The following is a 72089-nucleotide window of genomic DNA, read 5'->3' on the forward strand; positions in this document are numbered from 1 at the left end:
GGGGGTGCCTCTCTTTTATAATATATTCAATCCAAGTCCTACTAGAGTATGACTTCTATGAATTCCAATTCAGTGCTTACTTTGGACTCCTTAAGAGATAAAGATAAAACTCCCTAAGAGCTTTATCCTTATCTTGGTTAAGTCCCCTCTTCGTCTTAGGACTCTTGTCCCTTATTCGCTTATCTCGGATTCCGATATCTTCGGAGATAACCTCGGTAGCTCCGAGATCATCTCGGCCTAACTACCACGATACGTGGTACCTCGGCTGACACGTCGGCGTCACCATGCCACGTGTTGGTATTCAGAAAATATATCCCCACAATTTGCATTGTTATTATTTGGTTATAATATCAATTGGGTGAGAAAAATGTATATAAATCATTTATAAAAAATTAAAATTATTAGATAATCATAATTATATGATTTAATTATATCTATTTTTTTTTAATGAATGATAAGTATAATTTTGTGACTAAAAGTCATCTAATTTGGTTAGACAAATATAATAAATTCAAGTGCATACAATTTTTGAATTAATTTAATTTTTTTAATAAATAATTTAAATATTAAATTTCACTATATGTGAATTTGCTTCAATACATCACATAATTTTTCTGAGCGGAGACAGACAAGACAAGTGGTTGCAAATTTGAGAATGTACATGTCGCATCTGCTTTCTTGTTGTGTTTGAACTTTGACAAGAAAATGCTAGCAGATGATCAACATTTTCTTGGTAAAGCAAACAGGTGATATCAACGCATCTTTCATAAAATTATTTTGAAAATTTGGTTTGAATTTTTTGAATTAAATTTTTTAAAAATTGAATTTTTTGTTTTTTTTATTATTTTTTTGTTTTTAGTAAATATTTAAAAAATTTTAAACATTTTTTTTTTGCTTTTATGGATGCATCTTATTTAGATGTATCTAAAAAGTAAAATATTTGTAAAAAAATATTTTAAAAATTAATAAATACACAAAAATATAAAAAATGTACTGAATTTTTATATTTTTTTGTATTTTTGGTATTTAGCAATTTTTTTAAAGATTTTTTCACAAAAATTATTCTTTTTAAGTGTATTTATGTTAAGTATGTCTAAAAATTAAAAAAATTACTTAAAATATTAAAAAAATTTAGCAAAAACAAAAAATACGAAAAACAAGAAAGTAGAATTTTCTTAAAAGTATTTTTAGAAAACTCAAACCAAATAAAGTGAATTATTTTTTTTATTTTTTATAAAAAAACTAATAAAAAAAATAGAAAGAAAAATTGATTGTTTGACTAAAATAAATACTTCCCAAACTTGTCCATGTCTTTCTTACACTAGTGAAGTACAAAAATAAAAATATAATCATCCACCAACCAACTTAGAAAGAAAACCTTACACTAGTCCCTCTCAATGCATGAATCAGGATCCCTCCTTGCATTTCTTTCTTATATTTCCTACTTACAAGCCCATTGAGCCTCTGTTTGGCAAGTTAGTTTTCAGGTTTTTTTGGCTATTTTAGCCACAAAAAACAAAATAGGCTATTTTAGCCATAACAAACAAAACATCACATCCAACACATAATCATTACATTCTTCTCTCACAAAAAAAGTCAAAAAAGTCAAAAAGCCAAAAAGCCCTTCCCAAACCAAGCTTTTTAGCCCAGGCTAAAATAGCCAAAAAAGCCAAAAAGCCAAAAAGCCAACCCACTTCCCAAACCAAGCCTGAGTTCACTTTTATCCCAAATTTTAATAGTTTGAACTGTTCATATTTTAAGATTTGTTCAGTATATCATACCAGTAAAAAATCAAGTTGATCAGATATCAGAAACCATGTGTTCGAAAAACTCGTACTAAAAACTATTTTTTTAAAGAATTTAATAAATAGTTTTCCGAACACATGCTTTCTGATATCCGATCAACTTGATTTTTTACAAGTATGATATACTGAACAAATCTTAAAATATGAACGGTTCGAATTATCAAAATTAGGTCTAAAAGTAGGCTCAATAAACTTGCAAGTAGAAAATGCAAGGAGGGATCCTTACTCCTCAAATCGAAACTGACTCCCAATCTGCTTTGAAGCTAATTAGTAATGGAGCGGAAGGAACCCATCCCTACAGAGCTCTGATTGAAGATGGAAACTTTATTCTGAGGAGATGCAGATGCACCATTCAGTATGTTCCAAGAGATGCCAATCAAAGTGCTGATGCATTAGCTAACATTGGAGTTAACCAGAAAGAACATCTAATCTCTCTTGAGGAGCCCCCAAACAGTGTATCTTCCCTTCTTGTAGCAGACTTAATGTCTGCAAATTTGATGGGGGCCTAGCTTTTGCCCTCCCTGTTTCTGTTTGTATCCCTGAATTCTATTATTAACTTTCTTATGAATCAAAAAAAAAAAAAAAAAAAAGACTATCACAAAGGTGAGGAGAAAAATAAAAATATAATCAACCATCATCCAATTTTTTTTCTTTTTTAACTAACCACCACCCAACTTAGAAAGAAAACTTCTCTGCACACTTGTCCCTCTCAATGCATAGGTGACTATCACATGGGTGAGTGTGAGATGTTTTAAGGGATTGGTTCTCTCCGTTCACTTTGTGAATTTGAATTGGAGGAGTTGTTCGGTTTTGTGGGATTCATCATAGATTTTATTTTAATAATATAATTTATTTTATTTGATTACATGCGTAAATTATCTAAAAAAAATAAGATTAATTCGATAAATATATTCAAATATTTTGATAATATTTGTTTACAAATTATAGACGATAAAAATAATTTTAAAAACAAATCGCTCATCTTTTTTTTTTATGTGCAAATAAATTTAATGAAATCATGAGTTATGATTATTAAATCAATATAATTTTTTCACAAATAATCTACACGTATAATTGAACAAAACGAATTAGGGTCTATAGTGAACCCCACGAGGCCCAACGCCCATTCCTATTTTAAAAGAGAAGAGAATTGACACAGAATATTATTGGTGCTTACGGAGTTCATAATAAGTTTCACTCTAATAATATAAATGGTTTATTTTATAAGATTTTGTGAGTAAATATGATATTCATATTTATGTAATTTTTTATTTTGTTTTAAGAAATAAATAATTTATTTTTAAAATTATTGTCCACCATTATTTTAAATATAAATATGAAATACTGAATCAATGATGCTTTTTATTATCTACCCACTAAATTTTATGAAATAAATTAATTCAATTAACTAAACAAAACTTATGATAAATACACTCCACCCCAACAATACAATCCACATCACACAGAAATAAATTATTATTCTGAATTATTATGATAATATGAATCATGACTAAAATAAATTTAATAAATTGCATATTGAATCAAATACTTCTCATTCTGTGTTCAAAAATTCAAGTTTCTACACTTTTAACAGTGATCAAAGTAAAAGTGATTAATAATAGGAAAATGATTGGTGGCCCTAAAAAAGTTGGCCCTAATACCCCTAATTTCCATTTTTGGAAACTGTTTTTTTTTTCTTTCTTTTTTCCTTTTTTTTTTTTTTTTTTTTTTACCTAAAATGGCATTTCGGGGCATTCGAGCCCCGAAGCCTCGGGCCCTCAATCAGCGCCCTTAATAATATTTTGGGAAAATTACAAAAAAAGCTCCAGGATTTCGTGTGTTTTTCAAATTAAACTCTGTGAAAAATCTAGAAATCCTCTAGATGTTGATTTGTGATTATGTATCAATTTTAAGCAGAATATAACAATCCCAATCAAACAATCAAGACAAAGAGACACAACGATTTAACGTGGAAAAAACCACAATTGGACACCTCCAACTGTGATAAAAAAACCACGGGCAACAGCCATAAGAACAATCCACTAAGAAGATTTAAAGGAATTACATAGGTATACTCTCAATTACCTAGCGAATCCACAACGCCTAATTGAACCAACCTCTATGTGCCTCTTCCAACCCCATCTTCACCACGGAATTGTCTTTCTGATGAGCCACTCTAGATTCCACCACAGCTTCAGGCTCGAATTCTTCAGAATACACAACTGAAGAATAACACTCTCTTTTGTAGAACAAAACACAACCTTTGATGTACTCTCTTTAGAACATGAGTTGAATACTCAATAAAACATCAAAGAAAACTCACAAAGTATCCCCAGATATAAACCCTAGAAACCAAAAAGAAGATCTGGAGAAGTCCCCCTAGTGTTGGGAGAAAACCAATTATTTATAGAAAACCAAAGCAATCCTAATTTCAGAAGAAAACCAACTCTTTAATCAAATCTGGAAATCTGGGATCGTGCGGTCCGCTCGAGCGTGGGTCTTCCCGCTCGAGCGGAGACTTCAAATTCTGTGATTTCATACAGGCTCCACGCTCGAGCGTCGGTTTTGCCGCTCGAGCGGCGAATCACACCATCCAGTACTTTTTCAGGCGACTGCAGAGATGCTGAGAGCTTCCAATCCCCGCTCGAGCGTCCCTTTCCCCGCTCGAGCGGACCGGCCAAAACTGGAAAAACTGGAAAAATATAACATGATCGAACAGGCAACTTTGAATGCATTTTTGCATTTTGCTTCGGGCCGCGAGCTGACCGGGGAGCTCGACCCCCGTAATAATCAGCGAAGTGGCAATCTTGAAAATATTTGCATCACAACCTTCTCTGAAAGGCTCAATTCGGGTTGGATTCGCATCTAAACACTCATAGCCTCACTGAAATAAAAAGTGCGAATAAAATTACAACTCAAAGGAGTTTTGTCAAACGGGATTGCCAAGAAATAAAACCTAACAATCTCCCCCTTTGGCAATGCCGTGACAAAACACACCTAACAAATAAAATCCTAAACACCCCAACCCATTACAGCCAACAAAAACCAACTTCTTTCTCAAGGTCATGATCTGCAAAACAGTTATTAGTGCCACAATCTCCAAAACAACAATTAGTCCCACAATAGTATATGAAAAAACAATAGACATATGACACGATTATCTTGAAACATGAGATGGAAAACATGAATAGATGAAAACTAAGACTCATGAACAACAACTCTCAAACAACCAAAGCAAGATCATAAACCACACAAACAATGATATGACGATGGAAATATCAGAAACATACAAGAAGGGCAAATAGTGCATAGCAACATGCAAAACATATAGCCAATCTCCATTTCCAAACATATCAAAGTGTTCATGCTAAACAACTCTTACAAAGAGAAACCAAACTTCCTTACCAAGCCAAAACAAGATGAACCAAACTCCCCCTCACTGAAAGCAACCACAAACACTGAAAACAGTGAACAAGAAGAAAACAATAAAAATAATATGGTGGAGCAAGTAAGGAATTTTAGATTATTACCTTAAAACACATAAGATTATCCAAGATGCACCATTACTAGTAAACACAATGGGCACAGTCTGTAGAAAATTCCACATGAAAGAAAGTGATGCATTATGTGAAAAGCATAGATCCCATGATAAAAAGTGTGTGTGTGTGACTCTTGGAGTTCGACAAACACTAGATTCAATCCTAGTAGTGATATGAAAGCTGGACCTCCGACAAGAGAATCTTAAGCACGACAAAGGAAAGTCAAACCACTAGGAATCAAGGGGTATTTGGTGAGTAAAGGCGGAGGCTCCCCCTCAATCAATGAATCTTTTTCTTTTTTTTTCTTTCTTTCTTTTGCACATTTTTTTCTTTCCTTGCTTGTGCATATTTTTCCTTTTTCTTTTCCTTTTTCTGTTTTTTTTTTCTTTTGCACAATCATTGGTGGCTGACACGCTCAAGAGTATGGAAACCGAACCAGAGAAGCATGGATATAATAAGGATGACCTGGTTGGTGACTCTGAGGTAGCCTTTTCCTCATAGCTAGACTGCAAAGAATTAAGGGGAAAGCCATGGAGATGCAAAAGGATGGTAGGTGGTTAAAAGACTCAACATCACCCAAGATATGCTAGTATAGGTCAATTCCTCTAGAAAAGCAAAAGATACAATGTCAGAAGTCCATATAAAAAATAATCACTAAGGCGGAAGACTCCAAAATTTGCTAATCCAAGAGTGTGTACAGAATGAGACATACTAAACAAAGAACACACACTCCAAAATGAGAAATGACCACAGAAAGCACACACATATTAACATGTAATAGGTTTTCTCATCAATTCCAATATGTACCAAGGACCACTCAAAAATTTCAAGCTTGCAAAACCATACTAAGAAAAACTTTTTTGGAAATTTTTTTTTTTTTTTCAATTTTTTTTCTTAACCAAAGCAAGACAAAAAACAAACAAGCACACATTAAAAGACCCGAAAAAAAAAACACACAAAAACCTATAAACTAAAACGACCAAACAAATTAACACAAGTCAACTTTTCTCACCCAAATCTTTTTGGTCTTAACAAAATTAGGTCTAGCGGTCTTGGTAAATGTCGCGGTGTTGTGAACACCCTCATGAATCTTGGTATTCCGCTTAGACATGTAAGGCTGTCTCCTAACCCAAAAAGTATTCGAATTTCTATCCTTTTGAGACACTTTCCCATGCAACTTATAACAATAAGGGCGAATATGACCATGCATACCACAATGATGACAAACAAAAACAGGGTGTACCTTTTTTTCTTTTACCTTACCAACTCTAGGGAGTTTGAGAAGTCTTTCCTCTTGTTGAATCTTTTGTCCCCCCTTTCCTTGAGTTCTTGTATCATGAGATGTTGAAGCACTCTGTTTTTGATCTTTCTTACCACCAAAGCCAATACCACTCTTGTCACAACTCATGTGTTGAGACCCAATGATATCCTCCAAAGTCTTTGATCCTTTGTTCCAAAGACCAATGGTAGCCATAGCATACTTGAGCTCTTCCTCTTTCTTGACCATTAGTTCTTCCAAAGCAACTTGTGACATCTTAAGAGATTCAATCTTTTCTTCATACATGGCATGGGTTTGCAGTAGCTCATTCCTCTCCGTCTCACAAGTCAACAGTTTTGCAAAAAGAACTTGTTGATCATCAGCTATCTTGATGGCATTGATCCTAGCCTCGGAAATCTCCTCCTTAAGTTTGACATTCTCACATTCACATGCTTTGAGTTTCTTTGTGAGTTTGTCATTCAATTTGAATAACTTAAGAGACTCCTTATACAACTTTTCATAAGCTTGCTCAAGCTCTTCATGATCACTCTCTGAGGATTCATCATCAGTGATATTCTCAACCGACATCTTCGGAGAATCTGTTTGTCCTTCAGCTTCGGAAGCCGCCATGAAAGCCAGAAATTGTTTATGACCCTCTTCACCGTGATCTTCATTGTCACTTTCATCTTTATCAGATTCAGATTCATCATCCCAAGTGATGGCAAGGGCTTTCTTCTTCTTCAAACGAGTGGGGCATTCTTGAGCAAAATGGCCAAATCCTTGGCATTCATAGCATTGGAGTCTTTCAGAGTTTCCTTGTATCTTTCCTTTCTCCTTCTTGGCTATAGAATTAATTTTGAGTTTATCTTTGCCTTTAGATTTATGAGAATGAGTAGATTCCAAAAGATTAGGATTCTTTTTCAAAAAAGATTTTTTAAATTGTTTAACAAAAGCAGCCATAATCTTGGAATCTATATCACAATCCTCATCAAAATCCTCTCTAACTTTATGAGCACTACTAAAAGCAATATCTTTTTGTTTCTGTTCGAAATTCATGTGTGCCTCATAAGTTTGGAGATTTCCAACCAACTGATTCAGCTTGAGGTTGTCAACATCTTGAGCCTCCTCAATAGCCGTAACTTTTGGTTGGAACCGATCGGGCAAGGATCTCAAAATTTTTCCCACAACTTTGGATTCTGGAATTTTTTCACCTAAATTGAAGCTGGAATTTACAATGTCACTCAACTTCGCATAAAATTCATCAAAGGTTTCACTATCTTTCATTGAAAGGTTTTCGAAACTAGATGTGAGCCTTTGAAGTTTTGAGCGTTTAACAGAAGGAGTGCCCTCATGAATAGTTTGTAAGATATCCCAAGCCTCTTTTGCGACTTCACAATTACAAATACGACTAAATTCTTCAGGTGTGACAGCGCAAAAGAGAGAATTGATAGCTTTACTATTCCAGCTACTATTTTGGTAATCAGTTGTGTCCCACTTATCAATTGGTTTGGGGATTGTAACTCCATCAACGATAATAGTTGGTTCAGTCCACCCATTCATGACGGATTGCCAAACTTTTTCATCAATAGATTTTAAAAAAGATCTCATCCGAGCTTTCCAAAAAGAATAATTGGATCCGTCAAGTAGGGGTGGTCGAACCATAGAGTTTCCTTCACGAATTGTATCCATTATCACAAACCAAACAAGATCTCGTTCTAAAAGAATTTTTTTTTTATAAAAAAAATAGAACAACCCGCTCTGATACCAATTGAAAAATCTAGAAATCCTCTAGATGTTGATTTGCGATTATGTATTAATTTTAAGCAGAATATAACAATCCCAATCAAACAATCAAGACAAAGAGACACAACGATTTAACGTGGAAAAAATCACAATTGGACACCTCCAACTGTGATCAAAAAACCACGGGTAACAGCCACAAGAACAATCCACTAAGAAGATTTAAAGGAATTACACAGGTATACTCTCAATTACCTAGCGAATCCACAACGCCTAATTGAACCAACCTCTATGTGCCTCTTCCAACCCCATCTTCACCATGGAATTGTCTTTCTGATGAGCCACTCTGGATTCCACCACAGCTTCAGGCTCGAATTCTTCAGAATACACAACTGAAGAACAACACTCTCTTTTGTAGAACAAAACACAACCTTTGATGTACTCTCTTTAGAACATGAGTTGAATACTCAATAAAACATCAAAGAAAACTCACAAAGTATCCCCAGATATAAACCCTAGAAAACAAAAAGAAGATCTGGAGAAGTCCCCCTAGTGTTGGGAGAAAACCAACTATTTATAGAAAACCAAAGCAATCCTAATTTCAGAAGAAAACCAACTCTTTAATCAAATCTGGAAATCTGGGATCGCGCGGTCCGCTCGAGCGTGGGTCTTCCCGCTCGAGCGGAGACTTCAAATTCTGTGATTTCATACAGGCTCCACGCTCGAGCGTCGGTTTTGCCGCTCGAGCGGCGAATCACACCATCCAGTACTTTTTCAGGCGACTGCAGAGATGCTGAGAGCTTCCAATCCCCGCTCGAGCGTCCCTTTCCCCGCTCGAGCGGACCGGCCAAAACTGGAAAAACTGGAAAAATATAACATGATCGAACAGGCAACTTTGAATGCATTTTTGCATTTTGCTTCGGGCCGCAAGCTGACCGGGGAGCTCGACCCCCGTAATAATCAGCGAAGTGGCAATCTTGAAAATATTTGCATCACAACCTTCTCTGAAAGGCTCAATTCGGGTTGGATTCGCATCTAAACACTCATAGCCTCACTGAAATAAAAAGTGCGAATAAAATTACAACTCAAAGGAGTTTTGTCAAACGGGATTGCCAAGAAATAAAACCTAACACTCTGGAATTTCTTCCGTGTTTCAACGTGAATCCTCCGACTATATCTGTTTGATCGAACTAATAGAATCTGGCTAAAATTCTCAAATTCAAGCACACATGTTCAAACACTTATATCTCTCTCGTCATAACTCCGTTTCGCCTTATTTTTGTGTCGTTGGATTTACCTCCTTGCCTAGTTTTCATTTCATCTCTCATACGTCTTGTTCCACCTTTTTTTGTGTGCCGTTGGAACTCCGAAAGTTAGCCAAAAATAAGATTTTTCCCTCATTGGGCAAAATTTTTATATTCAAGCACACATATTCAAGCACGTGTATCTCCTTCGTCGTAACTCCGTTTTGCCTCATTTTTGCGTCGTTGGATTCACCTCATAGCCTAGTTTTCTTTCCATCCTTGATACGCCTTGTTTCACCTCTTTTTACTTGTTGTCGGAGCTCCGAAAGTTGGCCAATTTTTTTTTTCCCGTCTATCTTATGTCTCCATACTTCTTCCTTCTTCCTTCTTCCTTCATTTCCACAATTATTCTCTCTTTTCCTCTTCCTTCATGGCCCTTCCCCCACTCTTATGTTTCTTTCCATTCTTATAAGTCATATATATTCATACTCGACAATACCGCCACCGTCGAAGGTTCGGTGGCCACTACAAGTTTGGTGGAAGGGCCATGGAGGAAAAGAAAAAAAAGAGAATAATTGTGGAAAGAAATTAGAAAGGAAGAAGCATGGAGATAGAAAATAGAGGAGGAGAAAAAAAAAATTGCCAAATTTTGGAGCTTTGACAGTATACAAAAAGAGCTGGAACAAGGCGCATGAGGGGTGAAATGAAAATTAGTCTATGAAGTGAATCCAACAAAGCAAAAATGAGGTGAAACGGAATACAAGTGTTTGAATATGAAAATTTTGCCCAAAGAAAGAAAAATCTTATTTTTGGCCAACTTTCAGAGCTCTGACAGTATGCAAAAAGAGATAGAACAAGGCTTATGAGGAGTGAAACGAAAACTAGGCCATGAGGTGAATCTAAAGACGCAAAAATGAGGCAAAACGGAATTACAAAGAAGAAGATACAAGTACTTGAACATGTGTGTTTAAATATGAAAATTTTACCCAAAGCGAGAAAAATCTTATTTTTTTTTTCCAATTTTCGAAATTCCAACGGCACACAAAAAGAAGTGGAACAATGCGTATGAGGAATGGAATGAAAACTAGGCAATGAGGTGAATCCAACGACGCAAAAATAAAGCGAAACAGAGTTACGACGAGAGAGATACATGTGTTTGAACATGTGTGTTTGAATTTGAGAATTTTGTCCAAATTCTGTTAGTTCAATCAAACGGATATAGACAGAAGGTTCACATTAAAATACTAAAGAAACTCCAGAATTTAATTTGTCAAAATTAAAATTATAAAATTTAAATTGAAAAACACACGAAATCTTGGGATGATTTTTGTAATTTCCCCTAATATTTTTTATTAAAAAGAATAAAAATAGAAAAAGGGTGATACTATCAAAGAGTGCCAGTGTTGGATATTTCCACGCAGAAAATAACAACCTCTAGTCCACCTTTCGTTGTAAACTCTTTTTTTTTTTTTTTTTAACGAACTTCCGTGGTAAACTCACCACCTCAATTTTTTCGACATATTGGTCCTATTTAGTAGAGTTGTGAAAAAATACTTATAACTTATGTCTAAATAGCTTATAACTTGTAATTATGAATATAAATTAATTTTTGACTTATAAATTAAGCATCTCCTGTCCCACTTAAAGAATAAGTTGATTTTTGACTTCCAAAAAACTATAAGTTATAAGCTATAAGCTAAACCAAACACATTAAAATAACTTAAATTAAACTGAAAACTAAAATAAGCAGCTTTTAAGCTGCACCAAACAGACACATTGGTTGGTGGGGGCGGCTTCTAAATTTTCTCAGACGAATTTACCCCCATCCTGTAAATCAAATAAATATTGTCCACATGGGTAGTTTTGTAACTTTAATCAGTTGGTTTGGTTTGGTTTGAATTTTCAGAATTTACTTTTCAAAATATTAATTTTTTTTGTCTTTTGTCTTTTTTGTTTTTATTAAATTTTTTTAATATTTTAAGGATTTTTTTTTTAATTTTTAGACACTCATAACATAAATACACTTAAAAAATATAATATTTATGAAAAAAAATATTTAGAAAATTCACTAAATACCAAAAATATAAAAAATAGAAATATTTAATGTATTTTTCGTATTCTTATGTATTTATTATTTTTTAAAATATTTTTTTTACAAATATTTTACTTTTTAGATACATCTAAATAATGTGCATCTAAAAAAGTAAAAAAAAAAATTGCTTAAAATTTTAAAAATATTCACTAAAAATAAAAAATTAATTTTTAAAAAAATTAAATTTAAAAAATTGAAACTAAACACACTGAATAAGTTTTGCAAAAATTTGAACCAACCAGCCCGACTTAATTAGAGATAATTATTGTACCATATATATACTAGTTTAAAAGGTTTGTGCAAGATACATATTATTATTATAGTATATTTAAATTTTGTATTTTAATAATTTTTTTAAAATAAGAATATTATTTTATGAAATTGAATAGAATAAATTATTAGAAATATGATAGAATTATATAAATTGTACTATAAATAATAAAAATTAGAAAAATATAATAAGTTCTATCATTTTAATATAATTATACTTTTTTTCTTTTTTAATAATACTAAATTGACCGAAATTATTACAGATGGCGTGAAGATACAACGATAAACAAAACAAAATATATATTTTTGTATAAAAGAAGTAAAAAAAAAAATTTATTTTACATCTATATGACTAACGAATTACTAATATAAATTGAGTTAAGTGCTATGTAAATTAAAATTTTAAAAGAGTTCAATATAATTATATCAAATTTGTATAACTTAATATATTTTTAACACTCAAGTGTTTGTTCATGACCACTTGTGTTATTGTCTAAATGCATATCAACTTCAAATAGTCACCAATCTAATTATTCAATAATTTTTTTGTTTTATATAAATGTCTTTTGGGTTAGTTTCTTTTGTTATTCAATACTTATTCGATGTGGTGAGTTTCATCGGTAGTATTCAGTTTACTTAAATGAAAGTGAAATAAAATGATCAATTAAAATGCTAATTCTCACATATGATGAAAAATGCATAAAAAATGGATTCTTATTCATTATTATAAGGAAATGGTCATTCTATCTGAAGACTTCATTCAACTTTCATTAATTATGACTTATGATTTTGAAACATATATTTCACCCTTTTAAATTTTCAATCGGATAACAAAGGACCAATTTTATTAATTAACCAATGAGGTAGCTAATAATTTTTAATGATATCATAAAAATATTTTAATTAGCAGTTCTGGTGATTTTATTGTTGTACAAAAGAGTAATTAGGAGTTTTAATTTTTTTCTGTTAAGTTTGATATTTGTTACAACCTAATGATAGAAAACCCAAATCCCTCATCACATTGTTGAAAAATGTTTGAGACCTCCAAAAGCTCACACATTTCGATTTACAATTATGTGGTATGATATGTATCATTTTTTGATTTGTTATACACCTAATGATGTAGACTCCAATTCTATTACCATATCATTTTGGGAGAATTTATGAGTCTTTAACATTTTTTTGAATTTATAAAAAAATTTATGATGTGTAGTAGCTTTTTTCAATAGATAAATATAAAACAAATACTAAGATAATTCACCCATCTAAAAAAAAAACTAGTAAGATAATGCACTGAACTAATAAAGAAGCAGAAGAAAATACATATATACAAATGACCAATTTTATTAATAAATAAATCATATTCGTATAACAAATGACTAATTTTATTAATAAGTAAATCATTAAATAAATTAACAATTTTTAATGATATGAAAAATATTTTTCAACTAATTATTTTGTTAATAAAAAAGTATTAAGTCAATTAATAGTTTTTAATGATATAAGAAATATTTTTTAATAAACAATTTCGATAATTTATTATTTTATAGGAGAATAGTTATTTTTTCTCGATTATTGTGTTAAATTAAAATTTATAACAAACAATAGTTATAATTTATAATATTATTGGACCAATTCATATTTTAAACAAACATTATGGGTGCATTTGTACTTTGTTAAAAAATAAAATATTTATGCTTCATAATTGATCGAGAATGTTTGCATAATTATGAAAAAACTTCCACTCAACATATAGGTTATTAGTAAATTATTCAAAATAAAAAAACAAAATAGGAAAAAAAAAAAGGCCAACCATAAGCAGGATAGAACTTTATACATGTATATATATACACTAGCATTCACCTGTGCTAAGCACGGGATAAATATTTTTTGTCCATATATATTATATTTGTTTTTTTTTTAATCATTTTGTTTCTCTTATATTAAACTTTTGATTTAACTCACTTTTTAGAAACTTAAGTTTTTATTTTTTTAGTAATTTTTTTAATATTTTACGTAGTTTTTTTAAATTTCTAGATCTACCTAATCTAGATACACTTAAAAAGTATAATATTTATATATATATAAAACTTTTAAAAAATTCACCAAATACAAACAAACAAACAAAAAAAATCAAAAATAAGAAAATTCAATACATTTTCGTAATTTGTTGTATTCAATAAATCTTTTAAAGATTTTTGTACAAATTTTATACCTTTTAAGTATATCAAGATTAAGTGGATCTAAAAAATAAAAATAAAAATATTTAAAAAAATCACGAAAAATATAAAAATACGAATTGAAAACTCAAAAAACTGTTTTTGAAAACTCTAAACCAAATAGAGTATTATTTTTAAATTTAAAATAAAAATAAAAATACGAATTTAAAAGTTGTGTAAAATTATAAAAAATTTATGAGTTTAATGCACAAATAACTTAATATACCTGTTATGATTTTATAACATACATAAAATTAATTAATTTCCCCTTACTCCACCCAAAATAAATTTAGTTGTATTATGTGTAAAATTATTGATTTTATTTTTCATAACATAATATAAAAATAAAACTAATATTTATTGTTAATATAATGGTAAACTTGCATTATCTTATTGGTGGAACACGGCAAATACCTATCAAAATATACTTTTAACCATCTTAAACTTTATTTTTTATTGAATTATTTATCCACTAAAATCATAAACAAAATGTACGGGGAGGAAATAATTCTCCTCGTATAATCCTGTTGACCAAGTCCACGCTTCTCCGTACGACGTCGCTTTGTCACCTGAAAACACAAACGTGAGCTAGCCGGCGGGTGTGTGCCGGAAACCTCTCCGATGCCTAAGTCAGAAAACTTGACAATTAGACAAAGCTCTAAGTTCTCAGAAAGATTGTGTTCAATTACCTCCTCCAAGGTGATGTTTGTAGGCTTTTATAAGTTTCCCGTGGCACAATCCTAGTAGGACTTGTACTTCTCCATGCAGAGTCCTCCTAGGATTCATTCTCCTAAGGATAATGCTTATCCTTTTACACCCTCCCCACTGCTTAAACCAAGTGGGATGGTTTTCTTCATGGCCGAACTATAACATGGCCGAAATAACACTGGCTCTGCTGAGCCACATAGAAGGCCGAACTATCCTTAGCTCGGTCTTCTCCTCTAACTCATTACTTCGGCTGCCCTTGTTCAACCTTGGTGTGCTTAGGTCAACCTTCCCAGTAACAAGTTCTGACCGACCTAACCATAGTATGTGACGACCGGACTAATCCCGAAACCAGCCTTCCCTGTACATATCGCGACCGGACTAATTCTGAGACCGGCCTAACTCCAAGTTGCCTCCGACCGGAGTAGCTTTATTCTTCCTTAGGCCGAAGTAACTATTTCTTCTTTGAGCCGGAGTAATCTCACCTCTATGGGCCGAAGTTACACTACGGCTTTTTATCGATTCCTTCACACTTTGGGCCGCAGGGCCCAACTCACAGCTCGGCCCAATTCTTTCCCAAAAATTACCCTCTCAATTGCCCCTTAATTCCATCTGCATAGCTTGATTGGGATTACCTGTCCAACAGCCGAGCTGGCGTCGTTTTGAAGCTTTTCCGGCCGAACTAAAAACTCTTGAACTTTCAAGCCGAGCTAATTTTACTCCGGGCCCCGTCTTGTCCGGTCAAAAACGTCTCTTCAATCATAGCGTCTGTAACGCTTCCCATTCCAGTGACACGTGGCAGGTTCTGATAAGCCGTGGCCAACTGTTACGCCGTCCTGCAGAAATTTCGTACAATTCCCGCCTCTGTTTGCCGCCTTTTTTCTCTCTCCCTTTTCACAAAACAGCCTTTCTCTTTCTTGAATCACTTCACCTTCTATTCTTCACTTTCTCTTCTCCCTTGCTTCCTGAGTCTTTGAGTTTGCTGTGTACGTGCCTCCATTGCTGCCACCGCCTCCATCTCTAGCTTCTCTCTTATACAGGTAAGCAAGCCTATCCTTCTGGCTTTCTTTGTTTTCGTACTTTGCTTTCCATGCTCTGTATGTTTTTTGAAAACAGTTTGTCCATTTCTGATTCGCTTTTGTACTTTTACGGAGAAACTATTAGAACTCTATGTATATGTCATATACCCTAGAGAAAAAATTTCGATTTTGATCCAGAATCACGTCCCGACCGAACTTGGATACTGTTTGTGTCATGTATGTGAATAGATTCAGAACATAACCGGACTAGAACTTGTAGGAATATCAGTAGTTTCTTCTGACCCACTCTAGCCAAGATAGGATCACCGAACAAGCTTGCTCATACCGAACTAGGTACTTCGGTCTATAACCGAGCTAAGATTTTGGGGCCAAGCCGGCTTTCTTAGTTCTTAAACCGAACTCAGAAAGCCGCCCCTAGGGGCTCAGCCGGAGTAACTTTCCTCACATCGCAACCGATTTAGGCCTTGGGACTAAACCAGCTTTCTTAGATTTTTGGACCGAACTCAGAAAGCTGCCCCTAGACGTTAAACCGGTCTAAACTGCTCGAAACCGAGCTAAGAAACCTTCTGATGAGCCGAGGTAGAACCAGCCCGCTAAACCGAAGTAGGATTTGTATATCTTGCTTATAATTTGTAGCGCGGTCCAACGATCTGTGCTTAACCCCTTTGTTTTCTACTTTGCAGACTTAGGTTGCCCAGGCACTCCCGCGTGTGCTCAACCGAGCTACTGAGCCTAGTTTTGGTACCGAAATAATTTATTCATAAATTATACAATAAATGGGTAAGTATAGATATTTAGTCGAAACCCCTGGTGGCCTGGCCGAATTTAGGCAAGATTACCAGATTCCTGATGATGTCCATCTGGCGCTGGCCAAAAAAGATGCTACCCCCTGGAACAATGAAGGCTTTGTGCCTTTTACCCTTCAATCCATAATAGAGACCGGACTACGGTTTCCTGTCCAACCGCTAATCTGCGAATTTCTTAGACAGACTAGGTTATGTCCCACCCAACTATCCACCAATACGTACCGTATTATCATGGGGATAGCCGCATTAAACCACCAAACCGGACTGAATCTTGGTCTAGCCGAGATCTTTCATCAATACTCTATCGACTCAAAGAATGCTGGGTGGGTCTACTACCTTAGAATTCGCCGCCGCCGAGAGAAGATAATCAAGCACACTCCGGACAAAGATCTTAACGATGACGATTTCTTTTGGGTCTCTGGGAACTTTGAGGATTTTCAAGCTCAAATTCCTGGCCGACCTATAAATTGGAAAATGGGAGAGCCTGGTAATTTTACTTCGGTCTTCTGCTTTGTAAGTTATCTCGGTTGTTTAGTCTGTTAGCCGAACTAACACTTCTCTCTTTTTTGCAGATTTTGCCCATCTCCATTCCCTGTATAGCTATCCTAACCTCGGAGTCTTGCGAGCCGCTTTTCGGGTTAAAGAAAGGGATTGGGCCAAGCTTCTAAATTTCGAACCGACCTACCGTTACAGCGGTCGACGGAAAGCAAAGGTGACTGACTTCCTTCTTGAAGAGGCACCGGAACCGGACCCAACTTTGCCCGAGATAAGACTTGTCCCTCTAACCGCAGAAGAAGAGATGGCGAAAAGGAGCAGGGTCAGGGCCCTTCTTACCGAAACAGCTAGGCCTGAAGTGGCGCCTCCCAGCCAACCGCAACCTGCTGTTGTCGCCCTTCCTTCCCAACAGCCATCCTCTTCCCGCCGAACCAAACGTGCCCGAACTTCCGAACCCGAACGAGTTCTGATTGATGAAGAAACTCCTATTCAGCCGAGCTTACCACCGAGCCCCCAACCGGAGTCTTCCGACCGAACTATCGGCTGCTGGGCACCGAAACTAACCTTCAACGACCGAGTCATTCTAGACACAGACTCGGTCGTTGCTGAGAAAGACCACCTGTTGGCCATCAACCTGGCCAAGAGCGTGTGTCTGCCCAAAGACATGGAACATCACCAAAAACAGTTAACCACCGAGCTGAAGTCCATCCGGTCTGCTACTAAATCCATGATTCTGGTTAGTGACTTCGGTTGTTTTTCTGTTTATGTTTCTTTTTCTTTTTAACTCTTTCTTCGGTTAAAGGGAAGTTGTTTGCTTTGTCAGGCCATTCAAAAGAACCAAATCACCCACAGGAGAGTACTGGAGCTGAGGAAAGTGACAAGGCAAGCGGCGGCCGAGGCAGAGGCGAAATCGGCCGAACTAGAGTTGGCCAGAAAGGAAATGGCCGAACTCCGAGGTGAGGTCGGTCGATTGACCGGAATGGTTAGTTCGGCCGAGGCCGAAAAGCAAAAGACTGCCATTGTGCTGAAGGACAAGTACTTGCGCGAGTTGCTAAAACTTGAAAGAAAGAAGGATGCCGAAATAAAGGAGAAGGTAAAACAGGCTGACAAGCAGGGCTTCAAGAGAGTAGAGGACGCTTACGCCCAACAATGTAATGCTGCCAAGGATCTTTTCTTTAAGTGCGGCTGGAGGGGAGCCGTTGAGAAGCTCGGTCATGATCCTCAGACCGAGGTTTTCAACCCTCCAGCCTATTTCATACCTAACTCCTTGATGGAATATGCCACGGCCATGCAACAGCAGTTCCTTGAGGGCTCAGATGATGAAGATTCTGATGAAGACTCTGCCCCTGGGGATACTTCGGTTGTGAATGTGGATCAGATAGATCGGCCCGAGTCCAGAGTGGAAGATCTGACTATTGAACAGCCAAATGAAATTGTGGCTCCGGTCGATACCACTGTTGTGACTGAAGGAGTCCTGCCGCCAGAAACCGGTCTTCCAGCTGACACTGATGCTGCCTTTGATGCCGAGATAGATGAACTTTTCTCTTAAATTTGTACTCTTTTCTTTGTAACCGAACTAAGCCCCCTTGTAATGACTTCTCTTTCGAATGAAAATTTTACTTCTCTTATTCCGGTTATTGTGTGTATGCTTGCATTTGTAATGTCTTCTATTACTCCAAGTGTTATTTCGGTTTTTGGTTGGTTAAACTATACTTACCAGCCAACCACTCCTTAGCCGACATAATTACTTCGGCTGAGGAGTATTAAGTGTTGGTTTAATCCAGCCAACCACTCTTCAGCCTTACACTTACTTCGGCTGAAGAGAAACAAGAGTTGGTTTATTCCAGCCAACCACTCTTCAGCCATACACTTACTTCGGCTGAAGAGTAACAAGAGTTGGTTTTTTCCAGCCAACCACCCTTCAGCCTTACACTTACTTCGGCTGAAGAGTAACAAGTGTTGGTTTATTCCAGCCAACCACTCTTCAGCCTTGCACTTACTTCGGCTGAAGAGTTACAGGTGTTGGTTTATTCCAGCCAACCACTCTTCAGCCTTGCACTTACTTCGGCTGAAGAGTGACAAGAGTTGGTTTATTCCAGCCAACCACTCTTCAGCCTTGCACTTACTTCGGCTGAAGAGTGACAAGAGTTGGTTTATTCCAGCCAACCACTGTTCAGCCTTTCACTTACTTCGGCTGAAGAGTTACAGGTGTTGGTTTATTCCAGCCAACCACTCTTCAGCCTGGCACTTATTTCGGCTGAAGAGTAACAAGAGTTGGTTTATTCCAGCCAACCTTTAAGTTAGTTTTTCCAGCCAACTTATAGTATTTGGTTATTCCGACCAAATGTCCTGCAGCCCGGATCCTTATCCTGGGCTTAGGAAGGGTGTTGGTTTAATCCACCCAACCTCTAAGTTAGTTTTTCCAGCTAACTTAGAATAACATGTTTGCAATATACTTAAGTCTTGAAAGCTAATTTTTACAAAGAGTAATTTGTGCCAAAAAGAATTTCTCATTTTATTGAAGGAAGAGAAAATTACATGTTTGAAAAAGAAAAGCTAAAAGTAAAATAACTTGAGATTGGCCGTATTCCATGGCCTAGGGATTGCCTTGCCATCCTTGTCTTCTAGGTGGTATGCCCCTTTGCCGGCTAACCCAACCACCTTATAGGGACCTTCCCAATTGGGGCCTAACTTGCCGTCTCCTGGGACCAAGGTGTTTCCCATTACTTTGCGCAGTACCCAATCGCCAATTTTGAATTGTCTAGGATGAACCTTTTTGCTGTATTTTTTGATTAACTCTCGTTGGTATGCGGCGATGTGGACCAACGCTCTTTCTCTTCTTTCTTCTGTAAGGTTGAGTTCTAAGGCTATGGCTTCTCCATTTAAGTCTGGATCAAAATTTTCGCTTCGAATTGTGGGGAGGCCAACTTCTAGTGGGATCACCGCTTCCATTCCATATGCTAAGGAGAATGGTGTTTCTCCTGTTGATCGCCGAGGTGTGGTGCGGTAGGCCCATAAAACATGAGGAAGTTCATCCGCCCACTTGCCTTTTGCTTTCTCTAGCCTTTTCTTTAGTCCATCCAAGACGACTTTATTTGATGCTTCAGCCTGCCCATTTGCTTGAGGATACGCCGGTGTGGAATTGTAGAACTCTATCTTGTATTCTTCACAAAAGCTTCTGAAGATTCTGCCGTCGAACTGAGTTCCATTGTCTGAGATCAGTGCTTTTGGTATGCCAAACCGGGTGATAATATTTTGCCAAACGAACTTCTTCACATCTTTTTCTTTGATTGACGCCAATGCTTCTGCTTCCACCCATTTTGTGAAGTAGTCTGTTGCTGCGAGAAAGAATTTTCTGCCTCCGGGTGCTGTTGGAAGTGGTCCTACTATGTCTAGGCCCCACATTGCGAAAGGCCATGGGCTAGTTAAAGGTAGGAGTTCTCTTGCTGGTTGATGTATTTGGTGCGCGAATTTCTGGCATTTTTCACACTTCTTCACATATTTTTCTGAGTTTGCTTGCATATAGGGCCACCAATATCCTTGTGAAATAGCCCTGTAGGCGAGCGACCTTCCCCCTTGATGACTTCCACATACCCCTTCGTGTATTTCAAACAGGAATGCTTCTACTTTGCTGGGATGAACGCACTTGAGGTAAGGCCCAGAGAACGACTTCTTATATAATGCCAAAGATGGAGATAGCCAAAACCGCTGCGACTTCGCCCTTATTTTGTTGGCTTCTTTTTTCTCTTCTGGTAGGATGCCGTCTTTTAGGAACCGGATGATGGGATCCATCCAAGAGGGCCCTAATTCTGCGCAATGCACTTCTTCTGCTTCGGGGTCTTCTATGCTTGGTTTTGGTAGGAAGTCGACGAGTAATGGATGAGGGATTGATGTATCTGCCATTGAGGCAAGGCCTGCTAGCTCGTCCGCTCGGCTGTTTTCCTCCCTGCCAATTTGTTCTATCCTTACCACATCAAACTTCTTGATCTCCGTCCTGACTAGCTCTTAGTACTTGGCCATTCTGTCATCCTTTGCTTCGTATTCGCCAGAAATTTGGTTTACCACCAGCAGTGAGTCACTGTACACCATTAGTTCGGTTGCTTTCATGAAGTGTGCCGACTTGAGTCCTGCGAGAAGTGCCTCATACTCCGCTTCATTGTTGGATGCTGGGAAGCCAAGGTTGATTGCTTGCTCTATAACCAGGCCGTCTGGAGAGATGAGGACTATGCCAAGCCCTGCACCATGTCGGTTGGATGCTCCATCCACAAAGAGCTTCCACATCTCTCCAACGAATAGTTTCCAGCAGGTAGAAGGGTCAGACGATGCCGTGGGGTCAAGGATGGTGTTTTCTCCAAAGTCCATATTGGCTGTCTGCCCTTCGTCCTCTGTTTGAACTGCTGGTGAGCCTTTGTTCGTCTTTTCCTTGTTGTCCTTAGTATGGTTTGCCTTTGTGCTTGATGGACTACCTTCCACTAGGGGTTGCGCTATTCCGGCGTCAACTTCCGTCCCTAGTTCGGTCGATGGACTACCTTCCACTAGGGGTTGCGCTATTCCGGCGTCAACTTCCGTCCCTAGTTCGGTTGAGTCAGTTAGGTCGACTGGGCAGATATGATGACTTCCTGGAGTAAACTCAGCGACGAAGTCTGCCAAAGATTGAGCTTTTATTGCGGTCTTTGGTTGGAACTTGATGTCGAATTGTCCCAACTCTACTGCCCATTTCAAAATTCGCCCACTGAAGTTCGCCCTTTCAAACAGAGCTTTTAGTGGAAAGGCTGTGAGGACGACTATGGTGTGGGCGTGAAAGTAATGCGCCAACTTTCTAGATGCCATCATTAACGCTAATGCTAGTTTTTCTAAGGGCAAGTACCTTGTTTCGGCTCCCAACAATGTCTTGCTTACATAAAAGATGGGCAGGTGTTGTATTCCTTCTGCACGAACCAACACTGCGCTAACTGCGTGCTGAGACACTGCCAGGTATAAAAAGAGTTCTTCACCAGGAACTGGAGTTACAAGTAGTGGTGGGGAAGACATGTATTCCTTCAAGCTTTCCAGAGCTCGGTCGCATTCTTCATCCCACTCAAACTTGGCTTTTAAAGCTTGGAAGAACGGTCGTAGTCTGTCTGACGACCTGCTTATGAACCGGTTTAGCGCAGCTGCCATTCCAGTGAGATGCTGTACCTCTTTGACTGAGTTTGGTCTCTCCAACTCCTGGATTGCTTTGATCTGAGAGGGGTCTGCTTCTATACCTCGGTTGGTCACCAAGAAGCCCAAGAATTTGCCAGATCTAACTCCGAATGCGCATTTGGATGCGTTGAGACGCAACTTGTGTTTCTTCAGGATCTGGAACATCTCGCCTAAGTCTTTCAGATGGTCATTCTCATCCTTGCTTTTGACCACCATGTCGTCGATGTACGCCTCCATTGTTCTGCTTAACAATGGTTCAAACATCTTGGTGACCATCCTTTGGAATGTCGCCCCTGCGTTTTTTAGGCCAAAGGGCATGACCTTGTAGCAATATAACCCCCTTGGTGTTGTGAAGGAAGTGACCTCCTGGTCTGGTTCATGCATGGCGATCTGGTGGTAGCCTCTGTATGCATCCAAAAAGCTAAGTCGGTTATGTCCTGCTGTTAAGTCCACCAGTTGATCTATCCTTGGTAGAGGGAAGCTATCTTTTGGGCACGCTTTGTTGACTGTTTTGTAGTCGACGCAGACACGCCATTTACCATTCTTTTTTGGCACTACGACGGTGTTGGAGATCCATTTTGGGTAGTGCACTTCCCTTATCGCTCCTGCCTCCAACAGGTTGCCTACCTCTTCTGCCACTATTTCGGCGTGGTGGAGTGCCGATCTGCGTGTGCGTTGAATGACTGGTCTGGCGGATGGGTGGACATTGAGTTGGTGACTGATGAAGTTTGGATCAATGCCTGGCATGTCGTACGGTGTCCAGGCAAACACTTCGATATTAGAGGTCAAGAATTCCATGACCTCTAATCTCTCAGCGCTGGACAATGATGAGCCAAGCAAGAAGAACTTATCCGGGTTCTTCTCATCTATTTTTACCTCCACCAAGTCTTCCACCGCTTTCTGATCAGCTTCTTTGCCGACGTCAGCGAATAGTTCATTACTCTCTGGTTCTTCCACAGAATGAACGTATCCTTTGGCAGCTCGGCTTCCATTTGCTGTGGCGAAGCACTGTTTTGACATGATCTGATCGCCATAGACTTCTTCAATTATACCGGCGTCATTGGGGAACCGCATTACCTGATGGTATGATGACGCCACCGAACGCATGGCATGCAGCCATGTTCTGCCCAGGATGATGTTGTAGGTGGAGGGGACCTTCAATACCCAGAACTCCACCTGCTTTGATACACTTCCAGCTCTGACTGGAAGGATTATTTTGCCGACAGGCCACTCTGGCATGGAGTTGAATCCAATCAGGGGAGAAACTGCAGGTGCCAAGTCTTTGTCTTGCAGCTTTAGTTGTTTGAATGTGTCGTAATACATGATCTCACATGAACTACCCTGGTCAATCAGAATCCGCTTGACGTCAAAATCCTTGACTCGGAGAGTGACAACCAGGGCATCATTATGGGGGCAGTAAATTCGTTCCAAGTCCTTATCCGAAAAGGACATGACGTTTGTTGCCTCTGTCCTCCCCTTCTTGATGGCGGGTTGGGCACTTAATACTTCCCTAAAGTGCTCAGCCTTCTTGATCGAACCTCTAAGCTCGCATACGCGCTCAGGTTCAAAAACTCCATGAATTACATTGATAATGCCTTGTGGTGGTGCATCGTTTGGCATTCTGTTGGGTTGGTCAGTATGATCTTGGGGGGCCGGTTGTGCTCCTCCTTCAATGTATTCGTCCAAGTGGCCTGCTGCCACCAATTCTTCCAAATGCTGCCTTAGTGGTGTGCAATTCTCAGTTCGGTGCCCCTTTTCTTTGTGGAAGGTGCACCGTGATCTGTCGTCGTAATTCTTCTGAGCTTCCCCAAGCTTGGCTGGCCACTTGACAAAAGGCTTGTCTTTGATTTCGCTCAGAATCCGATATATTGGTTTTTTGAACACCGTTGTTATGGCAGTGCGGATTCTCAACCATCTTTTGTCGGGGTCTTCTCCGTTATCTCGTCTGCCACGTCCGTTCTTGTTACTTCGGTCAACCGTGTTGACCTTGGCAGGGGTTTTCTTTTCCGGTGCCGCGGTCGTGCTTGATCTTGCTTTAGCACGCGCGCCATCCTCTTCTACCCTGATGTGCTGATGTACTCTTTCCATCAGGGCCTCCATGGTGAGGGGTGGCGTCATGGTGATCGAGTCCCTTAATCGGTTTCCTACTGGTAGGCCTCTTTTATATTGCGCAATGGCTAGATTGGTGGGGCAGTCTCCAATCTGGTTGAATGTCTCCCAGTAGCGACTGTTGTAAGATTTGAGGGTCTCTTTTTCACCCATGTCGATGGAGAGTAACTGGTCTATCTCCACCGGTGTCTTAGTATTTGTCCGAAACCTTGTTACGAACGCTTCTGCTAATTGGGCCCAGGAGGCTATGCTACCCTCTGGGAGCTTTTCGAACCAAGTCAAGCCCAGGTCGCCCAGACTTGATGGGAAAAGTATGCACATTAAGGCCTCGTTTCGCCTGTACACGGCCATGACTTGGCGAAAGTGGCTCAAGTGTGAATACGGGTCCGTCTTCCCTTCATATGTATTGAACTTCGGCTGAAGGAAGCCTGATGGTAGGGGTGCGTTTTCAATCGCTGGGACAAACGGCGAAGTCTGTAGTCTTGCCAATGCCTTGTCCGTTGGTTCGTAGGCCGGTCGCGGTATTGGCATTCCAACCTCGACGCTTCCGTGCGTCCGAGGAGCCAACCGTTGTAAGGCCGAAACTCGGTGTGGATCCCTTGCCCTGGCATCTTCCTTGCATCGTGCTTTTTCTTCTAGCATGGTTCGTAAGTCGGATGACCTGGGTAGCTCGGTTTGTCTGGATCTGGTTTGGTGTGAATGTGAAGGCCAATACGTGCTTCCTTCAGTGTATGATCTTTCGGATCTCGTCCTCTCAGACCTGGAGTGACGAGTCCTCGAAGATAAGGAGTGAGTGTCGCCGGTCCTGAGGCTTCTGCTCTCTCCTTGGGAGGGTGTAGTATTCCTACTATGACTCTCTGAGTGGCGAGGGGGCGTTTTATGCTTGCGCCCCTCTCCTGTCGCCACATCTTTAGTCTTCATCTGGCGTTTTAAAGTCTCCATGTCCGCCGCCATCCTTCGAATTAGTTCATCCTGTTCCTTTACGCGATCTTCCAGGGCTTGAGGATCAATCCTCCTCCTTTGCCTGTCAGGACTTTGAGAGTGACGAGGGCTGCCATTCCGCCTTCCCCTGCCGCTCCTCCTGGAATTATGTTGTTGGGGCTCCAAGTCCGCCATGGGAGGGACGGTAGGTAATCCTTCACGCCTTGCGCCCCCTTCTGGAGTTTGTCCGTCGACGGCGGACTGCGGCAAGTCTTCAATGTGTGCCATTGAATGAGAAAAGGAGAAGCTTAGTCAAGAGGTTTTTGTTCTTGTCTGTTCTTCCCACAGACGGCGCCAATTGTACGGGGAGGAAATAATTCTCCTCGTATAATCCTGTTGACCAAGTCCACGCTTCTCCGTACGACGTCGCTTTGTCACCTGAAAACACAAACGTGAGCTAGCCGGCGGGTGTGTGCCGGAAACCTCTCCGATGCCTAAGTCAGAAAACTTGACAATTAGACAAAGCTCTAAGTTCTCAGAAAGATTGTGTTCAATTACCTCCTCCAAGGTGATGTTTGTAGGCTTTTATAAGTTTCCCGTGGCACAATCCTAGTAGGACTTGTACTTCTCCATGCAGAGTCCTCCTAGGATTCATTCTCCTAAGGATAATGCTTATCCTTTTACACCCTCCCCACTGCTTAAACCAAGTGGGATGGTTTTCTTCATGGCCGAACTATAACATGGCCGAAATAACACTGGCTCTGCTGAGCCACATAGAAGGCCGAACTATCCTTAGCTCGGTCTTCTCCTCTAACTCATTACTTCGGCTGCCCTTGTTCAACCTTGGTGTGCTTAGGTCAACCTTCCCAGTAACAAGTTCTGACCGACCTAACCATAGTATGTGACGACCGGACTAATCCCGAAACCAGCCTTCCCTGTACATATCGCGACCGGACTAATTCTGAGACCGGCCTAACTCCAAGTTGCCTCCGACCGGAGTAGCTTTATTCTTCCTTAGGCCGAAGTAACTATTTCTTCTTTGAGCCGGAGTAATCTCACCTCTATGGGCCGAAGTTACACTACGGCTTTTTATCGATTCCTTCACACTTTGGGCCGCAGGGCCCAACTCACAGCTCGGCCCAATTCTTTCCCAAAAATTACCCTCTCAATTGCCCCTTAATTCCATCTGCATAGCTTGATTGGGATTACCTGTCCAACAGCCGAGCTGGCGTCGTTTTGAAGCTTTTCCGGCCGAACTAAAAACTCTTGAACTTTCAAGCCGAGCTAATTTTACTCCGGGCCCCGTCTTGTCCGGTCAAAAACGAAATTATTAAAGCAAAAGAAAAAGAAAAACCGAGACTTGCATTTGATACTGCTGACTGCTGATGAAGGAAGTTGATGAAGTACATGTATTTGTAGTATTTGTAGTAGTTGATTCTTAGAAGTAATGGTTTAAGGGGATATGGATAGATGGGTGGGTTTTTATTTTTTATATCTATCTGTTGTAGGATAGTGAGAGAGTGAGACTGAAAGTGTTTGAGGATAGGAGAGATTTGTTTGAAGTGGGAGAGTAACAGCTTTTTATGGATAGGTTTTGTTTTTTTTTTTTTTTTTTGTTGACAACTTTTTATGGATAGGAGTTGTGGATAGTGGGAGAGTGGGAGTGAAAGTCTTTGAGAGTAGGGGAGAAACGTAGAGTAGGAGAGAAAGGTGGAAGAGTAGGAGTTTTTATTGTTATGAAAGTCTTTGAGAGGGAAGGAAAAGAACTATAAACTCAAAAGAGAGTTGCCACGTATTTTCCAAATTTATGAGAATTTTAGAATTGTATTGTAAAGGCTTTTGGAATAGCACTACATTCTATTATATATATTGTTTTCTTTTTGTTGACAACTTTTTATGGATAGGAGTTGTGGATAGTGGGAGAGTGGGACTGAAAGTCTTCGAGAGTAGGGGAGAAACGTAGGGTAGGAGAGAAAGGTTGAAGAGTAGGAGTTTTTATTGTTATGAAAGTCTTTGAGAGGAAAGGAAAAGAACTATAAACTCAAAAGAGAGTTGCCACGTATTTTTCAAATTTATGAGAATTTTATAATGGTATTTTAAAGGCTTTTGGAATAGCACTACATTCTATTATATATATAGTATAGTATAAATATATATTAGGTACGGAGGCTCGTGCCTTGCAAGGATGGGTTGCGCATTTTTTAAATTTTTTTATTAAAATTTGATTTTTTTAAAAAAAAATTAAATTAGTGTTTATTTGATGGAAGAAAAATAGTGGAATAGACCTTATATATTTATATATCATTTTAATTTATTTATAATATTTTTTTTATGCATTGTTATGTTGTATTTGGTTAATTAGAATGAGATGGAATGGAATGAGATGCGTTGTTATGTTGTTATGTTGTATTGTTATGTTGTATTTGGTTAATTATAGTGTCTTTATTACAACTTTAGTTATAAGTTTAGATCTGTAAAGTAATTTTGAATTTTTTTTTAGTTGATTGATATTTAATTATACAAAAATTAAAGATACAATAGTCAAAAGTTAAGATTATGACAACTATACAAATAATCACTCTAGCATCATTTTATTTTTTATTTTTTTTTTATAAAAAATGATAAATTACAAATACACCTCTTGAGATTTGCTTAAGATACAAATTGTCTTCTATGGTTTGAAAAATTACAAATGCCCCATTGTTAAAATTTTTTATTTAACATAATTAATTAAAAAAATGAATTTTCTAACTATTCTCCTATACAATAATAAAATTACCTGAATTATTAATTTAAATAAATTTGTGTTATTATTAAAGTTCTTAATTGTTATGATGATTTATTAATAAAAGGGATTATTTGGTATGAAATTTAAAATTTCAAGGGGCGTAATATAATTTTCAGAACCATAAGGGATAATTTATATCTGAAGCAAATCTTAGAAGATGTATTTATAATTTTAAAAAAAAAAAACAAAAAAAAAAAACAACTCAACTTTTGCATTATTAGGCTAATTACAATTAACCCAATTTTCTTACATAATTTCCAAGTGCCCTCCACCCAAAGTAATTCACCAACCAAACTAAAAGAAACAGAAAGATATTTTGAAATTTTAAAAATTTATTTCTATTTTTTAAAAATATAAAAATATATGAAAATGATGAATGTTTTTAATTTTTTTCATCACCAAAAATAAATTTTAGTTTTTTTTTTTAAAAAAAAAATTCATTCTAAAAACAAACTTTAAAAATCAAATCAAAAAAATTGAGGACAGAGTTTAGAAGTTTTTTTGGTTTGTTTGGTTGTATATTTTGAAAGTAGTTTTAGAATTTGAGAGTTTGGAATTATTTGATATTTTGTTGTAATTGAGTAGATGTGTGTGAGAGAAAAAGTGATTGAGAATGAGAGATGAGAGAGGAGAGAGAAACAGTGATTGATTGATGTGTAAGAGAGAGAAAGTGATTTTGAAATTTTTTTGAGAAAAACCACAAGCCAAACAATATTTTAGATTTTTTTTTTTTTTAAAAACAACTCTCCCCAAAACAAAGCAAACAAGCCCTTGGACTCTACAATACTTTTGGTCCTTGCTATTTCAAAGACTATGAAAAATTATGTTGTAGTCTAGGGGCAAGTTCACATGGTGTTTGTACTTGATATTATTCGTTAAAGTTGTAACATTCAGTACTTCTTGTTAGATTATTGGAAAATAATTGGACAAGTGTCATATAATAAGTAATGTAAAGTATTGCTCTTAAACCACAAAATAACCTCTCCAAAAATTATTCTCAATATATATATATATATATATATTACACTATAATGAGTTAAAAAATGACTTTGACACTTCTATAATTGAAGTCGTTCTTATGATAGAATAAAAATATATAATTACTTTTAGCTTATTTTACCTTCAAATATAATCTTGGAAGAATTTAAAAAAATCATGGAGCTAATGACAAGTCCCATTTTAGTAATCTAAACTATTCATTTTGTAAGACTTTTCGTGCATATCATTATGTACGAGCACGAAAATAATCTTCTCGTATAATCCTGTTGATCAAGTTTGCACTCCTCCAAACGTCGTCACTTTGCTACCTGAAAACACAAACATGAGCTAGCCGGTGGGTGTATGCTGGAAATCTCTTCGATGCCTAAGTCAGCAAATAAAAAATAGACACAAAAATTCTGTGTATTCTAGAGTAAAAATTATGATACCTGTACATAGGTCCTACTAGGAGTTTTTATAGATTTTGTTTGGCACAATCCTAGTAGAATTCCAACTTTCCTTATAAGAGTCCTTCTAGGAATTACACTTCCAATGAAGAGTGTCTATCCTGATAACACTCTACTCACTACCAATCAAGTGAGATGGTTTGCACAATCCTAGTAGGACTCTATGCAGAGTCCTCCTATGAGTCTCATGCCCAAGGATAATGCTTATCTTTAAAACACCCTCATCACTGCAAGCCAAGTGAGATGGCCACACCCTCATGCTCAAATATACATTCCTGACCAAGCCGTTTTATCTCGGTCCCCTGCTGTTTGGGCCGTGTTATCGGAAGTTGAGCTACCAAATGGCATCTTGCCGAGCTACACATAGCTCGGCCTTCTCTATTGACAACATCTCGGTCCGATAAAGGATTACCTTCAGTTAGTTAGGTCTAGCCCTTGGCAACCAGCCTAATGTCTTTTTAGCCTAAGACCGAGCTACACCAGCTCTTATCTCGGCCCATTGTGTGGCCCAACTTTCAAAAAAGACTCTTCCTAACTCGGCCTAATTTGTTTACAAATTATCCTCCCACATTCATAAAAATAAAAAATAAAAAAAATTAGATTGATCCAATAATTATAACTTTTTTATTTTATTGTGTTTGTCTCTTAAGAATATAGTGGTCTATTTTTAAAAATACACCTATTTATTTTTTTGAAAAAAAATGCGATAAAAAAATGTTTCGGTTGATTTAGTTTATCAAAACGGTACATATGATGAATTTCACAAATCGCTTAAATTCTCTCAAGTTTAGTTTTAATTTGAGAGAAATTCAAATTTACTTTGACTATTGATATTTTACAAAATCACATGTCCTATAGTGCAAAAAACAAGTACTAAATTCTATAAAAACCAATGTATCCAAATGTTATAAAGGACCTCCAAACTCAAAAAAATTACATTAGGCAGAACAAACAAAGGTGAGTTGAAATATTCTCAAAGTAGGAAGGATAATAAAATAATTTCTCAAATGTAATCATTGAGCCATACGTTAGGCTAAAATCATTAATAAAGAAAATGTAAATTTATCAAGAAATCCGCAAAAGTGACCAAATTATCAAAAAGGCCTAAAACAATAATGAAGTATCAAGGATAATAATAGAAGGGTAAAATGGAAAAAGGTGAGCGCTTCTTATAGATATAGATAGATATATTAGGAGTAATTTTTGAATAGTCTCAAAATATTATCTAGTATTATTTATGTAATGTTTCTAATTAGTGATGTAGAAAAAATATTATAAATGAGACAATTTTTTTTTAACAATTGGGAATTGTGTCCTACATAGGGTTCCTTAAGTCCATTTTAAAAGTACAAAATTGCGAATCTAGTTACATTTTTTAATCTCATGATTCGAACAAACCTAAGGAATCAAAAAGTTGAGCATGTGTTGAATATGTGATGCTAAGAGACAATGTTAATTTATATATTTTTTTTGCTTGGGAGTGCAGCGTGGGAAAGAGGAGAGAGGCTCCGACCTCTGGCCATCTATCTCCTAATTTTTTCCATTTGTTTTTCAGTTTTTTTTGCCTTTATGGTTCAACAAGTCTGGGGAGTTTAGTCTTCTCAACCTCTCCTTCCCTGTGAGGTGTTCTTTCCATTATGGTGGAAGTTTACTGGTTTTCTCCTCTCCCCTTCCCACCGATGTTAGATTTGTTATGTCCCTCCTCTTCCGCCTCATGCCGAATATGGCACCACCATAATGCCACCAGATCTTCCATGGGTCTGACCCACCTCTACGAATATGGTTGTTTGGTACTAAGGTTGAGGTTTTTATTTATTTATTTATTTATTTATTTTGTTTTGTTTATATTTGGTTTTCTAGTTGTGTTTCTTAGAGTCTATCAGTGTCATGATTATAGCTTACTGATTATGTGGTTGTAACTTATGATTTCTCTCAAGCATGCTCTACTACCGAATTCTTATAATCGGCTTCTACATCTCAGTACGAGCACGAGCATGAGCTGTGCATCTAGATTTTTTAATAATTATTCCTTTGTGCTTGATTTATTGATTTTTACTTTATTTGGTATAATTTTTTTTTTTTTTGGATGAACTCTTACCTTAGTGGAAATTTTTATTGACAAAAAAAAAAAAAAAAAAGCGATAAAAAAATGATGAATCGCTAGTGTAGAGTAGAATTAAAGATACACTATTTTTCACGATGCCTAATGGAGTTCACATTTTGGCTTATTTTGGCAAGTTGGTTAAAAGTCAATTTCTTTTTATTTTTTTTGAATCTCATTACCTCTTTACTTTTTTATATATATTTTCAAAAAAAAATAAAAATAAAAAAGCCAAAAAACTATTTTTTGATCTACTTTCCAAAATACTAAGCCCCACTTTTCTGTAAATAATTGGGGAAAAAAATAGTATATCTGTAAAAAATTTGACTCATAATATGTTTTATGAATCTTTAATAAAAATTAAATGATAAAAAGCAATATGATGGTATTAGCATTGATTAATATATTTTAATTTTTGTAATGAAAAATACTAAGTAAATTAAATTATACTGACATTCTTAGAATTTGAAAAAAAATAATAATTTGACTTTTGCTTTGATAACATTCAAAGGACGATAATATAAATGATGTAAACATGTAAGAATAAATAACATAAAATATATATTTTAGAATAAAAAATGATAATATATTTCTTTTATTCATGTAATTAATATAAAAAAAATAGAATTAAGTGTTTTATGAATTAAAATTTTAAAAAAATTAATATGATTGTATTAAATTTATAAACTTTATCTATACTATTATTAAAAGCCAACAAGAACTTTGGTGTCCTGAAGCCTCTCTTAGAAATTTTTTTCATTTTTCCTAAAATGGCCATAACTTCTTAAATAATTACATTATTTTTACACTAACATCAATTTATAGTTAAGGGTAACATGATAAATTCAAACCAACCAATTCCACCACCCCCACGTTTCCAAACTACACAGCAGTTCTAAATCAGTTTCAATATCTTCTAATTCTGTAATCACTCTCTCTCTGCTTATACAGAGCAATTTCATCAAGTAATCAAGTAATCATTCTCTCTCTGCTTATACAGTTCGCTTTCTTGCATTAAATTTTTTGATGTGTTTTTGTTAAATCCTTGATCAAGATATCCACATTTCGATACATGTGTTTGGATTCAATCACTTTACAGTTTTCTTCAAGAAGATCAAGTTCATTCAATCTACTTCTTTGAATAATCTCACAAAAGTGAAGTTCTCTGCATTTCGACTCTCATTAGTTAATCTTTTGATAGTTTTATCAAAGAAACGAACATAGCTGTGTCCCCAATCTGTATAACTGTTTTGAATCTGAATCACTTTCTGGATATAACAGAATTGAAATTGTTTGAATATTGTTGATTATGTTTTTCGAATTCATGCTTTCTCAATTTTCTTTATTTTATTTTATTTTATTTTTTAAAGATATTGATGGATGAATATCAATAGATTTATGAATATCCACATATTCTTATACATATGCTATATACATTGTTACTCCCAGTTTATCACTCAATAACTTCTTTTTCTCATCTTTTGATGCACATAATTTCTGGTTTTCCATTTAACAAAAGTCAAGTTGAAATCAATCATATATTTAGGTTGTATTTGGATCATGGATTGGGTAGGAATTTGGAAAAGGAAAGGAAAATACAAGGGAAATGGAAAAAAAAATTGGCTTATATTTTACTTGCATTTCTCTCATCGTTTCTTTTTTGTTTGCAAAACCCTATTTAAATCTATAATCTAAACACAACCTTGGTAGATTTTTTGTTCTTTTTTAATTTTGTTTCACCTATTCACTTTTTTTTGCTTAGCCTAGGTGTGGAGTTAATATTTGTTGTTGCTTTTTTTTTTTTTTTTTTTATAGTAAAAATTGTAATTATAAATTGACAGATTGTAAATAGGGTTTTGCAAACAAAATTCATATTATAATTCTAAAAGAAATTGCACACGCATCGCGTGTGCCCGGTTGTTAGTATATATATATATATAAGAATCGTTTAATTGTTTGAGATTCATCTTTTCATTTCAATTTTGTCCTTTCATTTTGAATAATTTACTAATGGTGGTCTATATGTTGATGAAAGGTTTTTTTTTGTAATTACGCAAACATTCTTGGTCAATAATACAATAGGTTTCTTCGTAATTACACAAGCATTTTTGGTCAATTATGAAATAAAAATCTTTTATTTTTTTAGCAAATTACAAATACACCCAAAAGATTTGTTTAAAATATGAATCGGTCCTATAATATTAGAAATTACAACTATTGTTTTTTATAAATTTTAATTTAATACAATACTCAGGAAAAAAAATTATTCTCCAATGCAATAATAAATTATCAAAATTATTTATTGAAAAAATTTCTCATATTATTAAAAACTGTTAATTGACTTATTGATTTATTTACTAACAAAATGGTTAACTGAAAAATATTTTTCATATCATCAAAAATTATTAATTTACTTATTAATAAAATTAGTCATTTGTATATATATATATATATATATATATATTTCTGCTTCTTTATTAATTCAGTGAATTATCTTAATAGTTTTTTTTTGAATGAGAGAATTATCTTAATATTTATTTTATATTTATCTGTTGAGAAAAATTACACACCATAATTATTTTTTAATAAATTCGAAAGGTATACATCATTAGGGATATAACAAATTAAAAAATGATACATATTATACCACATAATTTTATTATATATTTAATAATTTATTTTATTCAATTATATAGAGCAATATTTATCAAAATATAAAATTTAAATATATTGTAATAATAATTTGTGTCTTGTTAAACTAGTATATAATATATATATCACCGTTTGGGATGAGCTAAATCAGACTTTTTTGGTTATTTTAGTTACAAAAGATAAAATAGGTTATTTTAATCACAAAAAATAAAATTTCACATCTAACCCATAATCATTACACTCTTCTCTCACAAAAAAACTAAAAAAAACTAAAAAATCAAAAAATTCTTCTCAAACTAAACTTTTTAACCCAAATTAAAATAACAAAAAAAATCAAAAAACCAAAAAACCAACGTAATTCCCAAACGACAATATGTTACCAAGCTACCTGATAAATTTACCCTAAGAAGAACAATCTGGAATATTTGGGTGGAAGATGCCTTCCTCCTCCGTTTAACCCCTCGTGGGTCCCATTCTCTCTCTAAAACGCTACGCCGTCACCTAACCTCAGCAAATCCAACCCCAACCCCAACCACAACCACAACCACGACATTTTCATAGACACTTGTGTTGCGTTGTGTGTATATATATATATAGAGAGAGAGAGAGATAGAGAGAGATACATAGATAGATAGACAGACTCCTCTTCTTCTTCTGATAATGGGTGCGTAGTTTTATCCGTCTTCTCGTCGACTAGCGCACGTTAGTGATTTATTAGGTTCTTTTATTCCGGTGATGCTCGGGGTACTGTGCGCACGCCCCAAGCCTTGGATCCTCGTCTCCCTCTCCTTCTCTCATAGCTCGGCGGCCCGGCTTGCTGTAACCCCTCTAAGGTTTGGCGGAGGAGATCAGCATCCGCCCCGACGCCACCACTCTACCGCTTGCCGGCTCCTAGGCGGCGGCTTGGGTGTTGGCGCGGCTTCCATATGGCACGCGATTCTTCCTTCTGGCGCCGGCGGCTACATGAAGCCAGCGTTCCACCATGAGCCGATGAAGGGGGAAGGGTCGTGGAACGTCGCGTGGGATAGTCGGCCCGCTAGGTGGCTCCACCGACCTGACTCGGCTTGGCTCCTCTTCGGCGTCTGCGCCTGCCTTGCGGCGCCGTTGGAGTGCGCCGAGTCGAGTCCAGAAGCTGTCGCGGTTGGCGTCAATCTCGAAGATTGTAGTAAGGAGATCGTCTTCTCTGAAACGAACGACGAGAGCTCTACTAATTACAGACTTACAGGTTAAATCTAACTTCACAATCGTATATTAAAGTTGTATTTATTAATTGTTTGAATGATTGTTTATTGATTTGATTTTTCAAAAAGTAAAACACAAAAATAGTGATGTGAATGTTTTGATATTGAATTTTGAAGTTTGCTTTTAGAATTTACATGTTTTTTTTTTTTTTTGTTGAATTTTAAGCATGTGATTGATTTTTTATAGTGGGTTATTCAATGAATTTGGTTTGGTTTGGTTTGGTTGTTGGAATTTGGCACATCAGTTTGGTTTGGTTGTTGCATAAGTAATTTGGCCATGTTTGGGAAGAGCGTTTTTTATACAAGTTGTCAAATTATTCTATCACTTTTCTGCGCGTATTTTTTTTATAAAAAGTTAAAAAATTGCTAAATAAGTCAATTTCCAAACGAGCCATCAATACCTATAGATATACAATTCTACCATGAACACATAAGATAGATATACAATTCTACCATTAACACAGATGATATCCACAGAATGTCTCAAAATGGGACGGAGACCCACCTTTTGTCTCACATTTGTATCAAATTTTGTGAATTTTTTCCATGCACTTGGATTTATATGTGAGTGTTTGGTAAAAAAAATTCTAAGGCATGGTCTTTGGGTGTGTATTACCATATGCTACATTGTTCCTCGGTAGAGGAGGTCAGGGTTAGACTCTTCTCTCCCACATTGGGAGATTTTCATACATGTAATTTCCTTTTGATTTATCGAAAAAGTATCATTTTGAGAAACAAAAACTGCTCTTTTGACAACATCCTAACTTCACTTTATGCACATAGTTTGAAATTGTTGTCGAAGTGGAAGTAGATTCCAAAATTTCATTTGTAAAACAGGGGTGACAGCTGATGGTCGATGCCTATTTAGAGCAATAGCTCATGTGGCTTGCTTGAGAAACAGAGAAGCTGCTCCTGATGAGAATTGTCAGAGAGAACTAGCTGATGTTCTGAGAGCTCAGGTAGGTTTTAAATACCATTACCAGCAAAATTTCTCGTTTGCTTAGTGTCTTCTTTCAACAGATTGTGATTTGTAGGTTGTGGATGAACTCTTAACGAGACGGAAAGAGACCGAATGGTGAGATTTCTGATAAGTGTATGGGTAGTGTTATTGTACATGGTTAAATTGGTATGGAAGTGTTTATTCATTATCTTCACGGGTTTTAGGTTCATTGAAGGAGATTTTGATGCGTACGTGGAAAGAATTCGACAACCTTATGTATGGGGTGGAGAGCCTGAGTTGCTGATGGCATCCCATGTTCTCAAGTGAGTTTTATTCACTGTTTCAGTGAAGCATTTATGTTGTCAGTGTGAAGCAATTTCTGTGCAAAAAACAATATCATAGTGTTCATCAAAGTGTTTTTGCATATTGCCTCATATACAATGGTATTTGTCTATTTATTAGTTTGACATTACAGAATAAACTAGGTTTGATATGACAGCTTCCCCTTCCGCAGAAGGAAGTTAAAAAGAGAGAAACAAAGTTCCAGACTTCAACCAATTGGGGCTTATCCCAGTTCACCAGAACCCCTGCACCTCACTAAGAGGTCAAAGATCCAAGTCGACTCTCCCCCTCCCTGGCTATGACCTCCACCCCAAAAAAAGAAAGTTCCAGACTTCAATTAGGAGAATTGAACCAATTAAGTTATGCTTCAAATTTTCAGCACGATGATGATGTTTGGTTCATTTTATACACTTTTTAGTGATTCTGTTTTCTTATTTTCTTTGCTGACGATGGGTCTCCCTTTCTTGATTCAACTACGTGTTTTTTGATGTTGTGACAATGAAACAGAATCATATCAGATAGGAAGTGTAGTTCTGTTATTTTTATTTTATTCCCTCACGCCACCACTTGCCTTCATATTTATATTATGTCAGCCTCTTTTTATTTGTTGTGGCCACATGACACCGATATCTGTCTTCGTGATTGATAGAAAGATAAACACAGTTCTAGACTTACCCAACTGGGACTAGCCCAGTTAACTAGAACGTGCACCACTTCAAGTCGACTCTCCTCCTCCCCTGGGCTATGGCCTCCATACTTCGATTATGAGAGTTGACCCAATTAAGTTATGCCTAAGAATTTCAAATGATGATGATGTTTCATTTTTTCTATACTCTTTTTCAGTAATAACTCTTTTTATTTATTTATTTTTCCTTCTTGATAATGGAACTCTCTTTCTTAATTCAACTATGTGCTTTAATATCCTAGCAGTGCCCGAATGCTTTTGATGTTGAAGTAGGACTAAGTCTTTTAGATATGAAGTGCAATTCTGATATTTTTGTTTCTTTTTTCTTTTTTAATCATTTGCCTCTTCATCTTTAAATTATGCCACCTTCTTTTTATTTGTTATGGCCACAGGACACCAATTTCCGTCTTCATGCATGATAGAAGCTCAGGTGCTTTGGTAAAGATAGCAAATTATGGTGAAGATTACCAGAAGGATAATAAAGACAGTACCATTACCATTCTGTTTCATGGTTATGGACACTACGACATATTGGAGGCCATCTCAGATCAAAATCACCAGAGAGTAGACGAATAGGGCTCGTTAATCAGGATTTATAGTAGCCAATCCAAATTTCACTTTCAAAGTTCCAATCAATTTGCTGAACTGACCTAAATTCGGGCAATAGGCTTGTTCCATTTTTGTAGAGTTCATTGTCATCCCTTTTCACACCTTGAATTCAAGAATACAATAAAACCAATAAGTTGTTTTGCAAGAGTGGGTAGTGGAAGGAACTGCTGCATCATGCTGGTACAGTATTACTTTGTTGGACCAGTGTGTCCCTGTTAGTTTCTTCTGGTTCTTGCTTTTGGAAATGTTAAATTCATAGCTTTAGTGACTTGTACCTTCTCCTCACATGGGTGGTCCTGCAATGGGAGAGAGTGGAGGTTAGGATTGTGACAACAACTTTTAAAGAGATTTTAAATTTCACAATCTTCACTTTCCAACCAAGCTTGATTTAATTCCCAGATCGTCTAGTGGTGGGAGTATCGTGCATTGGGTTATTTTCTTTTTTAGTGTTGTTTGTTGATTCCCATAGTTGATTATGGGGGCAATTTGGGAAGAAACTAAAAAAAACTAACTTTTTAGTTTTTTTAGTTTTTTTACACTAAGAAGTTATAAAAAAAAGTTGCAAAAAGTCAGTCAAAAAGTTTAAAAAAATCACAAAATCAGTTTTTTACCAATTTTTCTAAACACCACTATGGATTCGTTTGAGAAGTGGATTGATTTTTTGATTTTTTTAGTTATTTTAGTTTGGGGCTAAAATGTCTTGTTTGAGAAGGCTTTTAGTTTTTTTAATTTTTTTAGTTTTTTTTTAGAGAAAAAATATAATGATTATGAATTGGATGTGATGTTTTGTTTTATTGAATTAAAAAGTCTATTTTATTTTTTATTTTATTTTTTTTGACTATTTTAATAAAAAAAAAAAATTCAAACCCAACTTCCCAAACATAGGCTATAGATGTGCAGTTTGATGACGTGTCTTCGGAACAGTGAAGAAAGAAGGTTTCCTCTTTTTTCCTAAGCTTTTTTCTTTGGACGAGGCTCAACCTTTATGCTTTTTTTAATTGTTGAGGACAGGTTGAAAAAATAAAAATAAAAATAAATAAATAAATAATTGGATCTTTGAAGTGGAATAATCTATCTGCAGAGTTTGGAGTTCCCAATTTGCATTTTTCTTTCTTCCAGGAAGGTTTGTTACCCTTTTGCTTCGCCCTTCCTTTTATTTTTCAAACTTGGATTTTGTTTGAGAATTAAAAATGAAAAAAAGAGGGAAAATTACAACAAAAAAAAACGAGTATAAATAAATAAATTTGATCTTTGTAACAAAATAATTTTTTGTTTTATCAGTTTAAATTTAAATTTAAAATTTTTGATTGTTTTTAATCTAGACTATTAGTTTATTTTCATTAAGTAAAAGAGAGGGGAAAAAAATGATATTTTAATTATTAAAGTCAATGTAAGTTGTATATAAAATCTTTAAAATATTATTTTTTGTTGATTTCAGTGACTAAAATATCATGTTTTGTCAGTTTTATTTAGCACAAATAAATAATTAAAAATTTAGAATTTAAGTTGACAAATTTATTTCAAGGGTCAAACTCTAAGATTTTTAATTTTTTTTATTTATTTATAATTCGTCAAAAAGAATTAAGTACTAGTTATTTTATTATTATTTTTTCTTCTAAAATCTAACATCCAAACCTCACATAGAAAAGCTATTTGCTCATCCAAACATGCAAAATAAATAAATAAATTGGATCTTTGACTATGTGAGGTTTGGATAATCTGAATAATCTGTCTGCAGAGTTTTTGGAGTTGCCAAATCCAAATTTTCTCTTTCTTTCTGGAAAGTTATTACCCTTTGAGTGGTGATTTATCCCACTAATTTTTGGACTACTAATAGCTCTAATGAGCTTAAAAAAAAAAAAAAAACAAACTCAAGCCAAACAACAATGATTTAGACCACTAAAAAATACATCACTAATAGCACTAATATATTAGGAATGGCAAAAAAAATAATAAAAAAATAAAAACAAGGCATAAAAAGTGGGCGGGGCCCACTGCCACATCATTAGTGCTCCCTTTAATGATCTCTTTTTAGTGCTCTCAAGCATTTTTCCAAGCCAAAACATCACATCACTTTGGTGGGGGCCACTGTGCCACATCATTAGTGATGCTCTAGAGCTCCCAATTTAGTGCTCTAAAACATTATTCTTACCCTTTTGCTTTGTCCTTTATTTTATTTCATTTTCTATATTTGAATTTTGGATTTTGTGGAAAAGAAAAAAAAATGTAAAAGTAGAAGTTTTTATTTTTATTTTTATTTTCAACAATGCTAGAGGATCACAATTTTTATGGCCACAATTGCTCAAAACTACCAAAACGACGTTATTTTGGCATGTTTTACATCCAAAACGACGTCGTTTTAATAATTTTGAGTCATTATGACTTCAAAAATTATGACCCTCAAACATTTTCCTTTTATTTTTTCTTCTACAAACCTAACATCTAAATATAATATGGGAAATTTACTTGCTCATTTTAAAGATCAAGTACTACTATCACAATGCATCCTAAAATCACATGAGCATACCAAAAGTTTAGGTAGCGTTTGGTTTGTGTTTAGAATTATGATTTGAGTGTGGAATTATATTTTGAGTTTGTGAGTTTTAAAATTATGATTTGCAAAAAAAAAAAAATTGTTTGGTTATAAGTTTTGAAAAGAGTTTTGAATTGAGTGTTGAATTTTTGAAATGAGTATTGAGTTTGTGAAAAGTTATTTGATTATGAGTTTTGAAAAGAGTTTTCAAATTCAAAAACTTATAATACATAACCAAACATATAACTCAAAACTCTATTGAAAATTCTTTTAAAAACTTATAACCAAACTCTTTTTAAAATTCAATTCACAAAAAATAATTATTGAAAAAAATTATTTTTTATTTAAAAATTAAAAAATTCTGAAAATATTTTTTTTATTTAAAATATTAAAAAATATATTATTATTTGTTAACAAAAATATTTAACTAGTGCTTTAAAAAAAATTTTGATTGTATATTTGGTTGGAAATTTTTTTTAATTGTTTTGTTTAAAAATGTTTTTTTAAAAAAAAAAATTTACTGTGACAAATTAATTTTTATTTATTTATTTTAAATAAATGTCCAGATAATTTGTCATTTTGGTCTCAAAATATTTTCTATATTTAAAAAATATCAAAAACAAATATATTTTGTTTTTCTAGAAAACGAGTGCCAGTTGCTAAAAAAAAAAAAATCACTGTTCTGATCAACTAGTCGGATGTCTGGGAGGATGTCCGAGAGACGACCAAGTAGACCTAAAAATTCAAAAATTATCTAGGAGGACGTCCGAGCAGACGACTGAATAGACTAAAAATTCAAAAACTCTTTGATTTACCAAACATGTTTTCAAAATGTGTTCTAAAATTGATTTAAAATCATGATATGAAACTTATAATAAAACAGAGAATAAATTATTAATGTAAAATTATGATTTGAAAATCAAACCAACCACAATCTTAATTTTTCAACATATTTTTCCAAGTATTAACAGCAATCACGAGCATAACCTAAATCTATATGACTGAGAATTTCACATTACAAAGATCAAATTTTGACTTTTCCTGTATGACTCGTGCACCAATCCCCAGGGCTAAAAGAGTTAGGCTAGGCGAGACAGAAGGCTCTTTTGGAACAAAATAAAAACGTCAGTTTTTAGTTTTTTATTCATTTTGAATTATATCATTTATTATATTTTTTAATTATAAAAAAATAAAATAAATTAAAAAATTAATTTTTTGTTAACTTTTCAAAACACTACATAAAATCAAAGTTCAAATTATGTGGTATTTTGAGAAATTGATAAAAAGTTAACTTTTGACTTTTTTAGTAACTTTTTTTTTGACAAAAAACAAGATTATTTTAGGTAAAAGAACTGATTTTTTTAACTAAAAACCTTGAAAAGCTAAAAAATTAACTTTTTTGATAAGTTCCCAAAAGACCCCATATCTAATGATGTACTTGAGTGGTTAGAACTAACCCCCGGTGTAGTGACATGCTCGGTGCATAATACCTTATGATGTAAAAGCTCTGTTTGGTAGAATTTATAAACAGTTTATTTCAACTTTTAACTTAATTTAACCTAAAAACTTGTGTTTGGCTCAACTTATTTCATCAACTTATAGCTTAAATGAAGCTATTATTCAACTTATTTGAAAAGTGGCTAAGAGGATGCTTATATTTTTAGCTTAAGCGCGAAGCTGCACAGTGGGTGGTAAAATTACTTAAATGCCCCTTCAAAAATTGAAAAATTACCAAACTGCCAATATATAAACTTCACAATCAAACACTGTTCACGTCCGCGGAGAGAGAGAGAGCGTGAGGCGATTTCCGGCGTTGATTTCTAGCTATTTCTGGCGATGATTTCTCTCTCTTTCTCTCTCTCCGGCGAAGCTCGCGAAGCTCTGTTATCTCTCTGTCTTTCTATCTGAACCATCGCGATCTCTCAACGCCGTCGTCGCCATCGCGATCGCGAAAATCGATCTGAAGCTCTGTTTGAACCATCGCGAAGCCTTAGTTCATCGCGATCTCTCAACGCCGTCGTCGCCATCGCGATCGCAAAGATCTGTTTGAAGCTCTGTCTGAACCATTGTGAAGCCTTAGTTCATCGCGATATCTCAATGCCGTCGTCGCCATCGCGATCGCGAAGCCTTAGTTCATCGCGATCTCTCAACGCCGTCGTCGATCTGAACCATCGCGATCTCAAACCCTAGCGCCGGTCATCGCCGCTGTGCTACTGGAGCTAGGGTTTTGAAACCTTAGAAAATAAATTGAAAAAAAAGAAATAAAATCAATATTAATATTAATTAAAAAAGAAAAAATTACTTTTCAGAATTAATAAAAACGGAATTAATATTTAATATGAAACAAAATTTTAAAAATTACTTTTTAGAATTAATATTTAACACAATTTATTTCAATTAATATTTACTTTTCATAATTAAAAAAATTACTTTTCAGAATTAATATTTACTTTTCAAAATAAAATGAAAAACAATTTATTTCAAAAAAAAAATTAATTGCAATGAATTTTTTTTTAATAAAAACAGAATTAATTTAAATTGATATTACAACATTACACAGAATTAATACAAAATTAAACAAAATTAATTGAAATAAAATAATATGTAATGACATCACAACATTAATTGAAATAAATTGATATTACAACATTAATTGAAGTAATATATAATGACATCACATAATTAATTGAAATAAAATATAATCACATCACAACATTAATTGAAATAATTGATACTATTAATAAAAGGATTTGTCAAATGAATAAATGAATTACTAAAAATGAAAAAATGAAATATTATTAAAAATAATTAAAATGAATAATAATAAAGAATAATAATATGAAAATAGTAATAATAATAATAATAATAATAATAATAATAATAATAATAATAATTGATGGACAAATTGATGTTAATTTTAATAATTAATGAAGAAAAAAATAAAATAAGGTGAAAACGATAAGAAGGTAAGAAAAAAATTAATAATTTTGATAATGAATGTATGAAAGATAATATGTAATGAAATCACAACATTAATATAAATTAGAACATGAATATTAATTTTAATGAATTAATAAATTGAAAAAAAAATTAACAAAGAAAGAAGAGAAGAAAAAAAAATTAAAAAAAGAAAAGAAAATAAGGTGAAAAGAAAAAGAAAAGAAAAGAAAATGAAAAAGAAAAAGAAAAAAATGTATTATAAATGAAATCACAAATTTTATATCTTATAAGGGCAAAAATGACAATTATATAGAAAAAAATTATTTTACAGCTTATTTACCAAACACTACTCTGCTGCTTAAATCCATAATCTCACAACTGCACCAAACAGGTTACTAGCTTATGTTCACAACTGTAAGTTATAATATATAACCACTTTCCCACAGTTCTACCAAACGGAGCCAAAGAGGTGGTGTCAATTTCGTGGTTTGCTAGGGAGAAAATCTATACAAATGTACCTAAATAGAGAGAGATTAAAGTCGCATTTAGGAACATTATTTTTTAACTTAAAAATTAAAAATTTATTAAAAAAATTAAAAAGTCAACAATTTATACTAAAAGATTAAAGATTTTATTTTCTTTTTATTTTTTGCACATTTTTTGTAAAAAATTAAAATGTCATCCTAAACATACTAATTTTTTTACCTCATATTTTTGTTAAAAAATTAAAAAATTATTAAAATAATCTATTCCTAAACGAGGCCTAAATGGTATTAAGAATAGTATGTTGATCAAAAACAATTGAAAAGCTGTGGGTTGGGGGGAAAAAGTAGAAAATAAATACATATTTAATATTACGTAACTAGATTCAACAAGCTGGTTTGCCCGAGAGGTTAAGGGGGAAGACTTAAGATCTTCTGCACATAAGTGCGCATGGGTTCGAACCCCATAGCCAGCAAATATTTTTTCCCTGTGCACTCTTTTTTATTTATTTATTTATTTTTTATTTTTATATATTTCTTTGCACTCTTCTTTTTTTTTTAATGTTTAATCTTCAAATGAGTTTTTTTTCCTGTGCACTCCTTTTTTTTTTTATTTATATATATATATATATTTCTTTGCACTCTTCTTCTTTTTTTTTTTTTTTTTTGAATGTTAATCTTCAAATGAGTTAATTTCTCATACATATTTAACACATCATTATTAGCTAATTAACCCATCCTGATTTTGAAATTTAATCTTCGATTGAGTTAATTTGTCATACACATTTTACTATATTTTTGCATCATTATTAGCTAATTAACCCATCTTTTTTTTTAAGATAGGAGCTAATTAACCCATCTTTGTAAGGATTTTTTTCTACTAAAAAAAAAAATATGCTCTCTGTATTTCATGAAGCATGGATTTTTGGAACTTCTACATCTCTATAGATGGCTGATTAACCATCTACAACAATCTTTAAAATGATATTTTCTCAGTTTAATTAGTATGTGCTTTGTATATTTCATGAAGCTTTGATTTTGAACAGTAATCTAGTTTTTTTTTTTTGAATTATTATTGTGCACAAGAGGGTCTAAAAATTTTTCTTTCTTCAATTTTGAGATTGAAAAATCTAGCTCAGTGTCGATGAATGTGGGAAGGGAGGAGAGTTCAAAGCATTGACACTATCTTGATTGATCGCACATTTTTACAGAGATATCAAAAATATAAAAACTTCTGATTTCAATTTACCATTTTATTCATCTCAAAACAACAAAAACAAACTACAATTACAAACAACCAATACAATGATTTTACATCACGGATCATAAGCCCATAATCTGCATCTCTCTCTCTCTCTCGTATTCATTTCTTCTCTCATCTCCACATATAATTTACTAGCGAAAGCCCTTCTTTCTATGATACCATTTCTAGTTTTCAACACCCTTTGTTTCAAGAATCTAGACCGATAAATAATTTGACTTGAAAATGCTTCCTAAAAACATTTTTTATGTTCCAAGGGGGTCCGGTTAAGAGCTGGGGACAAACGTGCCAACATAACCAAATCCTGCAACGAAGAACGCCATGGATTGGAGGAAGAGGTAGATGAAATAGCGGTTTTTTCCATAAGCAGCATCATAGCATCCGCAGATGAAGAGATAGATTCCAACCACTAGCTCTAAAATATGCGTTCTGCTCATTTCAACCAACAAACAATTGTCATTCAAATGTTATATGTCAATTGGTGTATTTGATTTTGGAAGCAAAAGCAAATTGATGAGAAAAACATACCTTTCTCCTATCCTGATTCGGGGTTTTTTGGAAGCTTTGGAAAAAGCTTTCGTCTTGAGAGCATCCCCCAATTTCTCGGTGACAACCCATTCGTTAACTCTCCCTGCATCGAGCAGCCCTATGAATGTTGCCTTGGTTCGGTGCAAAGACATGACATTCTCAAAAAGAACCCAAAAAACCAGCAAATGCAGTGACCTGCAAGGTTATTATATGCACAAATTAACTGAAATTAGATCATAAAGCAGAGGAGGCTCAATTGTTCTTATTTTTAGCCCATTGGGGTCTGTTTTCAGTTTTTGTTTTTGAAAAACAAAGTAAAAGAGGGTACCGTGGAGTTCCAACAGCATTGAGGAGAGTAATAGTAGAAGGAATGTAAACAGCTCCCCATTTGGGAACTTCGACTTCAGGAAACAACACGGTTGCAGGCATAACAACACAGTAAAAGATGAATGTGACGAGATGGGCAACGATCTTCCTAACGAAGAAGAAACTGTAGATCACATAAAGCTTCTTTCTGAGAGAGACTTTCTGCAATGGAACAGCATGTCAAAGAAATCACCAGAAAGATAAAAGAAAACTTACTTGGCTTTTTGTCTTAAGTTGGAAGGAAGCAAAAGAAAAGAAAGCATATATATATATATATATATATATATGTACCTTGTTTCTTACGATTTCCATTGCCATTTTTTTGAAAAGATTGGCAGGGCCACAGGACCACCGGTGCTGCTGATACCGGTAGGCTTTGAAAGTACTTGGCAGCTCATTTTTCACCTACCAAAAAAGCTTGCTGAATTATCGAAAGCTCAACTCTTCACTCGCTTGTGACCGGTAAGTGTGATGTGTGGGAAACTAGCTTCTATTAGACTCTCTCATTCATGGAAGCTCCACTATGAAGACTGGCTTCTAGGTGCATTAGTGATGCCGTGGTGATTGACAACAAGTTAATAGAGCAATTTGACCGTTCAAATGATAATTTTTAGCTATTTTTTTTTGAAGTAGTTGGATCAAGTCCAAAACACCTATATTCAATCTAAAACGGCCCAACAAATACAACGAATTTCATTGTTTAGACCCCCAAATTAAGAAATTTACTGTAGTTTTTGACGCTACATAATTTTGGCTTGATTCAGGATGTGAATTGTGGCTTAGTCACCAAACAACATTTATTATAAATTGGGTTGTGCGCTTTGAGATGAAACCGTCACTAATTGAATAATAAAATTCAGAGAAAGTTCTCTCTTTTCTACATTATTCTTGTCTCCTTGTGTTTTAGTTTATTTCATATTAATTAGAATCTCAAATCCTTGGTGCTTTCTAATTTATCCAAAAAAAAAGAGGACAGTTTCAGTTTATGACACTCGTCATTGTGACATCTAAGAGAGTCAGATGTACACAGTCTTATCATGTATGCAGAGAGACTGTTTTCATGGTTTGAACCCGTTGTTTTTAATTTGCACATACTTAGAAAGTGTTGCAAACATTATTGTTGTTACTTGTTAGTATATCAGCAAACAACATTAAGAATATCAGTAAGTAATACCTTGAGGTCACCAATATAAACAAACTTCCAGCCTTTAAGACCAGCTCGGACGGCCAGATCCATATCCTCCACCGTTGTCCTGTCCTTCCATCCTCCCGCCTCATTCAGTGCCGATATTCTCCATACACCTGCTGTCCCTGCAGTGTGAAATTTCCCCACACGCTCTCCTTAGCATATCAAAATTCCAGGAAAAAAAGTTTCTTCTCTTTTCTTTTCTTTTCTACCAAAATGGATACCAATTTTGGTGGGGAAGAAAGTGCAAATTATTACCATTGAAGCCAAAGAAGGCATAGGTAGCAGAACCGACTTCTTGCTCAACTGTAAAATGGTAATTCAGAGACATCTCTTGCATTCTTGTCATCAAACACTCATCAGAATTCACTGCAATATATATCAGCACCACCAACAAAAACCATTTTTAACCCAAAAGCTTCTGCTAAATTAAAATTTATTTACAAAGTAACACAACCTACACAATAAAAATGTGTGTCAATACAAAAAATCACTGGCTAATGAAGAACCATTAGTTATTGTTAGAATCAAGTCCTCTGTCATATATAGTCTGAAAATTTTTTGTGCTACAAATTTTTTATTCAAGTAATATTAAAAACACACTTCTATGCTATATTTGGATCCAAACATAGTCATAAAAGCTTATGTTTTTCTCAAACTTCTCGATATAAAAATCACTGTATTTTGTCAATCAATATATACAAGTACAACAAACTATATCACTGGTTTTTAATATATACAAGTACAACAAACTATATCAAAAATTATTGGTTTTTAATATTTTGTCATAAAAATCACTGTATTTTGTCAATAAATATTTTAGGGCAAATTACATATACCCCCTCGAGGTTTGACTAAATTACAAATACCTCCCTGAGGTTTGAGAAATTACAAATTTCCTCCTGAATGGCATGTTTGCATAACAAATTAGGGGGTAATTTGTTATGAAATTTAAACCTCAGGGGGCAAATTATTATGAAAATACAAATCTTAAGGGGTGCGATATAATTTCCGAAACCTCAGGGAGGTATCTTTAATTTAACCAAACCTCAAGGGAGGTATATGTAATTTGCCCTAAATTTTATTTTACAGATCAAAAAAAAAAAAAAGAAGCTATAAAAGCATTGAGGATTAAGCAAATACAGTGAAAATTTTAGATTAAGTTGGATTTGTCTAGGGAAATGAAAATGTAAAAGGAACAAAATTACTGACACATTTATTTTTTTATGGATTATTAAGCAAAAAATAGGTCCACAAAAAAAAAATTTGGAGTATTATGTTAATGTGTTTTGGACTTGGATTAAAATAGACAAAATTTTAGGTTAAGTTGGACGTGGATTTATATGGATTATTATGTCAAACTTTTTTAAAAACTATTCAGGTCTTTTCAGGTCAATATTGGATAGACAAATCTAAAAAAAATCAAAAACCTTTCTAGACATTTTTTCAATTTTTTTTTATTGTAAAAAATCAACTCAATTTTTTTTTTTTTTTTTTTTTTTTTTAAGAAGGGTATGCTTCGAGGTATAAAGTGGAAGAAAATAGATGTCATGATTGAAATTTTGGACACTTTAACTATTAGTCTTTTTACCCATTTTGAATTATATCATTTCACTTTTTTTATCTATAAAAAGATAAAATAGACTAAAAAAATCAAAAAGTCAACTTTTTACTAACATCTCAAAACACCACTTAGTGAGAATCGCCGTACGTGATGAATAACCAAATTTCAATTGAAATGAAATTTATAGGATAAATCAATGCAATTTACAAAGAGGTCAAAAGTATAATTTTTTTTATATAAAAAAATATATATATTTAAAAAAAAATGAACAAAAAAGTTAGAAAATGAAGGAGTGGGTTGTGGTTGTTACCAAATTTCCAGCGAGCTTGAACAAGGGCAATGTCAGGATTGTGAAGAAGAAAAGGAATGGAGCGGAACAAGAAATCAGGTTCGGGTTGGAAATCAGCATCAAAGATGGCGACATAGTCACATTGTTTCACATAGCTGTGCTTCATTCCTTCCTTCAGGGCCCCAGCTTTGTACCCATTCCTGTTGTCTCTTATCTCATACTTTATGTTTATCCCTTTGCTTGCCCACCTCCTACACTCCACCTCCACCATGTCCTGTTTTTTTTTTTTTTTTTTAATAAAAAATAAAAAATTATTAATAAATGGAACAAACCCACCTCAAAAATCAAAATTTTTATCAAGAATTTTATTATAGGTACAAAATTTATAATATATCAATTAAATCACACCTCTTTATTTAAAACTTCACAATTTGATTTTAGCTAGATAGGACTCTTTTGGAAAGTGGGTTAGTAGTCATTTCCCAACTTTTAAACCCCTTAAGGAGACACCCCTTTTGACCCCCTCTGTCTCTGATTGGCCAATTTTTTTTTTCCTTCTCCTCCAATCACCATCCGCCACGTATGTATGGGGGTAGTGGGGGTGGTGATTAGAAGGGGTGTCAACCACTTCCCTTACATAATCTACATTTTTTTACAATTTTTTCAAAAAAAATCGAAAAAAATTAAAAAATCGACATTTAACTATATTTCCAAAAACAACCCTTACTCTTTCATCTAATACATATGGGGGTACTTGCAAGTTATAAAGTAGAGAATCTAATAGATTTGACTTGCTTCGTAGGTATGTTAACTTTACCACTTATTTTTTAGATAAAATAATCATATGTTCTCATATTGGATTTCTTTTTTTCTTTTTTTTTTTTAATTGGATGAAGCCATGGGCAGGTGCATCTAATTTGCTCTTGATATTGAATTATCTGTGTATGTTCTCATACTGTTGAAAAGAGATTATTACAATATGAAAGTACAAATTTTAAGATACCAGTGAATACAAAAAAGAGAGTAGAGATTTTGATTAGAGAAGATTATGTGTAATTTATTACTAATAATTTTTTTTTTTAAAGTATAGTAAGTTTATTTGGATAATTGCTATATTAGCACTGTAATAACCTTGATCAGGATTTAGAAAAAGATATCGGAAAAATTATTGATGCACTCCACTCATGTAAGAGAGTAGTAGAGTGCAAGTAACTATTTTTGGAGTACCCTCCTTTTTTGAGTCAATATCAATGCTAATAATGATTAAAAACAGCCCAACTTTAAAAGAAACAAAATAATTTCCATTTTTCTACCAGATTTCCAAATCAGATATCAAATAATTTATGAATAATATAAAAAAAATTATAATTTGGCAGTGAGGAGAACCCTTTAAAAATGTTGTTATGAAAAATTAAGGTACAAAATTTCAAAAATAATGTACGACAGTACAAATACTAAAGGGTTTGTTTGGCAGGAAGGTTTGGATTGGATTTGGACTATTTTAGTTATAAAAAAATAAAATAGGCTAAAAAATTAATAAAACAAAATATCACATCCAAACTATAATTATTTCATTTTTTCTCTCACAAAAGTCAAAAATGTTAAAAAGTCCATCACAAACAAAACTTTTCAGCCTCAGGCTAAAATAGTCAAAAAAATTCACATCCCAAACGAAGGCTTTGTAGTTTAAAGAAAGTGTTTGGGTGTGCAATCCCTTGCACACCATATGCAAGGGGTCAGTAAATTTGTGTAAGTTTTCATAAAAATACATAGTTATCTTACAAAATCATGTAGTTTTACATATAAATTCGTATAAGTTGATTCATAAAAATTTGAGAAATCACAACTTAAAGTAAATTCTTACAAACATAAGTAAGTCACCTTACAAAATTGCGCAAGTTAAACACACTTAAGAATTATCCCTTAAAAAATCGCATACTTTTTTTTTAAAGAAGTTTTAAATATTATTTGTTTAGATTTTTTATTTTTTATTTTTAGGACAAATTACAAACACCCTCCTCGAGGTTTGGTGAAAATACAAATTCTCCCATGAGGTTTGAGAAATTACAAATTGTCCCTTGAGGATCAAATTTGCATAATAAATTAAGAGAGAATCTGTATGAAAATAAAAATCTCAATGAACAATTTGTTATGGAAATATAAATCTTAGGGGGCTGGATAATTTCTCAAACTTTATGAAAGAATCTGTATTTTCACTAAACCTTGAGGGGGTGTTTGTAATTTACCCTTAGGCCCCGTTTGTTTTGGGTGAAAGAGAGGGTATTGGGATTGCTAATACCAAGGTATTAGTAATAGCCTTGTTTGTTTTGGGAGAAGGCCTTGGGACTATTAGTCCCTTGGTATTACTAATACCCTTGGAGAGGGGATTGGTAAGGAGGTGGTAGAGATGGTGTTAGAAAAATAGTGAGGGGATTAGAAAATTTTTTATTTTTTTTATTTTTTATATATGAGAATTTTTTTTTAAAATATAATTTTTAATTTTTTATATTTTTTTATTTGTTTTATTATTTTATATAAAAATAATTTAATAATTCCTTACTACTAATCCCCTCACTATCAATCCCCTCACTATCAATCCCCTCCATTCTATCTCTGGAAACAAACGGACCCTTATTTTTAACATGTTTTGGAGAGTGGTTAATGACAGAACCTTGATGGCAGGGTCAGTTGAATCGTCAAGAACTTGAATTATGATGCGATCGGACGGCCACGAAAGCCCACATGCAGCTCCAATAGATAGCTGATAAACCTGCATGCGTTTAAAGAAACATACAAAATTACATTATTGGTTTCCAATTAAATTCATTTTAGTAAAGTTAGATACTCAAAAACAAAATATTTAAAAAATTATTCAGAATTTAAAAATGTGTAGATCAGATTCATCATAGTGTGTCTCACATCACACTAAATTTAAGAGAGAAATAAAAATAACATTACATTGGGGTTAGGAAATTTTGTTTACATAATCATGAAAAATTATAACATTTAAATTATTAAAGTGTATAAACTTTAATACTAATTTATAAAAAAAAAATTTCCTGATGCCACTGTGATGTTATTTTCTGAAATTTAAATCTATATCATATATTCAAATTTAAAAAAATTATGTTTAGATCTTGAATTTATTAAATTATTTATAGAGGAAAAAAAGAGAGAAAGACTTGTGAAAAAAATTGACTTATGTTTTATGCTTTTGATCACTTTTTCTTTTCTTTCTCCATAGATCCTTCCCCAAATTTAAGGGCCAATTTGGGAATATGATTAAAAGTTAAATATTAACTTTTAATTTATTTTGGTCACATCACTTTTCTATTTTTTTTTTATTTTACATAAAAATTAAAAAGTTATCTTTTAACTAATTTTCCAAAACAATCCATAAAATCCATACAAAGACAAAATAATTTTTTCAAACACATTTCTGAATACTTTTCAAGATTACTTTCCAATCAAATTTTACATTTTCATAGCTAAGACCAAAACAATGATAATGAGTCGCATAAAATTTTCAATTGAATAGTGATATACAAATAAAATTATGTAATAAAATTGTATCTATTGTTTTTAAAATTCCATTATCATTTTATTTTGTTAAGATTTTTTATATAAAATTTCTTACAAATTATTTTTCTATTAGAACACAACATAACAATAATAACAACCAACCTCTTTCTCATTATACATGGGAATTTGAACAAGAACCATAGGATAAACTTCACTGCCAAGCTCCACATCTTCCTTCATTGCCTCCCACTTATACTGCTTCTGAGGCTTTCTCCGAAACAACTTTAAAAAACACATAACAAGACCCATATAAACTCTCTCCACAAACAACATCACAGACATTGCCAAACACACCCCAACTATCAACCTCAGCAATGGCACCAACAATGGCACCTTTGCCTGCTCCCACACCATCCCAATCTGCCCCGCCATGTCACCGCCGCCAAACCTGTCTGTTGAAAAAATGGCTTCTGAGGAGGATAGCCTTTCCATTGATGGGTTTAGCAATTGAGAGACTAAACTGTGATGGGTTGAGTTGGGTTGGTGTGTTTGATTGAGTGGTGTGTGTCACTACTAGTGTATGTGCATTGATATATAGGTGTTTTGTGTGTGTGTGTGTTGGCTTTGCGAAAAGAACACGAATGGGTTTGATTTTTGCTTGTGAGTTACGCTATGACAATGTTTTGACAGACAGAGCTGGACTGTCAGATCTCTACAACTGGTATGAATGATAGAATTTGACCTACTAGAGATGGAGATGAACCCAATTCAGATCTTGATGCAAAATTCTTAAAAAAGATGGTAATTTGGGAGGAGCGAGTGTGGAATGGTGTGTTAAAGAGACTTAGACTTGAGAGAGAGAGAGAGAGAGAGAGAGAGAGAGAGATTAATGGGAATACACAATCTTGGTTTGTAGATTGTGGGCTTATATAAAGGTTTTTTTCGTCTCTTCTCTACGCCAATGAATTGCCTTGCTGGGAAGTGATGGGGCACGGCCTCCAGTGTTTTGAAAGTCACAAGTGCGTGGACATTTTATATCGGTGAGATTACATGTATTAATTAATATATTAATTAGTATTATATTATTTTTATTGACTCTATTGATTATATAAATTATAAATATTTAAAATATTTAAAAGTATGACACATCATTTATTAGTATACTTTAGTACATTAAATGATATATATAACATTATTTTATTTTATATTAGGAAAACAGTCTAGATTTTGAATTAATTTTTTTTAAAATGTAATGCTGATACAATATCATTTGTTGATAAAAAGTTATAAATAAATTTTTTTTTCTTTTTATTTATTTATTTATTTCATAAATTTCTCTCCAAATCAACTCACTAAATTAGTTAAGTTGACCACCCCAATGCAATTGATAATTTATCCCTTAGTATGAGGACTCCTGGTTGTGTTGTTTATCTCTTTTTTATTATGAGCTTTTTTTAAGTTGGTTGTTTTGTTAGATTATGATTATTAATTATTGAGATGTAATTCTTTGTATCTACTTATTTACAAATTAAATTCTCCGGCACAAAACTCATACACTGAAATTTACCCCGCAAAAAAAGGTGTAGTCTAATGGGTGATTTGAGATGATCTAAATAAGTATATTTTTTAACTTTTTATGAAATATGAGTTGGGTATAGATTGGATTTGAAGTGATGTGTTAGAGAGGTGATGTGGCATAAATAAGATGATCTGACTTAAATAAAATAGTAATTTTTTAATTGTTTTAATTCATGCCAAACAAGATCTAAATTTAAGTTTGTATGATGCTATTCAAAATTACAATAAATTTGATAGGAATAATATTTTTTTTGATTATTTCTTTGTGTATCAATTTGGATCGTAACATTTAAAAAAAAAAAAATTAATTAATTAAAAATTGAAATAAAGTCAAAACGACAGAGACTCTGGATCCGAAACCGGTGACAAGTGAGATTCCGGGAGCATATGCTATTTCTCTTTTGTGGGGGTAGGTGTCATTATAATTAGTGTCGCAAACAAATCAACTCGAGTTGGATCAAATTTTAATATCTTTAAGTTATTAAGATTTTAACGAATTTGAATTCGATTTCGAATTTAATAAAAATTTAACGAATCGAACTCGAGCTGAATTAACTTAGGCTTGACTCGAGCTCGAGTCTGTTCACGAGTCTTAACAAGTTCAAGAATTTATAAATTCTCGAGTCCGTTCACGAGTCTTAACAAGTTCAAGAATTTATAAATTCATACTTACGTATAAAACTAAAGTTACAATTAAATATTTGATTATATAATTATATATACAATATATATAAACGTTCTAAATATATATATATATATATATTTTATCAAAATAATAATATCTATTAAAGGTACTTCCGTGTAAGTCCCAATAAGTAGACTTATTGTTTTATAGGTCTTATGAAAAAAATTTGTCATAAAAAAATGTCACTAATTGTAAATTTTAGTGACAATTTATAAAAATTATGCCAAAAAAAGTCTCTAATTGTCAATTTTTAGCGATGTATATAAAAAATTGTCACAAAAAAATTATTTTTAGCGACAATTTTACCAAGATTTATTTTCAATAAAATTTGATGAGAATTAAATCTAACTATTAAAACATGTTGGTAGTTTATCCTACTACGACTATTATATAAATGTACTATTTATAGTTAATTATTATTTACAATTATATTTTTTAAATATATAAATAACATATTTATTTTATTTTTTATTCATATTTTTACATTATTTAATATATAAATAATAAATATTAAACGAGTCAGCTAACGAGTCGAGTTTGCGAGACGAGTTTTAAAATGTTTGGGCTTATTTATTCAAAAATTTAACGAGCTCGAGCTCGAATGCAAAAAAAATTTAGCGAATCATATTCGAACGAGCTCTTACTTAGACAAATTTGAGCCTGTTCACGAATGGCTCTGTTCATTTGCCATTGTAATTATAATTATGTTAAGTTTGAGGACTGACTGTGATCTGTCCCTTTTAGTCTCATTTATTTGGCCTTAATTAGTTTGTTTTACTGTGCTATTAATTAACTAATTCAGATTATTGTAACCATCTATTTCAGTTTTGGACTATGATGGGGATGCTGCCTTGCAAGTTCTGAGAATTGGCTTTTTAACTCACTTTTTCACACCAAAAACCAAAAAAAAACTCACTTTTTGAAGTTATTATAGTTGGAAAAGATTTTATTAGTTGTATCGAAAATTATTTTTAATATATTTTTAAAAATAAATTATTTATGTTTTTTTTAACAAAACGTGATAAATTGAATAAGTTACGATTATCAATTTAACTTAATTTTTTTTTATACATAATATACGTGAAAATTTTTACAAAATAATATGTTCGGATTATTAAAATAGAATCCGTAGTAAATTTCACCGACCCAAACAATATACCTAGTCCAGATCTAGATTGAAGGAACCAACCCAATTGTTTCTACTGTAGAAGCATGGAGAATCATTTTCCTAAGATTCACGCCAAAAAAACGGTTTGATGTATTCTTGCTTTATTTATTTTAATTAGAATTGGGTCCTATGAAATGACAAAGAGAATAACAATTAGCCTCCATTTGAGAAGTGGACTGACTTTTTTGATTTTTTGACTATTTTAGTCTAGGCTAAAAAACTTAGTTTGTAAAGGGTTTTTTGACTTTTTGACTTTTTATGAGAGAAGAGTGTAATGATTATGGGTTAGATGTGATATTTTATTTGTTGTGACTAAAATAATCTATTTTGTCTTTTGTGACTATTTTAGCCACAAACAACTTGCCAAACAATGTCCGTTTGTTTAAGGGAAAAAAAAAAGGTTGTTAGCATGTAGAAACCAAATGATTTATTAAAGACCAGGAAAACATCATGTTGTTATTGGTTGTTCATAATGGCCATTGAAATGGGTATTATGTGATTGTTTGGCAATAGTTTTTTTAATTGGCTTTTTAATTTTTTGATTATTTGTGAAGTAATTATTTTAATTAAAAAATTAAAAAGTTAAAAAGTTATTATAAGTTGTTATATCACTCTTTCTACTTTTCTGCATGTTTTTTTATAAAAAGTCAAAAAGTTACTAAAATAGCCTATTCGCAAACAAGATTAGTTTGTGATTAAAAATTTATTTGGTTTGACCTTTTTAATTTTGGTAAAAAAAAAACGAAATGATTATGATTTAAATGTGGTATTTTATTTTATTAATTTATTTACTCAATTTTTTTTTTGATGTTTTTTTAGCCCAAAAATTGATTGCCTTGCTTACTTTGATGGTTAAGGAATTCAAAAGTTTGATTTTAATAATACAACAATCATGTTTTTATTATAGCCAATTGCATGAGAGTGTGCGCTCATATGTTGAATGAAAAAGCTGGGAATTACTAATGGGTCCATTACCCAATAGCTGATATCTAAAGAGAAGTTGAAAATCTTTTTATTTAATTTGCCAATATTACTTTAAGTTAGGATTCAAAACAATATGAATGAGGTGCAACATAGAGACGGATTTAGAAATTTATTCAATAAACTAAAATTTATCAAGAATTACTTACATACAATTCCCCTCATTCCCTCCGCAATTTCAAAATCACTATTATTTCTATTATTGTTGATTTTTTGGCTTTCGAGAGTTAATAGCGTAAATTTCAACATAGTAGCAAGGATCAATCAGTTTTTACAGAATTTTAATTGCCAATCAATTATTAGACAATTGTGTTGAAATTGTTTCAACCTCAATGAAGAGGACTTTTACTGATGGTTTGTTTTAGGAGAAATTGATAAGAAATAACAAGTACAGAACAATTTAGAAACTGAATTTCAATAAGTGAATAGGAACTTATAATGAAATGGCCCAGCCTTGAAAATGTTTATAGCAGTGACTACTTGAAACTACTCATAGGAAATGAAGTGCAATACAGGAATTGAAGAACTGGAAATGTAAAACTAGAAAGAAATATGAAGTAAATAAATTAGTTTCTGGATCTGAGTCTGGGTCCTTCATTCTGTAGCCGTCTTTTCTGTTTATACTTTCCAATGGTAACCGTCGAAGTGGGCTTCCAACAGTCGAAAGGTCCTCCCACGATCCCTGATTATTTTTTCTTACAGTTAGCCTCCACTACACATTCTTGTAGTTAGACTTCCCTCATGAATTTGAATTTGAATTTGTGAGTAACCGTTGGGCCACGTCATCTTGCGCCTTCTAACTATTTCACTGCTGCGCAGATCCATTATTACCAATATGAACTGCCACGTGTTTATTGCTGATTGGAAGCTTACATTAACTCCCTAAATTACCCTTTACGTGCCACGTGTTAAGCTGGGATTGGCTTATACAAAATATGTAGCCAACATTACCCCCCGCACTAATATATGCAATACTTGGTGATATTAGTGGATCAATGCACTCTATCCACGTCCTAGGACGTGCATGGATTTTGTTTATCTTAGAAGTGTAACCGTCTTTTTAGAAATGAGGCACTGAACTTCATTAAATTCTCCTTTACGCTTGAACACTTCCTCTACTATCTGAGTATCCGAAAGGACTAATACATCTTCAATGACCAATCAAGCCCTCTCTTATGTTGATCGAGTATACAAGGAGGTATTTGATAATGATAACTGACCTTGAAAGAACATTCATACATTTATTGGCCACACTTATCCATCCCCATTTATACAAGTTATGGAAGCTTTTGCACCATACGAACCTTTAGACCAAGCATTTACACAAATGGATCTTGGAAGCTCTTCATCTGTTCCAAAACTGTCAACATGGGATGAAGTTGCTTCATCTTCTTCTGGAAATACTGGTTGGGATACTTGGTCAACACCAGTTCAACCTTAAATAAGGGAGCGAATTCACTGCAAAATTGTTGAATTCGATGATCCTCTTCTGGTGCCTTCTTTTTCCCGAAGCTCAGTAGTATATCCCTACGTACCCATTGATCACCGTCATTGTTTGGAAGACAACCTACTTTCGGCGTGGTACACCTCTTCCCTGCCAATGAGAATAGTACAAAAAACTCCCAACCCAACCGATGCATTAGGATTCAATCCCTTATTCTTGGCTAAGAAGGCAAAATATTGCTCTTCTGACTAGCTGGAGTGTGTGAATGACCCTCAATTTCCTCATTATTTTCAGATAGACCATTCTGCACCCCTTCTTGCTCATAGTCCTAATTGGATGGAGGAATTGAAACTTACTCTCTTCGAGGGTCAGCATTTCTCTTCTTATCAACCTCCAGTTCCTCCAACTACATTTTAGCAGTATAAAGCTCAACTTTTGCTTGCCGACTTCTCCCATCTGTCCTTCGAAGTCCTTGGAGACGATGTTTCTTACCGGAACTTTTTATGGGTTTGTGACATTGTGTCTCGAGGTCATGCTCTTAACCCCATAACCCAAACAGAACTCCATACCTTCTTGGACCAGCTCCCTCTCTTACTCAACTGGCATAAAAACTCCTTGGCCATAAATGACTCATTTGACGAAATCGCTACCAATCGAATTCAAACTCAGTACGAAGTAGAGAACCTCCTTGAAGAATATGACACCTTCAAGAACAAGGACTCAGTATATTGGATTATGTAGATATGGATGAGATGGATCAGTGTTTGACGGAAACTGAGTTTGAAGTGAAGGCTGAACAACTTTTCCACCAAATAAGAGCGCATCAGCTGCAAAAACCCAGTTTTGACAGAACTGAAGATAGGATTAAAAAAGAACACAAGTTTATAGAACACTGTTGGACCAAATTCGATGAACTTGTTGCTCTCTCTATCCCTTATTATTATGAAATTGAATTTGTAGCCACTTAGGCCCTCCAATGTAAATATTTTATATATCAATATAACTGGGTTCTTTAACTCTTATTTGCATGATCTGATTTTGTATTCCAATTACATGATCGACTGCATGATTAATGTGACCTTATTCCTTACTTTGCTCACATAGTCTATGAATAGTAGCTTCAAAACAACCAATCTTGCTTTGAAACCTGGTTTTAAATGCTTCGAATCATGGAATTTCTCATAGGAGTGATAGTATTTGTCTTAGGTTTTTTACATTCCAATTACATGGTTAATATAATCTGTGGAAAGAACAACTTCAAACTAACCAATCTTGCTTCAAAGTCATTTTTAAGTGTTTTGAAGCACGTAATTTCTTTGCAAAATGGCAACATTTGTCTTTGAAGGGACTTACTTTAGCAGAAAGGTGTATAGGTAAGTCTTCTGGTCTTTGAAATTCGCATGTTACCTAACCAAGTACTAACTTTGCAATGCTTATTCATTTTGGAGAACAAAAACCAAGTAAAAACCATATTCTATTCACAGAATACTATAAAAACCCCTTCGAAGGAATTTACCTTTTATGGAAAGCCTAAAAGCACCTCTTCAAGATTTTCGAAGTAAATAAATCCTAGTTATGCTTGAGTTTAAGGTCTAAGACTGGCTTCGAAGACAACTACCCTTTTTTGAAGCCAAGCCAAGTATTTGAAAACTGGCTTTGAAGTCAACTACCTATTTCCAAAGCCAAGTTGAATATTTGAAATATGTTTCCCTCTTCCATAGGTTTCCACCTACTGTTTTGGAGGTAGCTCTCTTCTTTGAGTTTTCAGGGATAAATAAAGCCTTAATCACACATGGGTTAAAACTTGGATTTGTTTGACCTATTCTATTAAATGGGTAATTTTGGACAGAAAGGTTTAAAACCCTATCTTCTCGCGTTTTAAGCTATTCACTTGTCCAATACTTCCCACTCTTTATTGCTGTCGACTTTGAATCCTTACCTTTCTCACACTCGTTTTCCTTGCCTTCCCTTCAACTCCTCACTCATGGCGTCTTCTTCCTTGAAAGTACTAGTTATTGAGCGTGTAAGCCCGTCTGTGGCCTTGAAGAGGTGTATTGATAAGGAGATAGCTAAGTTCAGAGTTGGTGGATCAAGTGCTATAGATGGGCGCCTCTTTATTTCTCGCCACAATGCTCAAGAAGAATACGTCCTGGGACCTATCTTCAAAGACGCCTCTGCCCAACTTCCTACTTTATATTCTCGTTTGGAGGATCACTGCCTTCTCTATGAAGGGGGGCTTAACTGGAAGAGTTGGAAGATGAATCGACCTAACTGCTGGTGGCCTACATTGAGGGTCAAATGAGAGGAATAGTATGTGTCACGACCCAAACCTGCCCTTATAGGTTTAGCGTTGGTACCGGCCAGTAATCCTTAGATTACCAAAGGCTTCTTAACAGAATAACATATAATAAGGGGCTGAAGAAGCAAACATATATAACATACATAGTCCATTAAGTTGTGCAGACATACATGGGACAGATAAACTTAAATTTTATAAGCATTCATGTAATGTCATAAAGATACGGTAGTTACACGTCATCCCACGTATAGATAAATAGAAATTTGTTCGGAAACCAAAAGAACAAAGTCTTAAACAATTAATAAACATGGCCACAAGACTTGACTTAATTCGGAACCTCCTCAAGAGACATAAAAGGGTGGCTAACAAACACAAAACTCTTCAGGCATTATCTTAAGCCTGGTCGCGTGCCTGCTTACCTACATACATAATAATAAATAGTGAGCGAAAGCCCAGTGAATAATAAAAGAGCAAAGGGGTAAATGAATGATGTCTCAAACTAATTCAAAAACTAGAGTTCATATTAAGGACAGATTCATAATCATATTTTTGTCCAGAGCATATACAGAAATCAAAGTTCATACTTAATTGTTTGTGGTACATCCATTAGCGCTAACAGATCATATACAAAGTATTAAAAATCATACTTGTCAGTTTCATAGAGGAACCTCCGGCCGGGTACGAATAACTTGCCAGTTCCATAAAGGAATCTTCGGACAGGGAACGGATAACTTGTCAGTTCCATAAAGGAACCTTCGGATTGAGAACGGATAACTTGTCAGTTCCATAAAGGAACCTCCAGCTGGGTATAGATAACTTGCCAGTTCCATAAAGGAACCTCCGAACTGGGAACGGAAAACTTGTCAGTTTCATAAAAGAACCTTCAGCCGGGTACAGATAACTTGTCAATTCCATAAAGGAACCTCCAGTCTGGGTACTGATAGCATACTTGAACCACAGAATTAATGCCACAAATATTTGTCAAAGTTGGACAATCATTCGTAATATAAAACACAGCATTTCATAGAACAAATCTTATTCCATCTACAGAAAATAATTTAACTTGAACATTGTTAATCATATTATTTAATTTTAATGATGTCTAAAATATTATTTGTATTATTTACTTTTGATGATGTCTAAATATTATTTGTAACAATTTAGATTTTTTTAATGTACATATTTATTTGACACAAAATATTATCTTTTTAAAATATATATATTTGTTAAATATTAGTTAAATAAAAATATTTTTGAAAACTTTACTATTCACTTTTTGAAAATTAAGGCTAATCACTATTCACTTTTTGACCAAATTAAAAATTGATTAATTATATTATTTTGACAAAAATGATGGATTGGTTGTATTATTTTGACAAATTTGATATTGATAGGTTGTCTTATTTTGACAAAATTAATATGGAGTGGTAGAATATATTTAGGTTAAAATCTCTACAAAATATACAATATTTTAAAGATGACATATATTTTCAGATCCATCATAAATATTATTAAAGAGATTTTTCTGTATGCAAATATTTGATTAGAACATTATATAGATAATGCATATAATATAAATAGAATACATCACGTGCGCTATTAAACTTTTTACACTACATTGATTATATCATGTCACACTACACTAAATTGATTATATCATATTATAATCAAACAAGAAGAAAAAGATGGAGTTATATATATATATATATATATATGTATATATATATATATATATAGATGGAGCAAATCATTTGTTTGTTTAAAAGTTGTGAACTTTGTATTAAATTGTCTACAAAAACGGTGGCTCCATGTTTAAAAAAATTAATAAACAAAAGGAAAAGAAAAAATTAGTCTTACTTTTATCTTTTTAATTATTAACATTTGCTGACTTTTTAAAATGAAGGAGTGTGCTTATGTAATCCATGACGTCAGGAGCGTGCTTATGTAAGCCATGACGTCAACAAGGAGCGTCCAACGGGTATATTTTTGTGTATAAATAGAAATGTTGTGTGTGGAGAAAAAATCAAGAACTTGAAGAGAAAATTTTATGTGAGCTCCAAATTGTATTCTGCTCTTTCACTTTCAGATCTAAGTCTAGCCCTTGTTCTTACACTTTCATATATACTCTTTGTGAGAGAATTATTGTAAAAGTGGGTTCAAGTAGCACTTATTCTTTATTTTTGTGAGAGATTTTGTAAGGGTAAGGAATTTATAGTTGAGTGAGGTTCAATAGATAAGAGTAAGTCCTGTGCCAAATCCACAAGCTTGGTGGTGTATTTATTCAATTGATAGTAAAGAAATTCTCAAGGAGGTTCCTTGGGGAGTGGACGTAGGCCTGGCGTGCCGAACCACTATAAATCGCAGTGTTTGATTTTCTCTCCCCATCTCTCCTACTTTTATATTGATAATTATTATTCTGTTTTATTTTATTTATTAAAATTCTGAATATTGTGTTATTTTTAATATTGTGAAATTTTTAATAACCCAATTCACCCCCCCTCTTGGGTTGCCTATCTGGGATAACAAACATAACTTTACTAAGTTATTACTCACAAATGGCTCCACTTGCAGAATAGACAAATCAAATAACTTATGGCGCGTGACCTACACACATAACAGAAACACATAATGACATACATACTCGGTTAGTACTTAACTTCTTTCATTTCATTCTTAGTGTGTTTCTAAGTCTTAACCCCTTATTGAGTCTTAATCATGGCCTAGGAATGCCTAGGATGCAATGTGGGTGCCTTGCTAAAAACAGGAGTCACGCTCAAGCAGACATGCAAATGTGTGAGGGGACCCTCTAGTGAAGATTCTCTCGCTTGAGTGGTACATAAACTCTGAAAAAGTACTGGTTATGCGAAATTTCCGCTCGATGGCCGCTCGACGATCACTCGAGCGTGAGACTCAGGTCCTCACTTGAGCGCACCTATCGACGCTCGAACAGTCTGCAAAAACATGAAACTACTGGGAGCTTGTATTTCACGCTCGAGTGAAATTCTGGTCGCTCGAATGGAGATGTAAAAACAAAGGTGGCCGCTCGAACGCAGGATCCGTCGCTTGAGTGGAGAGGTTGAATTCTGGAATTTCCAGATTCACCTCCAAGGTTCCAAACTCAAATCAAATACTCCAAAACTTATTCTTTTGGGCCAAACATTTGAGGAATCATATGTGAACTAGGAAAACATTTGGAATTCCAAATCATTTCGCAAAAATCAAAGCCCAAAGATTTGCCAAATGTGCAAAACAAAACCTAATTCTTAGAAAACAAAACATGCATGTATTGCCCTGGCTTCAAACTTCCAAAACATGATCTAATGACACAAAATGACATGAAACTTGATGAATTCTCAAAACCACGGCGAATTAGTAACATGCATGAGGAAATTATTGGGAAAATAACTTCAAAATGCTATGAAATTTGCATGCATGCATGGTTTGAGTTCATTTCTCCAATTCTAGCTTAATTTTTGTGTAATCCTCTCAATTCTCTTGAATTCATGGTTTAAGCATCCATAATATACAATCTAAGAGTTGAATTTTTACTTAGAGTCTAAATTGCACAAGTGAAAAAGCTTCAACTCCCAAATTCTTTGCAAGTCTCCAACAATTCTTAGCAATTCCCTCTTTTCCTAGCTTTTGATCTCAATTTTCTTTTATCTCTCTCTCTCTCTCTCTCTCCCCCCTCCCCCCACGTTTTGCTTGTATGTGTGAGCTCAAATGTGTTGAGATGAAGAAAAAGAATGAGTGAAGGCACATATGGGAGCCTTATATAGGCTTGGCTAATGGCTTAATTAATTTGTTGATCAACTAATCAATTGGACATTAAATTATTCTAATTTAGTCGTTCCGAACCGAATTTTAATTAAACCTACCATAAATTTCTAAAAATGCCAAATAACACGTATACTAAGTCAATTTCATGATCAGATGCCGATAAGGCCTTCAATTCGCAGAACAGAACCAAAAATACAAATAGATATTTCTACGATAAATAAATAGAAACACAAATAATGCAACACATATGCAATTAAGTCAGAATTCCATCTTAATTTCTTATTAGCATCCTTAATCATGGTTTAACGGTTAAACATGGATCAGGATTGTTATAGTCTCCCTCCCTTAAAAGAGTTTGGTCCTCCAAACTCGAATTACCTTCATTTTGGAAGAATATCGGATCCAAAGGAAACAATTCAAGGTATCTCCTCATCATATCTTCCTCCATTTCCCAAGTTGCGTAAGTCCCTTTATGATTTTGCCAATCAACTTTTACCAATGGAATTTCCCTGTTTCTTAATCTTTTGATTCTTCGATTTACAACTTGGATTGGCCATTCTTCGTACGTGTAGTCATCCTTCAGCAATACATGTGTCGGTTCAATAACATGTAACAGGTCCCTTAGAGTCTCGGAGCATTGAAATGTGGAAAACATTATGCATATGTTCCATGACTGGTAAAAAGGCTACCTGATACGTCACCGGATTGATCTTCTCAAGAATCTCATATGGCCCCACCTATCTCGGTGCCAATTTACCTTTTATACCAAACCGCATTTGCCCATTCATTGGAGTTACTTTAATAAACACGTGATCCCTGACTTCATATTCTTTGTCTCTTCTTCGAACATCTGCATAATTCTTTTAGCGACTTTGAGCGGTTTTCAAGCGTTGTTGGATCAGTTTCACTTTTTTCGTTGTCTCTTGTACAAGTTCTGGTCTTAACAAAGGTCTATCACCTACCTCGGCCCAACATATCGGTGAACAATACTTCCTACCATACAAAGCTTCATAGGGAGCCATCCCAATACTTGAATAATAGCTGTTGTTGTATACAAACTCGGCGAAAGGAAGGTAAGTCTCCTAATTCCCTTGGAAGTCTAACACACACATCTGTAACAAGTCCTCCAATGTTTGAATGGTCCGTTCAGATTGGCCATCTGTCTGTGGGTGATAAGCACTGCTTAATCTCAGCCCAGTCCCCAAAGCTTGTTGCAAACTCTGTCAGATTCTCGAAGTAAACTTAGGATCTCTATCAGATACTATGGACACTAGAACTCCATGTAATTTCACAATCTCATTAACATACAAATTAGCCAACTTATCTGCATTATACAAAGATTTAACAGATAAAAAGTGAGCAGATTTAGTTAAACGATCAACAATGACCCAAATAGAATCCATACCTCGTGAGGAGCGAGGCAGTCCAATAATAAAATCCATGGTAATATGATCCCATTTCCATTCCGATATTGGAAGCGGCTGAAGCAAGCCAGCGGGTCGTTGATGTTCAACTTTAACTTGTTGGCAGTGTAAACATTTAGCCACAAAGTCAGCAATACTTTTCTTCATTCTCGGCCACCAAAAATTTTGTTTTAAGTTATGAAACATCTTTGTGTTTCCCGGATGCATAGCAAATTTAGAATTATGGGCTTCAATCATAACATGTTTTCTCAAATCATAACAATTTGGTACACAAAGTCTATTTGGAAACTTCAACATATTATTCTCAAGCACAAATCTCGGCCTCGATTTTGAGTCAAATTCTCCCACAATCTTTTTCAAGAACTCATCTTCAAGTTATTTCTCTCTAATTTCTTCAATGATTGCGCCTGAGCAGAAATGACAGCTAAGATTCCGCCATGTTCATGTAACACAATTTCAATATCATCCTTCTCTAAGTCACATAATAACTCTCTCTGACCAATGAGCAAACATGACAAATGTGCAATGGATTTCCGGCTCAAAGCATCTGCAACAGTGTTGGCTTTCCCGGATGATACAGAATTTGCAAATCATAATTTTTTATTAAATCAAGCCACCATCTCTATCTCATGTTCAATTCTTTCTGCATAAAGAAATATTTCAAACTTTTATGGTCGGTATACACCTCGCAAGTCACACCATACAAATAATGTCGCCAAATCTTCAAGGCAAAAACCACAACGGCGAGTTCAAGGTCATGGGTCGGATAATTCTTCTCATGGGGTCGGAGTTGCCTAGAGGCATAAGCAATTACCCTTCCACCTTGCATTAAGACACACCCCAAGCCTTTAGAGGAAGCATCACTGTAAATCTGAAATCCATCCGTTTCATTTGGCAAGGTTAGAATTGGTGCAGTTACCAGTTTAGTCTTTAGTCCCTAGAAGGCTAATTCTCATTGATCGGCCCAATCAAATAGTACATTCTTCTGTGTCAACTGCGTTCATGGCATAGCAAGTTTTCAAAAATCCTTCACAAATCTGCGATAATAACCTGCAAGTCCTAGAAAACTTATCACTTCTGACACATTAATTGGTTTTGGCCAGTCCACAATGGCTTCAATTTTCTAAGGGTCAATAGAGATACCGTCCTTGTTGATTGCATGTCCTAAAAATGCCACATTGTCAAGCCAAAATTTATATTTCGATGATTTTTCATACAGCTTCTTTTCTCTCAAAGTTTGTAAAGCAGTTCGCAAATGGTTCTCATGCTCTTCCCTGCTTTTGGAGTAAATCAGTATATCATCAATAAAGACAACAATAAATTCATCCAAAAATTATTTGAATACCCTATTCATTAAATTCATGAACGCCGCAAGTGCATTAGTTACCCTAAATGGCATTACCAAAAATTCATAATGCCCATATCTAGTTCTGAATGCAGTTTTCTCTATGTAATTTGCCTTAACCTTTAACTGGTGATATCCGAATCTAATGTCAATTTTAGAAAACACTTGGGCTCCCTGGAGTTGGTCAAATAGGTCATCTATTTGAGATAGTGGGCATTTGTTCTTCACGGTTACTTTATTCAATTCACGATAGTCTATACATAACCTCAAAGACCCATCATTTTTCTTTACAAACAAAACTGGAGCACCCCAAGGTGACGTGCTCGGACGGATGAATTTCTTGTTTAAAAGTTCTTGGAGTTGGACTTTCAATTCTTTCAATTCAGTAGTGGACATTCCGTATGGAGTTTTAGAAATCGGCTGTGTCTTAGGTACAATATCAATAATAAACTCGATTTCCCTATCAATTAACTCCCCAGGTAAGTCATTAGGAAATACATCAAGAAATTCACAGACCACAAGAATTGTGTCCACATTAACACTATCCAGAGATACAGTCAACACACAACACAAGTAGCCTCGACAACCTTTTCTTAACAATTTCCTGGCTTTCATAAATGAAATCAAGTACGGCGGAGGAACTACTCCACTCCTAGTGAAAACAAACTCGGGCATAACAGGTGGTTTAAACATGATGGTTTTATTCACACTATCAATAGTGGCACAATATTTCGCCAATCAATCCATGCCTAATATACAATTAAAGTGATCCATGCTCAAAGGCAGCAAGTCAATATACAATGTCATATCACCAATCATAATATCACATGCCGGATATACATAAGTACACATCATAGAACTTTCAGAGGGTGTAGACACATATACTATGCAATTTAGAGGTTCTAACGGTCTAGTTAATTTCTAAGAAAAAGCATGCGATACAAATGAATACGTAGAACCAAAATCAATCAGTACATAGGCATTTTGAGCACAGATAGAGATTATACCTGACACCATTAGCTCAGTATTCTATACATCCCCAGGCACTAGTGCAAACACTCTTCCTTACCTTAGTGTCTCATTCTCGGTATTATCCCTGGCATTTGTTCTTGCATTGGTCTTCGTTACAGGAGTGGATTCGGCTGAACTCGTTGTAGGAAGGTTAGTATTATCGAACCTCATTGGACAGTCCCTAATCATGTGACCGGTCTTGCCACATCAGAAACACGTACCCGATGCACGATGACACGTGCCTTTATGCTTCCTTCCACATTCTGAACAGGTTGGCGTAGACCTACTGCTTTGGCTTGAACTACTTGAAGAACTAGTATTTTGCCTTTTGTTTGAAAAGAATGAACAGCCTTTCTGAAAATTGGGTCCAAACATTTTGCTTCTCCATTCTGTTATTGGTGCCTTGGCTTGTCTCATTGCTGCCAGGGTGGCTTTCGCCATTATTTCTCTATCTAAAACTTCTACATAGGTAAGCAATTTCAAGATGCCTACTTGGTCAAACACTTCCAGATCTAGTCCTCCCTCAAACTTTCGTGCTTTCTTATAATCCATGTCCACCATATGTAGAGCAAAACGAGCTAGTTTAGTGAACTTGGCCGTATATTCGGCCACTAACATCCGCCTTGTTTGAGTTCTTGGAATTCTGACACTTTTTAATCTCTGAAACATTGGGAAAAGTACTTGTCATAGAAGATCTCATTGAATCGGGCCCACGTCATATTCCCATGATTACTTCAGATTAGCAACCATCATCTCCGGGCTTCATCTTTCAAAGTGTAGATGGCTAAAAGAACTTTCTGAACCTCAGAACAAGGAAACACTTCAAATAACTTCTCCATTTCAAGCAACCATGTTTCTGCCTTTAATGGTTCAATGCCACCCAAGAAAGTTGGCGGTTTCATCTTCATAAACTTCTGAGTTAAGTTGATTATATCGTTGTTATCTGGTTCAACTTGCATCGGCAGAGGTAAAGGAGGTAAAGGTTGTTGCCTCTGTTGCTGAGTCATTGCCTCAGTTAAAGCTGCAAGCATTTGTTCCATGCGGCTCATTCGAGCCTCAAATGATTCAGTTGTTCCATCACTTCTTGCATTTTCCATTTGCTATAGATAAACAGAGCACCATAAACATAGGCAAATAGTCATTTCCACAACAATCAGATAATTTATTTCAGTGTTATGTGGTCATGGTCATGGTCATGTTCAGTTTGCACTTTCAATGAACATACACTTATACATGCAGATGGAATGACCCTACTCCTTACTAGGACATCCTAAGCTCGTACGGACTCGTGTGTGCGGTAAAACGTGTGCTCTGATACCACTCTGTCACGACCCAAAACTACCCCTATAGGTTTAGCGTTGTAACCAGCCAGTAATCCTTGGATTGCCAAAGGCCTCTTAACAGAATAACACATAATAAGAGGCTGAGGAAGCAAATACATATAACATACATAGTCCATCGAGCTGTGCAGATATACATGGGGCAGATAAACTTAAATTTTATAAGCATTCATGTGACGTCATAAAGATACGGTAGTCACATGTCATCCCATGTACAAATAAACAAAAATTTGTTCGGAAACCAAAAGAACAAAGTCTTAAACAATTACAAAAACATGGCCACAAGACTTGACTTAATTCGGAACCTCCTCGGAAGGCACAAAAGGGTAGCTAACAAACACAAAACTCTTCAGGCATCATCTTAAGCTTGGTCACGTACCTGTTCACCTACATACATAATAATAAACAATAAGCAGAAGCCCAATGAATAATAACAGAGTAAAAGAGTAAATGAATGATGTCTCAAACCAATTCAGAAACCAGAGTTTATATCAATGACAGATTCATAATCATATTTTTGTCCAAAGCATATACAGAAATCAGAGTTCTTACTTAATTGTCCGTGGTACATCCGTTAGCGCTAACATATCATATACAAAGTATCAAAAATCATACTTGTCAGTTTCATAGAGGAACCTCCGGCCAGGTACGGATAACTTGTCAGTTCTATAAAGGAACCTTTGGACTGGGAGCGGATAACTTGTTAGTTCCATAAAGGAACCTCTAGCCAGGTACAGATAACTTGTCAGTTCCATAAAGGAACCTCCAGACTGGGAACAGATAACTTGTCAGTTCTATAAAGGAACCTCCAACGGGGTACAAATAACTCGTCAATTCCATAAAGGAACCTCCGGACTGGGAATAGATAACTTGTCAGTTTCATAAAGGAACCTCCAGCTGGGTACAAATAACTTGTCAGTTCCATAAGGGAACCTCCGGACTAGGAACAGATAACTTGTCAGTTTCACAAAGGAACCTCCAGCTGGGTACAAATAACTTGTCAGCTCCATAAAAAAACCTCTGGTCCGGGTACAGATAGCATACTTGAACCACAAAATTAATGCCACAAATATTTGTCAGAGTTGGACAATCATTCATAATATAAAACATAGCATTTCATAGAACAGATCTTATTCCATATACAGAAAATAATTTAACTTGAACATAGTTTTACTAAGTTATTACTCACAGATAGCTCCATTTGCAGAATAGACAAATCAGATAACTTGTGGCGCGTGACCTACATACATAACAGAAATACATAATGACATACACACTCGGTTGGTACTTAACTTCTTTTATTTTATTCTTAGTGTGTTTCTAAGTCTTAACCCCTTATTGAGTCTTAATCATGGCCTAGGAATGCCTGTGATGCAATGTGGATGCCAAAATACACTTTGGAACTCTTAACAAAACTTGCTGAAAACAAGGGTCACGCTTGAACGTAACTTTCCTCACTTGAGCGGACATGCAAACGTGTGAGGGGACACTCAAGGGCAGATTCTCTCACTCGAGCGGTACATAAACTCTGAAAAAGTACTGGTTGTGCGAAATTTCTGCTCGACGATCGCTCGAGCGTGAGACTCAGGTCCTCGCTCGAGTGCACCTATCGACGCTCGAACGGTCTGCAAAAACATGAAACTTCTGGGAGTTTGTACTTCACGCTTAAACGGAATTCTAGTTGCTCGAGTGGAGATGCAAAAACAAAGATGGCCACTTGAGCGCAGGATTTGTCGCTCGAGCAGAGAGATCGAATTCTGGAATTTCCAGATTCACCTCCAAGGTTCCAAACTCAAATCAAATACTCCAAAACTCATTATTTTGGGCCTAACATTTAAGGAATCATATGTGAACTAGGAAAACATTAGGAATTCCAAATCATTCCGCAAAAATCAAAGCCCAAAGATTTGCCAAATGTTCAAAACAAAACCTAATTCTTAAAAAACATAACATGCATGTATTGCCCTGACTTCAAACTTCCAAAACATGATCTAATGACACAAAATGACATGAAACTTGATGAATTCTCAAAACTAAGGTGAATTAGTAACATGCATGAGGAAATTCTTGGGAAAATAACTTCAAAATGCTATGAAATTTGCATGCATGCATGGTTTGAGTTCATTTCTCCAA

At 34.6% G+C, this 72089-nt stretch overlaps 2 protein-coding genes and 1 non-coding gene across 7 annotated transcripts; 2 read left to right on the plus strand and 1 right to left on the minus strand.

Annotated features, from left to right (window-relative positions):
• Nucleotides 1-34635: 34635 nt before the first annotated feature.
• Nucleotides 34636-38375, plus strand: LOC114294161 (uncharacterized). Of its 4 annotated transcripts, none has more exons than XM_028238287.2 (5): nt 34636-35638; nt 36492-36613; nt 36689-36729; nt 36819-36917; nt 37070-38375. In XM_028238287.2, the coding sequence occupies exons 1-5, from the start codon at nt 35149-35151 to the stop codon at nt 37077-37079; spliced, it is 762 nt and encodes a 253-aa protein (XP_028094088.2). In that variant the 5' UTR covers nt 34636-35148; the 3' UTR covers nt 37080-38375. The 4 variants fall into 4 exon arrangements, with proteins under 4 accessions (XP_028094088.2, XP_028094086.2, XP_028094087.2 ...); XM_028238285.2 differs by having other exon boundaries at nt 37094-38375; XM_028238286.2 differs by having other exon boundaries at nt 37109-38375.
• A 6203-nt stretch (nt 38376-44578) lies between these two features.
• On the plus strand, nt 44579-44661 carry TRNAL-UAA (transfer RNA leucine (anticodon UAA)). Its single transcript has one exon. It is a non-coding gene; the product is annotated as a tRNA-Leu (tRNA).
• Nucleotides 44662-45420: 759 nt separating this feature from the next.
• On the minus strand, nt 45421-53908 carry LOC114294160 (glucomannan 4-beta-mannosyltransferase 9). Of its 2 annotated transcripts, none has more exons than XM_028238283.2 (9): nt 53064-53908; nt 52051-52149; nt 49401-49653; nt 47785-47895; nt 47515-47651; nt 46632-46745; nt 46303-46502; nt 45975-46169; nt 45421-45875 (listed from the first exon to the last, which is right to left on the minus strand). In XM_028238283.2, the coding sequence occupies exons 1-9, from the start codon at nt 53391-53393 to the stop codon at nt 45713-45715; spliced, it is 1602 nt and encodes a 533-aa protein (XP_028094084.1). In that variant the 5' UTR covers nt 53394-53908; the 3' UTR covers nt 45421-45712. The 2 variants fall into 2 exon arrangements, with proteins under 2 accessions (XP_028094084.1, XP_082728813.1); XM_082872687.1 differs by having other exon boundaries at nt 52009-52149; nt 53064-53904.
• Between the last annotated feature and the right edge of the window lie 18181 nt (nt 53909-72089).

Source organism: Camellia sinensis, chromosome 1 (assembly GCF_055761805.1).
Source record: "Camellia sinensis isolate YWXY chromosome 1, ASM5576180v1, whole genome shotgun sequence".
In the NCBI taxonomy this organism is placed as follows: domain Eukaryota; kingdom Viridiplantae; phylum Streptophyta; class Magnoliopsida; order Ericales; family Theaceae; genus Camellia; species Camellia sinensis.

What these genes read in the sequence shown, in the direction of transcription:
- LOC114294161 (XM_028238284.2), top strand. Translation starts at nt 35,149, where the DNA reads ATGCTCGGGGTACTGTGCGCACGCCCCAAGCCTTGGATCCTCGTCTCC. An exon ending in CTGATGTTCTGAGAGCTCAG is followed by an intron (nt 36,614 to 36,688) that starts GTAGGTTTTAAA and finishes TGTGATTTGTAG; the next exon opens with GTTGTGGATGAACTCTTAAC. An exon ending in AGACGGAAAGAGACCGAATG is followed by an intron (nt 36,730 to 36,818) that starts GTGAGATTTCTG and finishes CACGGGTTTTAG; the next exon opens with GTTCATTGAAGGAGATTTTG.
- LOC114294160 (XM_082872687.1), bottom strand. Translation starts at nt 53,393, where the DNA reads ATGGAAAGGCTATCCTCCTCAGAAGCCATTTTTTCAACAGACAGGTTT. An exon ending in TCAAGCTCGCTGGAAATTTG is followed by an intron (nt 47,896 to 49,400) that starts GTAACAACCACA and finishes TATATATTGCAG; the next exon opens with TGAATTCTGATGAGTGTTTG. An exon ending in TGCCTTCTTTGGCTTCAATG is followed by an intron (nt 47,652 to 47,784) that starts GTAATAATTTGC and finishes TTCACACTGCAG; the next exon opens with GGACAGCAGGTGTATGGAGA.